The 72,089-nt window shown below is 43.7% G+C and overlaps 3 protein-coding genes across 3 annotated transcripts; all 3 read left to right on the top strand.

Annotated features, from left to right (window-relative positions):
• Nucleotides 1-5,338: 5,338 nt before the first annotated feature.
• LOC307130298 (olfactory receptor 1468-like) lies at nucleotides 5,339-6,573 on the top strand (the record flags this gene model as incomplete). The annotated part of the gene is made up of 2 exons (XM_079823266.1): nucleotides 5,339-5,356; nucleotides 5,626-6,573. The coding sequence occupies 2 exons, from the start codon at nucleotides 5,339-5,341 to the stop codon at nucleotides 6,571-6,573; spliced, it is 966 nt and encodes a 321-aa protein (XP_079679392.1).
• A 39,321-nt stretch (nucleotides 6,574-45,894) lies between these two features.
• Nucleotides 45,895-46,812, top strand: LOC307130079 (olfactory receptor 51I2-like; the record flags this gene model as incomplete). Its single annotated transcript, XM_079822951.1, has 1 exon — nucleotides 45,895-46,812. One exon carries the CDS (start codon nucleotides 45,895-45,897, stop codon nucleotides 46,810-46,812), a length of 918 nt encoding a protein of 305 aa, XP_079679077.1.
• An 11,332-nt stretch (nucleotides 46,813-58,144) lies between these two features.
• LOC307130081 (olfactory receptor 6N2-like) lies at nucleotides 58,145-59,062 on the top strand (the record flags this gene model as incomplete). The annotated part of the gene is made up of 1 exon (XM_079822953.1): nucleotides 58,145-59,062. The coding sequence occupies one exon, from the start codon at nucleotides 58,145-58,147 to the stop codon at nucleotides 59,060-59,062; it is 918 nt and encodes a 305-aa protein (XP_079679079.1).
• Nucleotides 59,063-72,089: the final 13,027 nt, after the last annotated feature.

A 72,089-nucleotide genomic window follows, 5' to 3' on the forward strand; every position in this document is an offset into this window, starting at 1 on the left:
GTGATCTACGGAACGTCCTTCAGGTGCAGAAGACTGCTGGGAAGAAGTCCTAGCTGCGGCAGGGCTTCTAAGAGCGGTCCCTCCGGCGGAGGAACAAACGAGGTTGTTTCCTCCGTGGCGCTCTGGGGAAATCGATGTGGTAATCCCGCCGTCTATGACGCTTTGGGCCACATCGATTTCCCGCGAACGCATGCTGCACCAGCCGCCTCTGGAAAGACCTGCGGCTGGGCAGCTCGCGCGTCCGCACACGGAGAACCGTTCCCAACTACTTCCTGCCGGTCAGCCGCTTCAAGGGTTGGGAACGGGAACCGTGTTCCCTTAGTAGATTATCTTGGCGCATGGAAATGCCTTCCGAATATTTCTACATGTGTCCTGCATACTGTAGAAAAGGGTTACAGACTGCAGTTCGGTCATCCTCCTCCAAGATTCAGGGGATTGTACTGGACTACAGTGGTACCCGAGCGGGTTCGGGTTATGGAACTAGAAGTAAAAACCTTGTTAGCGAAGGAAGCCATAGAGCGTGTTCCTCCGCTGGAAAGGGAGTCCAGGTTCTACAGCCAGTACTTTATAGTTCCCAAAAAGGATGGAGGGTTGCGTCCGATTATAGATCTGAGGTTTTTGAATCTGTCTCTGAGGAGCTACAGATTCAAAATGCTCACCATTCCCATGATCGTGAGTCAGATCCAGTCCGAGGACTGGTTCGTCACGATAGATCTGAAGGACGCATACTTCCATATCTCCATCCTCCCATGTCAGAGGAAGTATCTGAGGTTCGCTTTTGGGGGCGAAGCGTACCAATATCGAGTGCTTCCCTTCGGCCTAGCCCTCTCCCCACGCACGTTCACGAAGTGCATGGATGCAGCTCTGGCTCCAATGAGACTTCAGGGCATCCGTGTGCTGAATTATATCGACGACTGGCTCATACTGGCCCAGTCGTACGATATGGCGGTCCGACATCGAGATGTCGTTCTGGCCCACATAAGGTACTTGGGGCTGAGATTCAACACGAAAAAAGAGCGTGTTGACGCCGTCCCAGAGGACAACGTTCCTCGGGGTCGTATGGGACTCGACAACGATGCGGGCACAATTGTCTCCCGCGCGAGTCGAGACCATACTGGCAATGGTCTCAGGAATAAGGCTAGGCCACAACATCACTGTGAGGCACTTTCAGAGGGTGCTGGGGCACATGGCAGCAGCGTCCAACGTAATACCTTTTGGCCTGCTGTACATGAGACCCCTCCAGTGGTGGCTGAAAACCAAGGGGTTTTCCCCCAGAGGGAATCCGTTCCGTATGATCAGGGTAACGCGCAGATGCCTTCGTTCCCTATTCATATGGAAGAAACCTTGGTTTCTGTCCCAGGGGCCAGTGTTGGGAGCGTCCTGTTGCCAGAAATCCGTTTCAACAGACGCCTCCCTCACTGGCTGGGGCGCGGTCATGGACGGCCGCTTTGCGAGGGGCCCGTGGGAGGGCCGTCATTCCTCCTGGCACATAAATTGCCTGGAGATGATGGCGGTCTACAAGGCTCTCAGGAGCTTTTTCCCGGACCTCCGCGGCCAACATGTCCTGGTACGGACAGACAATATGTCTGTCGTAGCGTACATCAACCGCCAGGGGGGTTTGAGGTCGCGCCCTCTTTGCAGACTGGCGAATCAAATCCTCCTGTGGTCCCAAGGGAAACTGTTGTCCATCAGGGCAATGTATGTCCCGGGGGTCCAAAATCAGGGAGCAGACATCCTGTCGAGGCAGGGGCTGAGGCCCGGGGAGTGGCGACTCCACCCAGAGGTGGTGGAGGCCATATGCAAGAGGTTCGGCCCAGTGGAAGTGGATTTGTTTGCGTCTCGAGAGACGTCCCACTGTCCACTGTGGTTTTCCCTCACGCGTCCAGCCCCGCTGGGGCTGGATGCCATGGTTCAGACGTGGCCGAGGCTGCGCCTGTACGCATTTCCCCCGATTGCTCTGCTCCCGGGAGTCCTAGAGAAGGTCCGGCGACAGGGGGTCAGTCTACTTCTAGTAGCACCCCGTTGGCCGACTCGAGTTTGGTTCTCGGATATCATAGCTCTGCTAGCAGGTCAGCCATGGGAGATTCCTCTGAGGAGGGATCTCCTGTCTCAGGCGGCAGGTACGATATTTTACCCCCGCCCGGAGATTTGGAACCTGTGGGTCTGGCCCCTGAGGGGACCAGGTACCTAGAGGCTGGCCTATCGGCAGAGCTGATAGAGACCTTACTCAGTTCTAGGGCTCCGTCTACGAGGAGACTGTACAGCCTCAAGTGGAATGTATTTTCCACTTGGTGCAGGGAGCGTGAGGTGGACCCAGTTAACTGCCCAGTGGCTTCAGTGCTGGAGTTCCTCCAAGATCGCTTCTCTGCAGGGCTTACCCCGTCCACACTCAAGGTGTACGTGACTGCCATTGCGGCTTTCCACACTCCTATGGGTGATGGGCCTCTGGGTAAGCACCAGCTGGTTGTACAATTCCTCCGTGGGGCTCGGAGGATGAGGCCTGCGGCTCATTCCAGAGTTCCAACCTGGGACCTGGTAGTGGTTCTCGAAGGCTTGGCTGAGGCCCCCTTCGAGCCATTGGAGTCAGCTGAACCAAAGAACCTGACCCTTAAGGTGGCTTTTCTCCTCGCCATTACCTCTCTCAGGAGAGTGGGAGATCTCCAGGCCTTGGCGGTAACGCCAACCTGCCTGGAGTTTGCCCCGGGAGGAGTAAAGGCCATCTTACACCCTAGGCCGGGCTACGTGCCTAAGGTGCCATCAAGGGTGGTCAGGTCATTGGTTCAGCAGGCATTCCATCCTCCGCCTCACGTGACGGCGGAAGAAGGGAGACTTCACCTACTCTGCCCGGTTAGGGCTCTCAGAGTTTATTTGGCGAAGTCTGCACAGTGGAGGAGATCGCAACAACTTTTGGTGTGTTTTGGCTCACCTAAGAAGGGATTGCCTGCATCTACTCAGACAATCAGTAACTGGATTGTCCAGGCAATTACCATGGCCTACCAGGTGCACAGTTTGCCTTCACCTGTGGCCGTGAGGGCTCATTCCACCAGAGGCATGGCCTCTTCGGTGGCCCTTCTTTCTGGGGTCCCCTTGCAGGATATCTGTGAGGCGGCCGGGTGGGCTACTCCACACACCTTTATCAGGTTTTATAGCCTGGATCTCCCTAGCTGTGCCCGGTCTCCGGCTTCACACTAGGGCAGGCGCTACCCTCGGTGTGGCCTAGTTGGGATTCGTTCCCCAAAGTGTCATCTCGATGCAGTGCGAGTTCCCTCGAAAGGGAACTGCTCGGGTTATGTATATAACCCTTGTTCCCTGAGAAGGGGAACGAGCACTGCATCCCGACGCCACACCTCGGCGCGCCTGGAGCGCATGCTTCAGAGCAATTACTGCCGACATTACTTTCCAGCTCCCCTTTTATACTTCCGGGTATGCCGTCACGGTTACGTCATCATGCACGCCAATCGGATTGGCCTAGTTGGCATTCTGGTTTCAGATTCGCTGATGCTAAGGGAGCATCCTCAAAGTGTCGTCTCGATGCAGTGCTCGTTCCCCTTCTCAGGGAACAAGGGTTATATACATAACCCGAGCAGTTTTCTTCTTTTCTTTGATTTGGTGCCGCCCTAGTTCCTCTTTCCCCATTTAGTTTATTATTTCCCTTTATATTCTCTTACTGCATTCATTGTAATATAGCGCACACATATACATATTAGTGGCTTCGGCTTGATGTACCAATAAATCAATTGGCCTTATATCACTGCGTGTCTGGTCTTTCTGCTGCCCGCTCCATGTCAGCATTATTAATATCTAAATGTTACGTTCCAACCCTAGACCTTTAAAAGTTTGTAACAACTATAAAACCAATATAATTAATGCATCACACGACTGTTTTATCTTCAAAATGTTTTGTATAGTTGTTATAATAATAATAATTCAACATTATAATAATTATAAATATGTACTATAATGAATTAAATTATTATTATTAATAATATTACAAATTTAAATGTATAATTAAGAAAATGTATCATTTCTGAGGGAAAAATAAATAAGGTTGAGGCCAATATAAACTCTACTTTTTTCTGTTTGCTATTGTAACTTGACTTGACTCTTAGCAGGACTTGACCTGACTTGCTTGAGGTGAGCCACTGACTTGACTTGACTTGCTTGATTTGTGTGCACTGTGACTTGAGACTTGCTTGAGACTTGATGGCAGGGACTTGAGACTTACTTGTGACTTGCTCCCACCTCTGGTAAATTCCACTAGGAATATGTAGCAGAATCATAGTGAAGAAGCTCAGGAAATAACCATGCTCTACATAAACAATACTCGGCAACGAAACAAAGGAAACTGAGGGCTTAAATACAAGGGAGAGTAATCAACTGAACAAAAACAGGTGCGTAGAACAACCAAGGAGACTAATGCCGCATTCCAGGCAACCCGTAACCCATGTTTTTCCAACCTTCTACCCGTGAAAAGGCACTGGAACGGTATTCAAACCTGTGACTTCCCAACCGTGAACTCGTACTAGTTCGATGTACTCCCAGTTACGAGCATCGCCCGCGAAACAACAATGACTGCCCCATACGGATGCAATATTTATGAAACAAATATACAAATGACGTTATATAAGGTATAACAGCTTCTCTTGCCTTATGCGCCATTTTTCTCCTCTGTTTCCCTCAAATAAGCAAGGAGTAAGCACCTTTGGCGATAGAAATGATTGTAAATTAGCATAAGCTCCATAAGGTCCGCCATGCTTTGTTTAGCTACTACAATTCCTTGCGCTCAGGCAGTTTGGCATGACTTTGCCTGGAACGCTACAAAGTCGTGAGTCATGGTTTGAAGTTGTAAAATACGGGCTCAAAAACCTGTCTGGAACGCAGCATAACTACAGGGAACCAGAACAGGAAAAATAGAACCAAAACACAATGAAACTAAACCAAAACAGAACATACATGTTACAATTAAGGCCTATCATAGCAAGTCTTACATGTTCTCTGCTCTCCAGTGATATTTGCTATTATTTGATTTGTGCATATTATTCTAAGTCCATTTTGTAAGAAAGTGCTGTCTAACAACAAAGGGAAAAAACATTGTTTTGTTTATTACAAGTTACATATTTATGTAGGGTTGGACCTGTAGTGTTTACATGTACAGAAGTAGAATTCTACCTGTGGGCATAGATTGACATAGACAGGCAGTTATTTTAACTTAAGATAAAACTAGCCTTTAGAGAGCTTGTTAAAACTGTTTTTAATGTTTGTGGTCAAGGCAATTAGCATGAGACCAGTGTCCATATATAGCAAACCACATCTAACCTTTACAAACACTACGGGAAACATGCAAACCGAGAACATGGTAAGAGTTCAACTGCCTTTGTAACTGAAAAACAACAACAACAACAACAACAATGTATGCTACTGTTAGATATTTAGATATTTCATTTCCACAAATACAATGCAGCAGAACAAATGTAATTTAACTGATAATATACTGTATAAATGAAGTGCTCTTTCATCTGCATTATGTCATTTAGACCATAATGGTGAAATCTAATGCTTTTTTTATTTATTTTTTAAATAGTGTAACAATAATAACAACTGCAAAATAATTACATATCATTCCAGATGCAGCCACCACTGGAGAATGAATCCATTGTCTTAGTATTTACACTCTCTGGATTTAATGAAACAATGGAAAACAGATTTGTGTTTTTTTCCCTCACTGTACTGTTTTATCCCCTAATGGTGTTTTGTAATGTAACTATAATTTTTACTATAATTACGTATAAGAAACTTCATGAGCCGATGTATGTGTTTATATGTAATTTGTGTATAAATTCACTTTATGGCACTGCTGGATTATATCCTAAATTCATGTATGATTTATTAGCCCAAGATCACATTATTTCTTATGTTGGATGTATGATTCAGATATTTGTAATTTATTCATTTGCCTTGTGTGAAATTTCAACATTAACAGTGATGGCATATGATAGATATGTGGCAATATGTAGACCACTGGAGTATCATTCAATAATGACGAATCAGAGGGTTCTTGAATGGATCCTTTTCTGCTGGTTGGCCCCAGTTTTTTGCATGTCTGTTTTAATTGTATTAACAGCCAGACTTACGTTGTGTGGCTCTACTATTGAAAAGGTATATTGTGAGATTTGGGCAGTTGCAAAACTTTCTTGTTTTTCCACAACAGTAAATAATGTGTTTGGATTAACTGTTATTCTACTATACTTTGGACATGGTGTATTGATATATTGCTCCTATTTTCAGTTGATTAGGAAGTGCATTAAGTCAATAGAGGTCAGGCACAAATTCATGCAAACATGTGTGCCACATCTGCTTTCATTGGTCAATGTGACTGTTGCATTGCTGTTTGATGTAATGTACAGTCGTTTTGGTTCAAAGAATGTTCCTCAAGGTGTGCGTAATTTCATGGCCCTGGAATTTCTACTCATACCACCCATTTTAAACCCCCTCATTTATGGACTAAATCTGACAACAGTCCGCCAGCAAGTTATAAGACTTTTTTTCAAGAAAAAAGTAGGAATATCTCAGTGAATATTTTAGAAATTCAAATTGTAATATAAAATGCTATATAAAAACTTAGTAAGCCAAAAAAGATGAAGTGGGGACCATAAACTCCCCTTAACCATAGTACAATTTCTGACCCTAGCCCTAACTTTTTCATCATTTTTTTTATTATTACCAGAAAACTTTTAAATTTTATTCAATTTGTTGCTAACTTCTCTAAACCATGACTTTGTCAAAAAATAAATGAAAATGTTTCTTGTTTGAAGGAATACACACTCTGGTGTTAAACAATCCACATTATTCAGTCAGATCTAACACATTCACTTTTTTCAGTTTGTGTAGTTTTGTATTTTGTATTGTATAGTTTGTTTGTAATATACTTTGTTGACCTACAATAAGTCTTTTTGTTCTGCAGAAATGTGTGCTGGGACCATGTAGGCACTGGCTACATCATATGTAATCCAGTAAACAAGATCTCTGAGAAGCTTTTACATTGTCTGTATTCTTGTACATGGATATTGTCAAAGGCAACTGGCATAATTTAATTATTTGTTAATCTTTTTGTATGGATAACTTTTCCCCTATAACTTATTGACTGAATCCAGTTAAATCAAAGTTTCAAATCTGCAACCTAGGAAATAAATACCAGGTAACCCTTATTTTGATGGTCCACTTTAGACGTTCAAATAACTGTAAGTAACTTTGCCACTACATATCAACTAGCAGTCATTAGAGTATTAGTAGACTGTTTGCTTAATATCTGCTAACACTTTATTTTGATGCTCCCCAACAGACATTATACTGACAATAAGCATTCTGCAAATACCTGTCAAATAATTCTACTTACCCGAGCCCTAACACCTAACCCTAACCTAACAGTCTACTGACAGTGTACTAATACTCTAATGAGAGTTAATTGACATGTAGTTGCAAAGTTACTTATAGTTAGTAGAATGTCTAAAGTGGACCATCGAAAATAAAGTGTCACCAAATACCATTGCAATCATTGCATGATTTTTCACAGATAATCGTTCCTGTCTATTCAAAAACCAAGAGAAAAGTTAAAATGCCTATTATGAGGAGCTCCTCCAGGAATGGATTGACAATCAACATGACAAGACTTACATGGAACACTGCTTAGGATCATACACAAGAGGATGCTATACAGAACTGTATCTGATATGATTCCACGTTGTACAAAAAGTTTGTATGTTCTCCCCATGTTGCCGTGGGTTTCCTACTGGTACTCTGGTTTCCCCCACAGTCTGAAGACATGCAGATCAAGTGAACTGCAGATTATAAATTGTCAATAGGTTTGAGTGTGAATGTGTTTGTCGGTCAGCCCAGTGAATGACTGGCCAACTGGCCAGAGTGTTTCCCTGCCATTGATATTCTGGTATAGACTACATAGGATACACAGGTATAGAAAATAGATTTTTAATCAAAATGCAATAATAATAACATTCACAATTTAGGGCCAGATTTACTAAACAGGGCAAATTAGCATGAGAGCACAATCCCATAAAAGCGCAGATGGGAGTGGAATGTTTTGTGCATGATCTACTGCAACCCGTTCTCACTCCCAAGGCATCAAAATCCGAAGCATGGTCAAGTGCCTTCCGCGTCACAACGAAGACGCTAAAGGCACCCCTAGGCATCACTATATCGATGCGCTGGGTGCTCCATTCATTTCTGTTTTTTACCCAATGCGTCGGATCAAGGCGCATTTTATTCTTTGCATTTGTAAAGAATTAAAAAATTAAAATTTTTTATTAATATTTAAAGGTTACTTTTATATTTTGGAGCAGCTAACCCAACTCCTACCCTAAACCTACCCACTTCTAAACAATATAAAACACGTAACAGGCAAATACAAGTACAGTCACATGTATTTATTGCAAAAACTGACCAAAAACAGTATAAAAGTATTAACTGATGTTGCATTCCAAGTCTTCTGAACTGAAGTCACACAATGTCTTTATGTAAAGAACAGAGCTGATCTTAATGTTTTAATCGTTGAGATGATGATCCCGCCGCTCCTTGAACACACTCATTCATATCTCATTCAAATAATACACATGACTCTTTAGCATGACGCAATCGGTCACAAGACACACAAGAGCCAATTACATTTTACAATCAAAGCTGACGTAATGACTCAGTTGGTCACAAGACATACGAGAGCCAATGCAATTTCACTATGAAAACTGATGTAACGGGCGGCAATATTTGAAATTTAATGTGTTCATGATCTTCTGCGGATGGAGACGCTGATTGCTTTTGGAGATTTCCTTCACTCAAATCAATCGCTTGGCCTCGGAACACTTTGGAATATTTGTACTTTTTGAATAAATTGTGCATGCAGTCGTATCTGCCTGTTATATCTGTGTTTTATATACCACACAAATTAGTAGGTTTAGGGATGGAATGGGGTTGGGTTACATGTTAAAACGTGTCTAGATAGCGTAAATAAAATTATGCTGGCTGATTAAATTGAGAAACCCACTCCAAAATCATAACCCAATATATGATCATCATGCCCAATATATGATCACCATGCCAAACGCGTCTGTGTATGACGCCAAAGGTTTCTCATTTAAATGAATGGAGCACTCAGCGCATCAATATAGTGAGCCTAGGGGTACCTTTAGCATCTTTATTGTGATGCGGAAAGCACTTGACCATGTTTCGGATTTTGACACCTTGGGAGTTAGAACGGGTTGTCTACTGACGACTGATTAAAGAACACAGACACAGCTGGATCCTTTCCATAATGACCAATGCAATCTACAGGGAGCAGCTCAAATTAGCATTTTGGGCGGTAAATAATAGTGCAAATACCAGTAAATTTACTAGCACAAATCTTAGTAAATCACCTTGCATGATTCATTTAAATACTCTCCTCTTATAAATTTTGCGTCTGAAAGGGAAACAAAAATGCATATGTTCTTTTTGCTGAGAACACATCAGTGCTACCCTCCCTCCTCCTCATTCATTTTTTTAAAGTTAGACATCAACCTTCTTAAGGCGAATTCACACTGCACAGACAAACGCCAACAAACACCAACAAACAAGTTGGCCATTGGATTTAGAATTTTATGAGAAAAAAAAATTAATGTTCACACTGCCCCAACAGACACAGACAAACTCGAATACTCACAGAAAAACACAAGATATTCTCCATTAATTTTAACTAATAAAAATGAAAGATTGCATCTTTCAGACACAACCTTCTTCTCGTTTTATAGTTCATTTGAGGCCGTTTCTATGGCATTAAATGTCGAGAGAGCATTATTGTAACGTAAGAGTACATCCATGTAACAAATCTCTGATTTCTTTCACTCTATAGCACATAACTTACTGGACGTGCACTTTCAAATATGGCTCTGCTCTCATTCAGATTTCACGTGTGCACGCTCAAATTGTCCAGTGTTCTCTCACGAATATCTTCTTGTTCTTTCTCTAGAATTGTCCTCTGATCTGTCCAGAAACCTGCCATTTTCACTTCAAGGATAATTTACTAAGCACGCCCAGCACCTACTTTGCAAGGGGCTTCATCGTAATGGCAACAGTTTGTGGCCAGGTCAGATTATGTCAGAGTTTGTTGTCGTTTGTTGGAAAATCATACCACACTGCTCAGACATTCCATGACCCAACAAACGTTGATTGAACACACTGATCCAATAAACTCCAAAAGACATATATTTTTTTTCTGCTCAACAATCCACATTTATTCCACAAGTTGGCAATGTCTGGTAAACAATGATGAAGTAACATTTCACTCATAGTTGCCGCAGGCAGAAAACAAAAGAATAGGAAGTATCATCAGAAAAACTTGAAATGGCTCAGCGATTTACTGCAGAACAAGAACTGAACACAATCAAATATTACTGTCACTGTCACTGATGGTGGATCTGGTGAAGAAGCTGTCAGTGATCAAAATATTGATTTTGAAGACGTTGAAAATTATAGTTTTGAGAATATGTTTCAGATGGCGAATATGAGCCAGATGCTGAATGTACTGGGAAATGAGATCTGGGGCCTCATTTATAAACGTTGCGTACGCACAAAAGAAGGCGTACGCTGCTCTCTACGCAATAATTGGTATTTATAAAAAGCAAACTTGACGGGAAAATGTGCGGTCCTTCACGCAAGCTCTGACCCAGGTGTACGCACAAAAACGGGTGAAATGAGAAATGGCGACACCGTCGGCAGATGGAAGAAACACTTGAAAGTGTGTGAAACTGTAGACCGTTGTGTAAAAGAAATGGCAATACTGCCTCTCAGAAATAACATTAAGACTTCACAAAGCAAGTCTTAATATTAACAGCCTACACGTCACAAACACCCGTTTGATCGGAAAAAAACAAAACAAAATCAAACGAAAATTACAACAGAAATGCAAATTAACACATATTTGCAAAAAGAAAAGTGGGTAACACTTTATTTTGATGGTCCCTTTTGAACATTCTGTTGACTACAAGTAACTTTGCAACTACATGTCAACTAGCTCTCATTAGAGTATTAGTAGACTGTCTACTTAATATCTGCCAACTCTTTATTGTGATGGTCCTCCAACAGACATTCTACTGACTATAAGTAACTTTGCAACTACATGTCAACTTATTCTAACCCTAACCCTACCAGTCTACTAATACTCTACTAAACCGCTAATGAGAGTTAGTAGACATGTTGATGCAACATTACTTATAGTCAACAGAATATGTTAAAGGGACCATCAAAATAAAGTGAAACCGAAAAGTGAAATATGTTCTGCAATAATATTGGCATGTTATGCATTGCAATTCATCCTCATAAATATGGTAAACAGAACGAAATAGCTAATGTACAAAACTGATATTCTCGTCAATCTGTCCGTCTGGCGGAGCAGATATAGATGCAATTAGATAGAAAGATAAATAGATAATTAGGGATAGATAGATAGATAGATAGATAGATAGATAGATAGATAGATAGATAGATAGATAGATAGATAGATAGATAGATAGATAGATAGATAGATAGATAGATAGATAGATAGATAGATAGATAGATAGATAGATAGATAGATAGATAGATAGATAGATAAATTGTCCACTGGGGAAAGTTGTTTTCATAGTAAAATTTCTTCATCAGCTACGGGATCATGGTATTCATTGATATGCCTTTAGTTTTATTTTTGATAAAATAACGTATGACGTATGTCTCAACCATTCAGAAAGCTGCAAGACATTACATTTGCACTGAACCATTTCCCATTTCCACGTAGATTATAACCGACATCTGTAGCTTGTCAGATGCAATTAAATGGATGGAAATAAAATGGCCATCTCAATGCGTAATGACGCACAATGGCTGATCTTGCGCTCTAGAAGATGTGGCAAATGGAAGGATTCGGAGTGAACGCATCTTCAGACAGCAAGAAGACTTGCAGGCAAACGAGGACACACTCTGGCGATGGAGCGCTAGACGCTTTTTTGCCTCGACTTTGATGTCCGACCATTTCTTTTTTATTTCGGCGATGGTCCGAGGTTGTGAGGCTACAGCATTTACGGCGTCTGCAACCTTTTGCCACTCAAGTGCCTTTTTTGCATTAGTAATGCCCAAACTGTGCCCTCCAAAACAACATTTTTCTTCTCTTTTCAACCTCGCCAACGATAAATTCTACCTCACATTGAGTGAAGTTACGTTTTTTTTATTTCCTCTCTGTGTTTGCCATGATTTCGCAATCTATGAATATTAACTTGTGGGCGTTTCACGGACTATTTATGGGCAACTATGGGCGTGACATGAAGACGCAAAAGCTGCGCTACATTTAGAATTGATTGTGATTTATTAAGGGAAAACTGCGTAGGATGTGCGTGCGCACGGTTTTATAAATCTGAATATTTCTGTGCGTACGCACGTCCTATGTTTCATCCGTACGCCACTTCTGACGCAAATCCTACGCAAAGTTTTATAAATGAGGCCCCTGATGAGGACAGTGATGATGGTATAAAACATCTGCTCAAACTGAACAAAAGGTAACAAAATATGCTGTAAATCTTCTATAATTGTTACTCTAATATGTGGAGAGTTTTATATTATCACCAGGTAGAGATCCATTTGTGTTAGATATAGATCCGGGTCGCTGAAGTATTTACAATATACTTTAGCAAGACAAGCTAAATCAAATGATCAATCTGCCTATATAGTATGTTCAACAGCTTTTTCTACAACTACACACACTGAACTGGGTTTCCAGAGCTTTTTTATAGGCTTAACTCCCCCTGGACGTTCAATCAAAGAATACACTTCACATACACAAACATGGTATATAACAATAATAAATACAAATAAGCATACATACAATTACGTATGAATCTGCATTTATATGGCACAGCACACAAATAAATGTGAAAAAATGTTTTTACAGATACAGCAGAGGGAAACTCAGATGACATGACACACAACATGAACGTGCATCACACACAACATGGGTGGCGCAAATACACTGAATAAATGAACCAGATTTTTAACTGTACAAGTTTGGTAAATTAAAATGGTTTATTTGTAACATATGGAAGCTTGTTTCCGCCACTGAATAAAAAAAGATAATTGCAACTTTTTTCTTAGAATTACGAGTTTACAGCTTGCAATTCAGACTTTTTTTCTCAGAATTGGGTAACATAAACTCTCAATTGCTAAAAAAATTCAGAATTGCAAGATTATATGGTGGACCAGAATAAGGTATATTTTGCATGCTGGGACCTGGGACCATCACACTACAAGTGATTGTTGATGACACCTGCAGTTAACAAGCAGAATCACTGAAGATGAAAGGATGAACAAGAACAGAAAAAAGAGAAGAGACAAGCCAACAGCAAAACAACTAAAATTGACTCACAGCAACACAGCCAATAAATAAGCAAATCAGCAAATGCAATCAATAATATCTCACCAGAGTATGCTTAAAAAACTCAAAAAACAAAAAACAAAAAAACAAAACAAAACAGCATTACCATGTTCACTTATTATAAACCAGTTTGGCTTTATTTATTTCATATGGTACATTAACAAAAGTTGTTGAAGTCTGTTTGAAGTCACCATTATGGTTATTAGTGTTCCTTTAGGTGGGGACTTTTAGGTGACTATTTTCTACAATATTTCATACTCCTGACTGTAATGACAAACCTTTTACTATGTGCCGTTTTATGGAATCAGTGACTGAAAGCTGGGTTTTGACACATGTGAGCTCTCAAATTAGCATGAAAGTGTTTAAAAACAGCAACTTTCAATGTTGAACTTTCATTATCAAGTTGTTATTAAAGGTACAATTTTATAAATAGCTTTGAAAGCATAAGATTCCACCGTTCCTCGCCAAATCCATGCCTCCTCCAACACACATGAACACGCACAGCCATTACAGAGTCCGCAAAGCGTTGAATTACGTCTCAAAGCACATAACACATTTAATGTTTTATTAAAAAAGTTTGTTAGAATATAATAATAATGAACGTAAACAACTTAAAGAGCTCTGACTTGTACCACCTGACTGCTGAAAATTAATTTTGCCATTGATAGTGCTGCCATAGAAACACTTGGGGTTACTTGACTGTAACCCTGTTCCCTGATAAAGCGGAACGAGATGCTGCATAAGCTTATGCAAATGGGAAATGTCTTTGACATAACCAGCTGTGAAAATAGTGTGAAAACACGTCAATGAAATTGACCCGGAGGTATTTATAGCCTCGGCCGGTGACGTCATAGGCGCACCTGCTGCACGATGCTATAAATAGATGAGCTTCCGCTGGAGCAAACCAGATCTTCTTTGTTTGAAGACCAGTCCTGAAGCATCATCAGCACGGCCTAGCAATGCAGCATCTCGTTCCGCTTTATCAGGGAACAGGGTTACAGTCAAGTAACCCCAAGTGTTCCCTTTCAAAAGCTACACTCAATGCTGCATAAGCTTATGCAAATGGGAACGAGAATACCCACGCCGCCGTGCTTGATGGTGCCTGGACCCCTTACGGTTGTGTAGGTGTGCACAAGAACGCAAGAAGCCTCAGGCATTAGCCTGTGATGTCGACTCAAGGACATGAGAGCCCAGAGTGGCATGAGCATCCAAGCTATAAAGTCTTAAGAATGTGTGCGGAGAGGACCAACCTGCCGCATCACAAACACTTTGTAAGGGAGCACCCCTTGCTAAAGCAGTAGAAGAGGCGACTCCCCTGGTGGAGTGAGCCCTTAATCCTATAGGCGAAGCTTGACCGCGCACCTCATAGGCAAGAGCAGTAGCATCCCTGACCCAATGTGACATTGTTTGATGGTGGCAGAACCTCTGTTACGGCCCCCATGGCAAACAAACAGTTGCTCTGACTTACGCCACTGGCTAGTGCGGTGGACGTAGGCCTGAAGAGCATGGACTGGACACAGTCTATGAAGTTTCTCCTGATCCGGCGTTGTGAACGGCAGAGGGCAGAAGGTTTCAAGAGTGACAGGATGTACAGTCGACAAAGGAACCTTAGGCAGGTAGTCAGGGTGGGGATGCAAAATCACTTTCACCAAACCTGGGGCAAAGTCTAAGCAGGATGGCGATATTGACAGAGCCTGCATGTCCCCAATTCTTTTCAGAGAAGTTATAGCCATAAGAAAAACCATCTTTAGAGTCAGAAGTTCGTCATACGCTGATTCTAGAGGTTCAAAGGGGGTCTCAACCAGACCCTCGAGGGCTAAAACTAAGTCCCATGAAGGGATCTTGGCTCTTAATGGAGGCCACAACTGCCTGGCACAACAAAGTGAGCAGGCAGAAGATGCCTCCCAAGCGGCACCCCATCCACCAGGGCGTGGCAAGCCAAAAGAGCGGCCACATGAACCCTGAGAGTGGAGGGGCAAGCTAATGTTTCAAAGGAGGTCTCAACCAGACCCTCGAAGACTAAAGCTAAGTCCCATGAAGGGATCTTGGTTCTAACAGGTGGCCTCAACCGCCTACCCCACGAATGAAGCGAGCGAGTAGAGGATGTCTCCCGAGCGGCACCCCATCCACCAAGGCGTGGCAAGCCGAAAGAGCGGCCACATGAACCCTGAGAGTGGAGGGGCAGGTGCCTGATGACAACTTTTCTTGCAGAAAATCCAGAACTGAAGTTACCTGGCAGTTGACTGAATCTACATTGTGTCGTACACCACCTTTCAAAGACACCCCATTTATTAGCATAAACTTCCGAGTGGAGGAAGCTCTAGCACTTAGAATGGTCTCAATAACTGCAGGCGAAAGCCCCGTGTCCCTCAGTTGGTGCCCTTCAGGGGCCAAACATGAAGGTTCCATAGGTCGGGCCTGGAATGGAATATCGTGCTCTCTGCCTGAGACAGAAGGTCCCTCCTCGCCGGAATCGCCCAAGGCGAGCCGTTGAGGAGAGACACTATCTCCGAGAACCAAACCCTGTTCGACCAACGCAGCGCTATTGATAAGAAGCAAGACCCTTGTTGGCGAACCCCGGCTAGAACTCCCAGGAGCAGAGCGACTGGAAGGAGGGCATACAGACACATTTTGGGCCATGTATGAACCATCACACCCAGACCCAGCGGGGCTGGGTGACAGAGAGAAGCAGGGACATTGCGCTGTCTGAGAAGAGGCGAAGAGGTCCACTCCCTGTGGTCAGCTCTGTAAAATCTGATCCAGATCTGCTTGACTACTTCTGGGTGGAGTTTCCACCCCCCCATCTGTAACTCTATCTGGACAGTAAATCTGCTCCTGCCCTTGAATGTACACTGCTCGAGTGACAGGAACTTGTTCTGAGCCCAGAGAAAAATCTGTCTCGCTATTCTGATAGCGTGAGCACAGACCCCCCTGGTGATTATATACAAGATATTTAGCTGTACTGTCCACCCGCACTAGGACATGACAGCCCCTCAATTGGGGGAGAAAGTATTTCAGGGCCAGAAATACAGCCGTCAACTCGAGGCAGTTGATGTGCCAACTGAGTTGATGACCCTCCCATTCCCGTTGGGCTGGACGACCACTTAAGGCCGCACCCCAGCCCGTCAGGGAAGCGTCCGTCGTTAGCAACTTGCGACGACAAGGTACGCCTAGAGTGGGACCCAAGGCAAAAACCGGGGTCTGAACCACATAGTTAGTGTACGAAGCCACATGGCGCGCCACTTTATTTGCCTGAGGATTGGCCCTAAGTCCTCTGGCTTTGAGCCACAACTGAAACGGTCTTATGTGCAACAACCCCAAAGGGAAACCCGTGGATGCTGATGCCATTAGACCTAACACTCTGGTGCTGATGATCAGTAAGATCTTGGTCTAGCCTGACTTTGCTCAGGGAATACTGAATGGTCTTGATTCAAGCGGGAAACCATTGTGCCCACCTTGTGACCAAAAACCGAACAAACCCTAGATAAGTCGTTCTCTGGGCAGGAGAAAGAACACTTTTCTTGGTGTTGAGTCTCAACCCTAGAGAAACTAGATGAGCCAACACACTGTGTTGAAGCACCATCTCATGTGATTGTGCTAATTTTAGCAATCGCCTTTGTAATTCAAAATTTGAATGTCCCGGAATCCCAATGGAGCCAGTAATACATCCATACATTTTGTTTATGTGCGGTTACAAGGCTAGCCAAATGGAAGACCCGAAATTGGTAAGCTTTTGCCCCCAAGAGCGAACCTCAGGAACTTCCTGTGTTGTGGCAGACTTTATATGCGAATACATGCGTCCTTCGGATCAATCGTGCCGAATCCAATCACAATGTTGAATATGCGACACGACCGCCTTCACTGTAACATCTTGACCTTGAGTACTTTAACTGCTTCACGGTTTAAGACTCGAAGATCTGAGATTAGACACCCCCCCCCCCCCACCCTACTGGGGACCAGGAAGTAACTGCTGTCACTTGTGACAGTACGAACGCCAACTCCGCCTTCACGGAAGTGGAGACCACGCCGTTCAAACAAGGAGGATGACAAATAAATTAGTTTACTAATTTTTACTGTGCTTAACACCAATGCAGAAACGCCTGGCAGAAGTTAACACGCTGCCTGAGACTCTGAGAGTGACAATTTTAACACTTCCTGTTGAGGGGATGTTAGACGTTCTATGTCCTGGATGATAACAGGATTTAAACACTGAACGTCTAACATTTCACTGGAAACCACTGCCCCCCCGAATCACCAGAGGCGGCGGGGATGGAGTAGTTTTGAGGATAACGGGGTGGGGCGAGCAAATGTTTGACACGCCCTGTCCCGTGGGGGCAGACTGGGCACCAGACCACCGGACTTCTTATATTGATGACAGTCCCGAGGTCTGCCCTGGGAGGTTGTTGAGGATGACGAGCCGGTCTCCAATCTTTACGAGGGAGAGCGCGACTCGCCACACTCTGCTTATTACCCCCCTAAATCTTGAAGGACTGAAGAGAGGTTGTGTGGCTGATAGCCCCTCCCCTTGAGTGCATTGAGGAAGAAACTGAGTGAACACTTCATGTTTCTTCCACTCCTTTAAATCTGGCCACTACAGAGTTAACTGAGTCACCAAATGAACCACTCAAATCCTTCAGAAGGTCAGCCTGATATGCTTGCAAGACAGCCATAGTGTGCAGCGCAGCACCAGCCTGTCCCTTTATATTTATTATTCTTATATAAATCATATACAATATATATTGATATAAAATAATATATTATATATATATATATATATATTCCATATAAAATAATATACAATATATAATTCATATATATAAGCTTTGCCCATGACAGCCGATGTTTATTTTCTACATGGCTTTATGGGGAGGTATGTCTCTTTAATGAAAATGCAGACCCAGGCGAGAGATAGCTCGTGAGCGTCTCCCACCTGGGGTATTCTCACATATCCACGCGATTTCGCACCCATGATAGTCGACGTCAAGGGTACAAAAACACGTGAAGTAAATGTTTTTTTTTTTCTAGACAGAAACCTCAAGCTCACTGCGTTCGGGGATCTCTCATTCACGGTACCAGACAAACTGCCCTGGCCACCGCGCGAACAACCACCTCGATAAATTCCTCGTATGGATTCACCATCATGTGAGGAACGATCGCAGGTGGCTGCTCGAGGTCCGCGGACCCAAAGATTCATCATCATTCCCCGCGCGAGCCGAAGAAACGCTGGAGCGCGCTTCGGGATCACGCGGGGAAACATGCATTTGTTGAGCGAGCAAGCGAAAGGGACGGACCCGTCTCTTGCTCGTCAACAAACCCATTCGAGAGCTCCGAAAACTGGTGCGGACTGAAAGTAGCCCAGACGAGCATAAAGCATTCTAACTGTAAAGGCTTGCAATGCTCGCACTCGTCTGACTCAATGCAGCAACCGCATGCTCTTCCCCAAACACACACAGCAATACACGTGTGCATCCAGTTCTGTTTTTTGAAAGAGAACATGGATATACAGCGTTTTACTCTGCTGACTCGTTTCCAACTGATCAGATTTAACTAGAACTCTTTCCACTTATGTTTCTTTGTAACAGAGATGAGAAAGAGAGAGAAATCTGCACACTGCCATGTTGAAAACTAACTCCTAACAAAGATCTCGAGTTGAGTCTTGAAAGAGAGAGAGAATTTTTTTTTTTTTCAGAGACTTTGTAACCCACCATAACACAGAGTTGGTCTGAAAACAAAAAGACCTGGTTTGCTCCAGCGGAAGCTCATCTATTTATAGCCTCGTGCAGCAGGTGCGCCTATGACGTCACCGGCCGAGGCTATAAATACCTCCGGGTCAATTTCATTGACGTGTTTTCACACTATTTTCACAGCTGGTTATGTCAAAGACATTTCCCATTTGCATAAGCTTATGCAGCATTGAGTGTAGCTTTTGAAAGGGAACTCATAATTCAAAGTCTGAAGACATGAACAGCAACAAGTTCAACGTCAAGGGTTGCCATCTCTTAATTACGATAATGCCTAAGGGAACGTCTGATAATTCCACCATGTGGTTGAAACGTATAATTTGTATTAAATAAAATTACTTTTTAACATTTAAAAAAAGACAAATTCCAAGGTTGTGTTGTGCACTACTGAGTCAGTCTTACCAATACAATCAAGCTTTGGAATTTGAACATACTTTTTGAAAAATGCTTTAATAATACAAATTATACATTTCAACCACATGGTGGAATTAGCAGACTTTCCCTTAGGCATCATGCGCCATGGTAGCGGGTCAAAGCATTCTCGAATATAAATATGCAGCTATAATGCATGTAGGTGATGTCGTCTTCTGTCCAAACATACCACGCGATCTTTAAAGAATGATCATGTGACTTTTACGTATGCCAGGTGACCTGTAAATGCAAAATGTTTCCATTACAGTTCTGCGAAATATTCCTTTTTCGATTTGCCTGAAAAAGCACCTCATGTAAGCGTAAAAAGGATATTTGGGATTTTGTGTGAAATTGATGTGTTACCATTGGGAGTCTTTTCAATTCACAATTTCAATTTGAGCAATTTCTAGGGTCACGGAAACGCAGCTCTTGGCATTGAAGCAGCAATATGTGGCAGTACTCGAGTCAGTTCAATTGGCTCTTCAGTATGTTCATCAAACAACTGGGCCATTGACCTGCAGCAAGGCATGTCTCTGTCTGTCTTCTCCTGAGTGGGAGGCCATAAAAACATGTATCTGAGAGGCCAACCTTCTTTCTCACCAGCCAAGTTAAAAAAAGAGAAAAAGAAGAAAAAAATGACTATACAGTGTTGTCAGTGCTGTTTAACTCTTCCTTATGTCTTTCATGCACATCTCTCATGCTTGCTCTCTCACTCATGCTTGTAACCAGGGCCGTGCACAGACATTTTGAGGGGCATGTGCTGAAACTGAAAAAGGACACCCCCTCTGTTCACCCGCCCCTAACACTTTATTATCAAACACACATGACATGCTTTATTTACATTTTTTGAAGATTTTCACTATTTTTATTGGGGGGAAAAAATGCCTTTTCGAATTTCTGTGTGATGGGAAAATGAAGTAGAGCAAGTTCGGCAAAACGCGGATTTGAACCGTGATCATTTTGCGTCAAAACTAAAACAAGCCATGCGCTTTACCCCTGCACTATCATGGATATCATTTACATGGTGTCTTCTGCAATTCTGACTGACCCAACCAGACCTTCTGTGAAAAAGACGGCCTATTTGCACTTAATGTAATGACAACATTACTGTAACCATGTTTTACTACACATGTGAAAACGAGAGAGTATAGAGATTCAAAAATTAGCGAATATGTGCATATATCAACAACGTAAATGAATTAAACATGCGACCATGATATCATTACATGTTAACAAATTAATTGTATTAGCAATCATAAATCAAAGAACAAATTTCTTAGAAATATATTTGACCTAGATGACGAGGATCACTCAGCCACTTTGTGTAAGTTCCAGTAGAAAACAGCGCGGGCGCTCTTGGCGGTCTATGGGCGCACCTTTGCTTATTTATGATTTTTCGGTGGCAAAAACAAATTAAATGTGGTTGTATTACTTATCAATATATTATTAACATTTTACAAAAGTCAAACTCAAATGCAGTTACCAAAACTATTGATTTATTGAAGCAGGAACAAAAAACTACCACCAAAAAAAGGGCACTTCGGAGTGTAAGGGCAAAAAGGGCATGTGCTCTGCACAGGTTGAGCCCTACCTGTGCACGTGCCTGCTTGTAACACTTTGCTATTACAGTTTTTTACAATCGCTATGACAATTTTTTTCAATACTTTTAACAAATTTCCTAAACTCTTAACGCAGTTAGCACAACATCTGTCTGTGTAGGCTATACAACTAACACATTTATTGTTGCTTTTAACACAAATTTAAAATGCTTGAACTTCTTTTACACACAAGCTCAACCAAGACCAAAACACTGGATTTTCACAGTGCTTTAACACTGTGGGCCCTATCTTGCACCCAGTGCAATTGACTTTATACACCGACGCATGTGTCATTCCTATTTTGCACCCGCGCAAAGCGCGCTTTTCCCTCCACAGAAGCACGTCGCTAAACTAGTGAATGAACTTGCGCTACCTGGGCGGTTCAGCGCAAAAAAGGAGGCGTGTTCCGGCGCAAACAATCCCTGATGCTATTTTGCTGTTCCATTAAACAATTGCACCACTGACCAGAAAAAACCTAGTCTAAAGTCAGTGGCGCGTTGCGCGTTGTTCATTATGCTATTTTAAGGGCGCATGCTTGACCATAATGTATAGCGTGCACAACGCGCATACACTTTGCTCATGTAATCTACACAGATGCAACAGTTCTTTTTGCAAATCATAAATTGTTACACTAAAAAATATTAACACATGAGATCAGGGCCGTGCAGAGAGTTCTTCAGGGGCAGGGGCTCAAATGTAAAAAAGGGGCAATATGTAAATATATATATATATATATATATACATATACATATATATATATATATATATATATATATATATATATATATATATATATATATATATATATATATATATATATATATATCCTTATGCTCATCAAGCCTGCATTTATTTAATCAAAAATACAGAAAAAAAACAGTAGCCTAATATTATGAAATTTTATTACATTATGTTCTTTTTAACTTTTTATTAATAAAAGAATCTTGAAAATAGTATCACAGTTTCCATCATTGACATTAAATCCTCATATTAGAATGATTTCTGAATGATCATGTGACACTGAAGAGTGGAGTAATGATGCTGAAAATACAGCTGTGATCACAGGAATAAATTATATTTTAAATTATTTTAAAATAGAAAACCATTATTTTAATAATATTTCACAATATTGCTGTTTTTTATCAAATAAATGCAGGCTTGATGAACATAAGAGACTTTCATAATGCTGCATAATATTCAAAAATGGTAATATAATAAAGTCCTTTCACGTAACCATTTCGCCAGCCTACACTTCACATAATAGGCCTGTATAGGTGCCGGTGGCACGTGGGGTTTGTTAACTTTGATAGTTTCATGAAATAGTAAACGGTGTATCAATATACATAAATACAAGTGAATTTAACACTTACCATTAATGCGACTTTTGCTGCTGCTGCATGGTTTTGTGCAGGGATTTGTTTGTTAAAATCCATTTTGTCAGTGATGCAATTTATAAAATGAGACAAACCGCAGGAAATCGTTCCACAAACGTTAGTTCGTCTGTCCATGTCATTTTCAACCGATTTCTGAATAAGAACAGAAAATTACCGCTCCGCTTCACATCGCCCAATGGAATTTGAACTTGCTTTGCCAGATCACGATTGGTTGGTGTATATACATGACAAACGGGCATTGGTGAATTGTGTAATACTTTAAAATATATAATATATAGATTTGTAATTAAATCAACACATTAGCTTTGATTATGGATGAAAAAAAAATATTGGTTTACTTTTTTCCCGTAAGGCCACACACTCTCTGAAAGGACCATATTTGGCTCGAGAGCCGCTTCCGAATAGTGGAAAATCAGCTGTCAATCAAAACGCACGCGACCCATAGCAACGCGTTACGGCAACGCCTCAACAGAAATTGTCCGACTTTTGAGCCGTTCGTTACCATTGTATACATTGTCATGTTATAATAATTACATTTATTTCGTTTTATTGACCACGATATTATCATTGATATTTGTCTGAGAGGGGCACTTTTGATTCATTTTGAAAAAGGGCAGGGGCTCGAGCACCCAAAGCCCCCCCCCCCCCCCCCCCCCCTGCACGTGCCTGCATGAGATGACGGAAATCATTGTGGTGTGCCACGAAGATGTGAAAAAATAGGCATAAATCTAGCTTACAAATTATTCAGGCTAATTGTAGTCTAATAATTAAGGAGACCTGTTTGCCCAATAGTGGCAACTTCTGGCAAGACATATATGTATATAAGGACATCTAACAAATTGGTTTGTCCGTCAAGAACCAGGAAAAAAAATCGGTGAGGGTGGACGCAGCGATGTCCTCTGCTGGCGTCAGGTCCTGAGAAGAGGCAGATCCACCTCCCGTTACACGGTGTGCCCGATTGATGCTGGCAAGCTTGGACTTTCCCCGTCTTCTGATGTCATTGTAGCGCTTGCGGCACTGGTGCGACGTCCTGGGGATGCCAGCTGATGAAACAATTGTGGCTATTTCCTCCCACGCCTGTTTAACCGACGCTATTTTGGGTGGGTTTCTCCCATCCCCATACAACACAACTTCTCTGTCTTTCACTGCTCTTACAAGCACATCAGTCTCCTCGGCTGTGAACCGCTCCTGGCGTGCGCCTGGTAAATACACCATAATAATAGCAATCCATTATGGAATTTGCTACAGGGAATGTTGGATGACGCTCTGATTGGTTTATTCACGTTACGCCCAAACCACACCTATGAATAATGAAGCTACTTCAGACCAACCCATTTTAGATTTGCGCCGGGCGCAAGAGCCATTTATCCCGCCGGGAAAATAGCAACAGCGCCGAGACCCGCCCACAAAGTTACTTGCGCTTCGCGCTTTGACACTTGCGTTTCAGATCGTTAAAATAGGGCCCTGTATATCAGAACAGATAACACCTTGTTCTAAACCCTAACCTTATAGGCTAAAGTCAAGGTAAACAGCTGTTTATATTGAGAATTGAAACACAAATATATCCCCTGTATTTTATTCCATTGTTACTGAGAAACAGCTGAGTGAAGTTATGCAAATATATAAATCCCAGCTGATTCCCATCTAGGAATTGTTCACGTGTTGATGTTCTTTCAATCTCATGACCATATGGTATACAGTAAAAGAGGACATTTTGGGCTAATCTCGTGTGGGAAATATAGAGCAACACAAAGGAATATAGAGTAACTCAAAGAAAGTAAGAAAAATGCCTTTATGAGTTAGCTGAAGATGAGTACCAGGACAAGGGAGAGGAATGGGACAAGAGCAAGGGAGAAGAATGCCTGGACAAGGGCAAGGTAGAGATTGAGGAGGGTGAATGCATGGTGACATTCAAAGAAGGGCCAGAATTAGGGTAACTGATGAAATAAGAGCTACTATCATAGACCATGTCATAAACCACAGGCTATCAGAGGGGCTGGTGAATGAGTACAGCCAAATCTCAGCCGGGACACTGTGGCATCCATTATCCAGATTTTTTTCCAGAAACCAACAGGTATGAAATTGTATAAGGGCTTCTCCTTCTGCAAAGTGTAAATACTTGTACCATGCATTTCAGTGACTGTATGACTCTGGTCTCTAAAATGTAACTGTATTTTGTCTCTCTAAGGATTCAACATCTACCTCCCTCAGGGTGCAGAGGAAAGCTCCTAAATGAAGAACAGGAACTTGCTATTGTCAATATGGGGATTGCTGGTAATGAAATAAAACTGATGGGGATTCTATAAAGCTACCCTGAGATGGGTTAATCATTTTTTTGTATTGAATTTCTGCAGCAAAAGAAACAACTTTTTTACTAAATTTACTAAACCCAACAAAACACAAATGTGGAGAGTAGTTTACAATGTGTGATTTTAAACATGAAATTAACCGTTTTGCCAATTGTGTGTGGTAGGTGTGGTGGTGCATTAAGAGTTTAGGCAATTTTGTTGGACTTTGTAACGATGTCTTTAGTACCTTTTAAGGGTCTTGAGAGTGAACTGTGCATTGTACCAATGGAGGCCTTTCAGAGCCATCAGATTTCAACTAAAATATCTTCATTTGTGTTCCGAAGATGAACGGAGGTCTTACGGGTGTCGAACGACATGAGGGTAAGTCATTAATGACAGAATTTTCATTTTTGGGTGAACTAACCCTTTAATGTTTGTGGAGCACAATTTGACTGGAAGGGTAAAACTAACAGTTAATTTTCTTTTCTTGGCTATGGGCCATTAGATCTAGCATTCTGTACACTTTAAATCAGGTACAGAGATAAATTAGCATCATGGTTGGATTACATTTATTTGAATAAATAAACGAGGGAGAAAGAGAGAAAGATAGCGCATATGTGAATAATCTGCGTCTGTGCAGTAGCACTCAGAATTTACAGTTTAATTACTTCAAAAACAGCAAAAAAGGAATAGTTCACCTAAAAATGAAAATTACCCCATGATTTACTCTTCCTCAACTCATCCTAGGTGTATATGACATTCTTCTTTCAGATGAATAATCAGAGTTATATTAAAAAATGTCCTGGCTCTTCTAAGCTTTATAATGGCATTGACTTGATTCGTTTTAGAATTCCATAAAAGTGCATCTATCCATCATCATAAAACTGATCCACATGGCTCAGGGGGTTAATAAAGGCCTTTTGAAGCAAAATGGCATGTTTTTTGTAAGAAAAAAATCTCCATATTTAAAACTTTATAGACTAAAATAACTAACTTCCAACGGTCAGCGGTACGTAAGTGGACTTACGCTAAAAGAGTGACCCCTGACGCGATTTACAGAAGCACCACAAGCTATTACGCCTCTCACGGATAGCACTGGGCAACAAACTTAAAATCCCTCTTCTCTTATATCGAAATCCTCCACCATTTCCCTTTAAAAGTTTTCGTTTTAGACTAATGCCGCATTCACGTGCTATCGGAAATTTGATAATTCCCACTTCTGAAGTCGTGATTACGAGCTCATCGCATTTAAATTTTGAAATGGGAGGGCATTCATGTGCAATTTTTACCTAGGAAACTCGTAATTACGATACGATAATTCCCAGAGCACATAAAGGCAGCATAATTCATGACCTGTGTTTTGTTTTGCTCTATCCTTTGCGTGTGTTCGTCAATACGCATGCGTCAAGGATTACTCTTTCGCTGCAAGTTGACTTGCATACCGCTAACCGCCGGAAACTAGTTATTTTAGTCTATAAAGATTTAAATATGGATATTTTTCTTAGTAACCCCCGGAGCCGTGTGGAGCAGTTATATGATAGATAGATGCACTTTAATGCCAATGCCATTATAAAGCTTGGAAGAGCCAAGACTTTTTTTTTATATAACTGATTGTATTCGTCTGAAAGAAGAATGTCATACACACCTGGGATGAGCTGAGGAATTCATGGGCTAATTACATTTTTTGGGTGAACTAACCCTTTAAGACTTTGTTGCTTAGAAATATGTTTCTGTGTGAGAGTGACTGTGTGTCTGTGTGTGTGTGTGTGTGTGTGTGTGTGTGTGTGTGTGTGTGTGTGTGTGTGTGTGTGTGTGTGTGTGTGTGTGTGTGTGTGTGTGTGTGTGTGTGTGTGTGTGTGTGTGCGTGCGTGTGTGTGTGTGTGTGTGTACCCATGAAGAAGAGAGTCCACAAGCAAACTGTTGAGAACTGATGTCAAGTACTGAGAATAATTGTTGTGGTATAACTAGATTTCATTACCTTTCCAGCAGCGCTAATATTGTAAATCTTCTTTTGGGTCTTTGATTTCATTTTTTAAATCCTCGATCTCTTCTAACATGGCTTAGGAGACAGAAGACTTTGTATACTTGATTCATCCAGCATTCCCACAGGTCTTGGTTCCTGAAGTACAATATTAGTTATTATGCATTCTAAACTATAAAGATAATAGTTTATAAAAGATAAAATATATAAAGTTGCCTACTGCTCTCACCTTTATTTGAGTGCAGCTTTGTTTCACTCCAGCCATGATCTTCTGTTGAATTACATTTTTGGTCTTCTTTTTGTTGTTGTTGTTGTTGTTGTTGTTGTTGTTGTTTTTGTTACCAGTGCATTTTTCTGAAAATAGCAATCACACAATAAATAGTATTCCTGTAAAACATCCATTTCTGCATATTAATGTCAAACTATTGAACATAAATGCTTGTGTACAGTGCTGCGAAAAAAAAGTCCTGATTTAGTCTATTTTTGTGTATATACAATATTATCAGATATTCCCAAGATATTTAACATAAAACAAAGGCAAACCTTACGAAAATGAACCAAATAAAACCAACACAAAAAAAACATGGTTATTATAGTTAAACCGTGGCTTTACAACTCGAACCATAGAAATTGTGGTAAAACTGTGGTTATATAAATGGTAATCAATTAGCCCAAAAACCATACTACACTTTTACTATAATAAAACGTCTCTGGTTACGTATATAACCTATGTTCCCTGAGAACAGGGAACGAGACGCTGCGTCAGCTGACGCTACGGGGAACGCATTCAGCGTGACAGGTGCCTGAAATCACAATTACAAAACGTCAATCCTATTGACCGGCGACAGCCTATGACGTCATCAAGGTGCAACCAGGAAGTATAAAAGGGCGCCTTGCCAACATGACAGTATCTAAACGTCTGAAAGGACTGTTTGGCAGGCAAGCCTTGCGGCATGGCAAAGCGACGCAGCGTCTCGTTCCCTGTTCTCAGGGAACATAGGTTACATACGTAACCAGAGACGTTCCCTTTCGAAAGGGAACTCGCGCTGCGTCAGCTGACGCTACGGGGAACGATATACCAACGCCGCCATGCCGAAAGGAGTGCATGCCCACTGGCAGTGACAACTGTCAGGACAAGCAAATTAAACTGAAAAGCCTGAACCACTCCCCTTCTGGTCACATTAGGCTGTCTGTGACAGCGCTCCCTACGGTCAAAGCCCAAGCTATAAACCTGAGAAGGAAACTTCGCATACTACATGAAGTCCTACCCTGGCCGCTCGAAGGCCTGGAACCAGCCTGTTCAACAGAAGGGGTTCCTTTAAGGGAACGTGGCAGGGGGACCCGAGGGAACCCGTGCCAGTCACTATTCGGGAAGAATTCACCGAATGCCACCAGGGAGGCCTGACCTAGCGACCTCTATGTGGGACACGTCAGTTCGGCCAACCCCTGTCTGCTTAAGTACAGAGCCTCTGGTACTTGCCTCCGGAGAGACATCCTGCTAGGGTACTGCAAAAAGGCAGTGTCCTCCACCAGCCGGACCTCAGAGACGGGTTATCCTGGAGAGCAGCGCTCAGCGAAGTGCTTTCTAACCCTTGCTAGCGAGGGGAGTTTAGCCACTCGATCCTAGGATCTACCAAGCACTTATTTTAAAACGTGCTCAGGAGGCCGAACAGGCCTACAGGCTGATCCTTGCTGGGAGGCCTCGATGGGCCTACAACCGACGGATCAGTGCCAAGCGGCTATCAGCTCACAGAAGACTCTCACTTGAGAGGAGCTCCCAAGCCTGCCTGGTAGGTAACCATGCTGTAGGCGATCTATGAGAGTCCCTTCCTGTAGGGACTGCATAGTAGCAGCGTCGTCTCGTCATGCTAGGGTATGAACACCGCCTTCAGGTGCTACCGGCTAGAAACCGGCGCCTGATAGCAGGTGACCACCAGCTGTCAGCGTAAAGCCAGTTATGTGTTCCCTCCTAGGGAACTCGTCCCCCAGGGAGGCCAGAAGGGGCCTCCACCTGGTAACCTGTGCCAACTGCTCGCGTGTCCAAACCACGGAGCTCGCCCTCAGGGAGGCCTAGCAGGCCTACCACCTGACCGCAGTCGAGCTAGCCCTCGAGGTAGCTGGGAGAACAGGGACTCTCTCCGTCAGGGAGGCCTATTGAGGCCTTCCACCTGTTTAGTCGTTGGGCGTTCCTCCAGGGAGGCTTAGTTAGGCCTGCCACCTGACAATAGGTGCGCTAGATAGCTTTTCCACAGTGACTAGACTCATCTAGTAACTGCGAAACCGGAACATGCCCTTAGAGGAGGCCAGGTGAGGCCTACAATCCAATAGCGAATCCCCCAGGGAAGCCCGTGCCGCTTGCTACCTGTTAGCAACCCGTGCTACCGTGAGGTACCGAAACTGGGGACCGGGGAACGATCTCAGGGAGGCTCGGCGCCTACCACCTGATAGCAGAACGTGCTAGTCCTCCAGGGAGGCCTAGTGAGGCCTACTACCTGCTAGCACTCCGTGCTCACCGCCACAGAGACTGGGAACCGGGAACTCGCCCTCAGGGAGGCCGGGTGAGGCCTACTACCTACTAGCAGCTCGTGCTAGCCATCCAGTGACTGGGGCCCGGGACCAACCCCTCAGAGGAGGTCCAGTGAGCCTGCTTACCCCACAGAGAGGCTTGGTAGCGCCTACCACCAACTAGCAGCTCGTGCCAGCCGTCGAGGGACTAATGCCCAGGAATACCCCCTCGGGGGAGACCGGGCAAGGCCTGCTACTCACAGGAGGCTCTCAGGGAGGCCTGATGGGGCCTACCATCTGAGCCAAGGTAACCCAAAAACGGGAGCCTACCCCTCAGGGAGGCCTGGCAGGGCCTACCTCCAAATAGGAGGTCTGCAGGTTCTATGAACCCTGCCGCGGATAGAAGAAGGCTGGCTGCTGCACCCGGGCTGATGGTAGCTGTCTGCTGCTTACGAAGAACTGGACATCCAGTTATCACCTGGGGACTCATCCCCAAGGAGGCCAAAGAGGGCCGACTGGTTGACGAGGTTTCTGCTGAAGTCGACGTCGACGGAAAGAATCCTCGGGGGCCCACCTATGGGCCACGACGTCGAGACTCCCTTGTCCTGGAGTCCGCTGCCCAGACTGCCCAAGCTGGCTACTCACAACCAGCTGGCCTTCATATGCCCGCACCTGGGGCTGGCTCCATCCCAGAGGCTAAAGGGCCTCCGCGATAGCGCAGTCTCACAGGGCAGTGCCTACAGACATGAAACTAATCACATTGCCAACAGCAGTGTACTCAGCAAACAAACGCTTAGGAACCCTCTAAAGCGAGGGGAGTACAACTTACGTCACCTGCTTCAGGGCGGCCGCCTTACTTTCTCATACAGCGGTCTGCCGTTCGTGCAAGGACGTCAGCCATTGGTAATGCTCAGGTCTCAGGGGAGCATTCGATCAAACCGCCACTTTTTGCAGAAGGTTGCGATGTTCAGCTCGACCCGAGCCCTAAAGAAGGTGGAGCAGAGGACATAGAGCAGAGGGTAAACACATCATACAAAAAATTTAACCCACCGGCCGTACCATCCTCCAGGATGAGCGAGAAGGTGGTGGCCACATCAGCTCTGAAAGGCGGGGCACAGCAAAACTAAAGTCTTGGACGCACACAGCGAAAGACGCTCAGCCCGGCCCCACGACCACTGGCAAGGTTGCTATCCCTGCTGCAACACCTACACTGCATTACTAAATAACCCCAGAACGCAGAGAAGGGGGCGGGCCTTGGCCGGACTACTCTGTAATAAGAGGAGGCTGAATCAAGGATGCAGAAAAACATGCACTGTTCTTATACTTAAAGACAGGCCTAGGGCGACAAACCTGCTTTTAAAGGAAGCGCTCCCCATCCTTAGCAAAGCCTAGGCCAAGTGGTGCGGTGCTAAACCTGCACTAGATCTACCCAGGGCTCAGGAAAGAAATATTATCACCCCTTACATAAACAACGGGGCCCCGAAACCCATTTAAAAGCCCAACAGGGCTGGGCGCAGATCTCACTACAGCTCACGCATTAGTGCTTAACCCGGTCGTAATGCTACTTTATACTTAAAGCTAGGAAAACAAACAACTCGCCCCCGCGCGCCACAAGCCCGCGAGCAAGAGCGGCAAATACAAACACTCACATAAGTGATAGAGATAACACGGAGAGGCGGTAGATCTCTACTAGCTAAAGTATAGCATTATGCACAAACATATAATGTTGCAAAGAAGATCGTTCTTAGCTTACTCACGGGGAGCTGCAGGCCCTGCGATGTCCAGTGATGTTCCATAATCCCCCGAGCCCTCTCAGGAGAGCGAAAAACGGAGTCCTGAAAACATTAGTAGAAAATGTTTCACCCTTCTCGAGGGGGACTCACCACTCGCTCTTCTCGGCGCTTCAAACCAGCCATCAAGCTAGTATACGACCACCATCCTGAGGGGGGCGCTTTCACCAAACAAACCAGGCGGGCCGTCAGAATCTTACATTTTCTGCTCATCATTGGCCCACCGGCCTGATGTAAAGCACCCAGGGGAAAGCACAGGAGGAAGGGAAAAGGCAGCGCTCATCTGTGCGCCCTGGGAGGCGGAGTCCGCTGCCTACGCTGGTTCCGGTTACCAGCACCGGCTTCCTTCCTCTTCTTGTTGCGGGTGTCCCGCCTTCTCTGCGCACCAGTCCTCCACGGAGGGGGCGCTCGAGAGGCGACGCTGGTTCGCTGGTCCCGTCTCCAGTCCTCAGACCGTGACGGGCCAGGGACACCCGGCTGCCTGGGCGCGGTCCCGGACCTCAGCGGGATGCATGTTCTACATGCCCCCGAGCGCGCCTTCGCCTCCCTGAACTTTCCGACCACCGCCTCCACGGAGGTGCCGAAAAGTTCAGAGGGCGAAACCGGGGCATCCAGGAGAAAGGACTTCTCTTTCTCCCCGATGTCCGCCAGGTTCAACCACAGATGTCTCTCCGTGGCTACCATCGCCGCCATCGACCGACCGATGGCAAACGCAGTTTGTTTGGCAGCCCGGAGAGCGAGATCCGTGGTCCGGCGCAACTCGGTCACCGCATCAGGGGTTAGTCCCTCCCCCTGATCGAGGTCCCTCAGCAGGTCCGCCTGGTAGGCTTGTAACACCGCCATAGTGTGTAAAGCCGCCCCAGCGTGACCCGCTGACATGTACGCCCTGCCGTTCAACCGTGATGTTGTCCTAAGCGGTTTGGTCGGCAGGGTGGGAGACCTCAGTGTCGATGGCCGCCCAGAGGCGAGATAGTTCGCAAACGTCTCGTCCACGGGCGGCAACGACACATATCCAGCCTCAGCCAATCCCTCGACATCAGCGAAGTTAGCTCACTGATGCCGATGGATGCGGGCTGAATACGGCTTCTTCCATCCCTTCGAGATCTGTTGATGGAGATCCGGAAGAAATGGAAGACTCCCGGGAGCTGGGCGGTCATGAGCGGAGAGAAACCGGTCATCCAAACGATTTGGACGCACGACCTCTCTCCTCGCGCGCTGCCACGGCAGCTGCAGTCTACCTGCAGCGCGCTCCATGACCTCCACCAGCTCCCCGTACATGGGACAGGATGGATGTGAGGTTTCTGCCTCAGCTGACTCACCAACCTCTTCATCCATCCTTTGCTCAGTTGGAAGAGCCGCAGACGAGGAGGAGGAGCTCAGATCCCGCTCCTCCTCCGATGTCTGCCCCTCGCGATCTGGATCGTCATCTGTGAGCACCACACCAGTCTCCAGACGACGAGCCAGATCCATCTGGGAACCCCAGGACTTCAGACGCCGCTCAGCCTCAGCTCGAGCGGGGCCGTCCCCAGATGCTGAATTCTCTCCCCTCGAGAAGAGAGCCAGACGAGAGCGGAGCGTCTTCAGGGGAAAACGCTCGCAGTTTGCACAGGAAGCTCCCTCGAGAACTTCCCGTGCATGCTCCTCACCAAGACAGTACACACAGAGTGTGTGTGTATCCTCAGGTGTAAGATACCTGGTACACGGGTCCACACATCTGCGGAAGTGGCGTTGTTTCTGGGCACACTTCATCTTTGATTGCTTTATCTTTCTTTGACGCTTTACGTGAAAATCGGCAAACAGTCCCTGAAGACAAAAAGATACTGTCATGTTGGCAAGGCGCCCTTTTATACTTCCTGGTTGCACCTTGATGACGTCATAGGCTGTCGCCGGTCAATAGGATTGACGTTTTGTAATTGTGATTTCAGGCACCTGTCACGCTGAAGGCGTTCCCCGTAGCGTCAGCTGACGCAGCGAGAGTTCCCTTTCGAAAGGGAACCATGGTTAATTTTTCTGTGTTTAAGTGCTATAATCAGGCCCCTGGTGAATCTACCAACCCAGAAAATTTTAAAGGACAACTCAGGCCAGTAAATTTGTTTTGGTAAGTCTTTCTCTGCAAGCACAGTGAAAAATTAGCCTCTCTCCCCTTCTGACTTAAGAAGAGGATCTTATATTACCGCCCCTCTGCACAGTTTTTCAGAAAACAAGAACCTTGCGTGTATTTGACAGTTTAAACACAGCAAAAAAATGTAAAAGAGAAGTTACTCACGAGACTTGTTATCTGACAGCCAGTTCTTGTGTGCAATCAGAAAACACGGTCCATTATCCGTGAGTGTGATCGCGATGCTGATGATAATCACAAGCAGGTGGGGGCCGCGTGCATGCAGCAGTTAATTTGCATTTAAAGGCACATGCACGAAAACAGCCTGTTCTTGACTGTAGTCTGTAATGAGTATTTATAACATGGATTTATAAATGATCTGTGAGGTCTTTTAAGCTGAAACTTCACAGACACAGACACCTCTAACTTAAATTACATCTTGTAAAAATAAGCAAAATAGGACCCTTTTAAGTCAAGTCACTATTATTTATAGCCCTTTAAACAATACATATTGTCAGGGCCGGCTCTAGCTCTTTAGTTGCCCTAGGCGAGATTGAGTTTTGCCCCCCCCCCCCCCCTTAATTGTTAAGCCAACCGGCAACTATAGTTGCCAGTGTATAGTTGTCATTTTCCTTCTGTAAGTATTTTTCTAGATATTATCCATGTTTTATATCTTAATGAAACACAAGCAGACAACCAAATAAAGGATTTCAAGAAAAAAAAAAAAGTATTAACTTCCTTCCTGTCACATGAGACTGCCAACTTCCTACCCCTACTTCCAGGGAGCACAACGAAGGCAAACCCTCCCAAAGAAAGGTCCATGGGCATGCAGAATTTGCATACGTAACTCCGCCTCACTGCGTGAGTATATAAGGAAGTACGAGGCAATATCGCATTATGTTTCTGCTTTCGGAGCCAAGAGTACCTACCTCTTCACTCCTACAGCCTTCTGAGACTCTGTCAGCTTCTTCGAGACGAGCAGCTTTCCAGTCGGTGTTGGTGTGACGGCGCGTTCCAGTGATCGCATACTTCCTGCCTGCTGATCTGTGCAGTGGTCCGCCTGACAGCTGGTGTGTGTTTCCCTGGGCGCTTCGGCATCGACTGCAAAGTTTCCTCTCACAAAAGAGCTTGCACGTGACACGTCCTTTTCAGGATGTTTCGTCCGTGCACTTCTGGGTGCGGTAGATCGCTTTTTTCTTTCGACGGGCACGAGCGCTGCGTGACGTGTTTGGGCTTTCAGCACGCTCAGGCAGCGCTTGTGGATGACTCATGTTCCCTCTGCGGGAACCTGGCCATCTCGGTGCTTCGATGGAACGAGAGTCCCCTCTGCCACCCCCCAATCTGCGGTCTCCTCTGGAGGCGGCACTTTGGCTGGTGACCAGGGTGATCTGAGGGTGACGGTGTGGAACAAAGCTCCGACGCTAGTTCCTCGGCCCATACCCCCCTCTCACGCACCTGACCCGGTCCGTGCTCAGACGTCTACATCGGGGCCGGCTCCTGCTGTCCCGACTGTGGCGTTTGGCACGGCGGAAGAGGAAGTGATGTCTATCGCCGCATCACAAGGTGGGCTGGAGTCATCTGAGGATGATGATTCGGCTGTGCTGCCACCTTCGGGTGCGCCAGCATTGCCCGAGTCGGACCCAGAATTGACAGCCATGCTGTCTCGGGCCGCCGCAGCGCTTGGACTGGAGTGGAACCCTCCGCCTCAGCCCGAGCGTTCGCGGTTGGATGATTGGTTTTTGGGGGCGGCGCGTCCGGATACCCGTCCGGCCGCTCCTCCAATACCTTTCTTCCCCGAGGTGCATGAAGAGGTCGCGCGTTCCTGGAAGTCCCCGTTGTCTTCCCGTGAACGTTTGGCGAACTCTTCCGCCTTCACCTCCCTCGATGGAGCCGCGGCTCATGGGTACACTGGGGTCCCCCCAGTCGAACGTTCTGTTGCGATGCAACTGTGTCCACAGAGCGCTTCGTCCTGGCGTGGTGACCCAAAGCACCCCTCCAAAGCCTGTAGGTTTTCGTCATCCCTGGTGGCGAAGTCCTATAGAGCTGCGGGGCAGGCCGCCGCTTCTCTGCATACCATGGCAACTCTTCAGGCTTACCAAGCCAAGTTGCTGTGTGATATGCACGAGGGAGGGGCTGATCCAGGACTCAGCAATGAGTTGCGTGCCGCCACCGACCTCGCTCTCCGGGCGACGAAGGTGACCGCACGTTCCCTGGGTCAGGTGATGTCCACAAATGTGGTCCAGGAGAGACACCTATGGCTCACCCTGTCCGATATGCGTGACGCTGAGCGAACCCGTTTCCTCAACGCCCCATATCACAGGATGGGCTATTCGGCGGAGCGGTCGAGAGCTTCGCCCAACAGTTCTCGGCCGCTCAGAAGCAGACTGAGGCAATAAAACATATCCTGCCCCGGCGGTCAGCTGCTGCCTCCACCCAACCAACCGCGCAGGTGCCTCAGCCCGCTCGCCGCCGAGGACGCCCTCCTGCGGCTCCCTCTACCTCTGCGCCACCCAAGCAGCAGCCTCCACCCGGGCCGCGCAGAGGCAGCCGCAGGAAGGCGTCCCAGTCCGCTCCAGCCCCGCAGCCCGCGAAGAAACGCCAGACTAAGCGGCGCTCCTGATGCGGATGGCTCAGGGATGGGCAGTTCTTTCCAGGAGACGGCGGCAGGGCCGCTCCTTCCCCCGGTGGAGGGCCGGGGGAGAATCTTTTGTTCAGCTGCTGGCCCCCGGGTCAGCAGCACCCTAATGTGGTTAAAGAAAGAACTGACAACCCCATCCCTGAGCCCCCAGAGATCAGTGACGGCAGTGCGCGCCACCCTCGGGTCTCGCCACTCTCGTCCCTCTCTGTCGCCAGCCCCCTGGCAGAGCAGACCCCAGTGGAACGCGAGTTCTTCCCTGGTCTCCTCTGTCAGGGCGCAGCCGTTAACCGTGCCCCGACCCCGGGACGCCCAACAGCCTCCCCTGTCCGGGCCGGTAACGCTGCCTCGCTGCCCCACCCAGGGTACGTCTGCCGTCCGTATGACCCCATTGGTGCAGTCTCTGGAAGCCTGGCTTCAGCTTCCGGGGCTGTCCCGCTGGGTTGCCCGGACCGTCAGGCTCGGCTACGCGATTCAGTTCGCGCAGGCTCCTCCCCGTTACAGGGGAGTCCGCTATGCCGTGACCGGGGCCCATGCCCCCGTCATGCGTGCGGAGATTGCCACTCTACTGGCGAAGGGTGCGATCGAGCCTGTCCCTCCAGCCGAAATGAGGTCGGGGTTCTACAGCCCCTACTTCATTGTACCCAAGAAAACCGGTGGGTTACGACCAATCCTGGACCTTCGCATCCTGAACCGATCCCTTCACCGGCTTCCGTTCAGGATGTTGACTGCGAAACGCCTTTTTCAATGCGTTCGTCCTCACGATTGGTTTGCAGCGATCGACCTGAAGTACGCCTACTTCCTTGTCTCCATCCTTCCTCGACACAGACCGTTCCTACGTACTCCTCTCGTACTCGTACTCCTTGCGACAGCCCCTCCCTGGCCTATTCCTCTGAGACCGGACCTCCTTACTCAGAGATGGGGCACCCTTTGGCACCCACGTCCCGACCTCTGGAGCCTCCACGTGTGGCTCCTAGACGGGACGCGGCAGGTTTGAGTGGCCTACCACCTACGGTGGTCGCCACCATCACTTCCGCTAGGGCAGAGTCCACTCGGCATGCCTATGCGTTGAAGTGGAACCTCTTCGTCACCTGGTGCTCTTCCCGCCAAGAAGACCCCTGGAAATGCCCGATCGGGTCCGTACTTGAGTTTCTCCAAGAGGGGCTGGAGCGAAGGCTGTCTCCCTCCACCCTCAAAGTATATGTGGCTGCAATATCTGCCCACCACGATCTCTTGGAGAACAAAAAGGTAAGTCAGCACGACCTGGTCATCAGGTTCCTGAGGGGAGCCAGGAGACTGAATCCTCCTCGCTCTCCTCTCGTACCCTCTTGGGACCTCGCAGTAGTGTTAACTGCTCTGCAGAGACCTCCCTTTGAGCCTTTGCGGTCGGTTGATATTAAGTTCCTGTCTATGAAGACGGCTCTGCTGACCGCATTGGCCTCAGTTAAGAGGGTCGGGGACCTGCAGGCATTTTCGGTTGACGAAGCGTGCCTGGAATTCGGGCCGGCTAACTCTCACGTGATCCTGAGACCCCGGCCTGGATATGTGCCCAAGGTTCCCACCACTCCGTTTAAGGACCAGGTGGTGAACCTGCAAGCGCTGCCTTTGGAGGAGGCAGACCCAGCCTTGGCATTGCTCTGTCCAGTACGCGCCCTCCGCGCCTACGTAGACATGACGCAGTGTTTCAGGACCTCAGACCAGCTCTTTGTCTGTTATGGTGGAGAGCGGAAGGGAAGTGCTCTCTCAAAGCAAAGACTGTCTCACTGGATAGTGGACACCATTGCTTTGGCTTACCAGCAGCAAGGCCGACCATGTCCCCTTGGTGTGAAGGCACACTCCACCCGGAGTGTGGCCTCCTCTTGGGCTCTAGCGCATGGCGCCTCGCTAGCAGACATCTGCAGAGCTGCAGGCTGGGCGACACCCAACACATTCGCCAGATTCTACAATCTCCGAGTGGAGCCAGTGTCCGACTATGTACTCGCCCCCCCGAGGGGCCGGTGATGGGCCAGGCTCAGGTGTCTTTGCTTGCTCGCCACTCCACTCCACGGACTGGATACGTGCGATATTTCCTCAGGTGAGCTCCCCGAGAGCCCTGAGCTCCTCCTGGACTGTCGACGCCGACATCAGTCCAGTCTGCCCTTTCGAGCCCAGACCCTCATGTCCGGCCAGGTGCCCCATGTGCATGGTTCCCTCCGGCGACCCCCACATGTGTATTTCACCGTAAGTCTCCGCAGTGAGCGGGTTTCTTCCCTTGGCGTGTCGCCGCCACCCCTAGGGTTAAAAATCCACCTTCGGCTGGTACCCTAGAGATCTTCCATATGCAGCCCTCAGCGGGTCATATGTGTCTCTTAAGTCCTCCCCACGGGTAGGCATTTTTGGCATTCCCTCACTGGGATATGCTTCCCAGTGTACCTTGGTATTCCTGTGTTAAGTGGGAGTCCTTCGTCCGTACTAGTCAAGTCAACTTTATTTATATAGCGCTTTTAACAATGTAGATTGTTTCAAAGCAGCTTTACAGTGTTAAACAGGAAAATAATGCAGCATAATTTTATTCAGCTGTATAGCCATTCTGGAAAAATTTCAAGTATCATACAGTGACAGTGTGGGCTTTAGATCAATAATTTGATCAGTAATTTAGTTTAAATGGTTAATTTAGTTTATTATTTAGATGTATTTCGATGTTTAGTTGAAAAATTTAGTGTCCCCAACTGAGCACGCCAAGCCAGAGGCAACAGTGGCAAGGAAACCAAAACCCCATTAGGTGACCTAATGGAGAAAAATAAACCTTGGGAGAAACCAGGCTCAGTCGGGGTGCCAGTTCTCCTCTGGCCAATTAACAAACAGCGTATTATTATTATTATTCTGGCAGTTTTACAGCTCGGAGGTCATAATAGATCAGAATATTCGAGGGACCGGGGGCAACATGCTGGAGACGGGTTTATTGAGGATGATGTTGATTAAATAATTATTAAAGTGCAATATTCGAATGATCGGAGGCAACACGCTGGAGACGGGTTTATTGAGGATGACATATCGATTTAAGTATTATTTAATTGTAATATTCGAACAATCTGAGTCAACACGCCGGAGACGGGTTTATTGAGATGACGTGTCGATGAGGCAGTTGCAGGGGGAGTCTAATCACGGTCTCCCAGACACCTCGGGGTCCTGTGTTGGTCTTCTCTGGGCGCAGGTCCACCATCTGAATTGGATACGGCCCGGATCCGGCTGACTGCAGTAAACCTCGGGATAAAACAGAGAGACTATCATTAGCGTAGATGCCATTCTTCTGATGATGTAACGAGTACATCAGGTGTTATGGGAAGTGTTCCCGGTTCCGGCTGACCTAGTTAATGCAGCCTAACAATCATTTCATTGAAAAAGTGTTTTATGTGTATGCCACAGTAAAGAGATGTGTTTTTAGTCTAGATTTAAACTGACAGAGTGTGTCTGCTTCCCGAACAATGTTAGGAAGACTGTTCCAGAGTTTAGGTGCTAAATAGGAAAACGATCGACCGCCTGCAGTTGATTTGGATATTCTCGGTATGATCAACTGGCCAGAATTTAGAGAGCGCAGTAGACGTGATGGAGTATAATATGTTAAGAGCTCGCTCAAGTATTGGGGAGCTAAACCATTTAGTGCTTTGTAAGTAATAAGTAAGATTTTAAAATTTATGCGATGTTTAATAGACCGCCAGTGCAGTGTTGACAGAACTGGGCTAATATGGTCATACTTCCTGGTTCTAGTAAGAACTCGAGCTGCTGCGTTTTGGACCAGCTGGAGTTTATTTATTAAGCGAGCAGGGCAACCACCCAGTAGAGCATTACAATAATCTAACCTTGAGGTCATGAACACATGAACTAACTGTTCAGCATTTTGCATTGAGAGGTTGCATCTTACAACAGGGTACTCACACTTACGCAGGGCGCTGGAAGACAGCTGAGTGGCGGGATTATATTGGGACCCCCATTCGTTAGTCACTAACGTTACGTCGTAGTGACTGAACGAAAGGGAACGTCTCGGTTACGGATGTAACCCTCGTTCCCTGAGGAGGGAACGGAGACGTAACGTCCCCTTGCCACATTAGCTGTGCCACCTGGAACGCAGGAGTTCAGTCTTGGCTCCTCAAGCAGGTAACATAATGTGATATTGCCTCTTACTTCCTTATATATTCACGCAGTGAGGCGGAGTTACGTATGCAAATTCCGCATGCCCATGGCATTGGCACGCCATTGGGCGTTTTCTCTAAACTCGAAGTTGATTGGCTTCTAAGCGAAACCCCCATTCGTTAGTCACTAACGTTACGTCTCCGTTCCCTCCTCAGGGAACGAGGGTTACATCCGTAACCGAGACGTTTTTAGTATACTTAGTCAAATATAATAAATTTGATTATGAATAAAGATTGATCTGTTGAAAGCAGTTATTTTGAGTTAGATGCTAAATGACATTGATGGGGTGCATACAACATATTTGCCCACCGGCAACTATAGTCGCCACAGATTCAAATACGATTTTCAAGAAAAAATACAAAAACCTGGGGAAAATAAAATGCAGAACATGCCATTCAGAAAAAAATTGGGCACAAATGGGTTAAGTATTTATAAAAACTATATAAACAAAAATGCTCCTATAGTTACTCCAAGACTTAAAAAGCTAATTATGACTTAAATGATACACTCTAATAAATTGCACATACAAAAACGCTACAAAGAACGTTGGAGGATATTTAACAAATTATGACTCAAACTATGGATGAACAAACAAAAATGCTTTTATAGTCACTCCAACACTTAATCGAGAAAATTAAGACTTGAAGGATCAACTGCAATAAATTGGTCATACACAAATGCTAGAAAGAATGTTCAAGGATATTTACCAAATATTAACTACATACACTGTGCAAAAACTCTGTTAAGCACCTGTAAAGACACTTAAGCAAATTATGACCCATAAACTGGATTAACTATACCCTCAACAAACAAAAGTGCTATTATGGATACACTCTACTTACCACTACAAAATTAAAATATATAAGTTATTGTAGCTCTATCCCTATCTTAAATAATAAAAGATGAACAGTTGTTTCTGGCATTTCTATTCACCTTCAAAATTGACGCAGCATTAAAATTTGGCTCGTATGGATTTCCTTATTGTCAGTGAAATGCGTAGTAATATGTAGATAACTAGCTAGCTAGTGATAGCTTAGTGACAGCAATAAAACGTCCAATGCCGTCCAATATTAGTTGATAATATCGATAATACGAAGTAAATTTATTTCGTTTGACACCTTTATGGCTGAGATGAGAAGACTTACCTCTATACTGGGCTTTCTTTTGATCATCTGCCTTTCTCTTTTTCCGTCCCTGTGCACTCAAGGGTTTAGACCGCTTCATTTTTGAAGAACGCGCCAGTGCTGAGCACTTGCCTGACCTAACGCCTGAACACCTGTGCTCGACAATATTCACTTTCAATTCAATCTAATAATCAGGTTAAGTAATTAAACGTGCGGCTGAGGGGGCGCCCAAGGATGATCATGTTTAATAAACAGTATGTTTTATTTCGCTTGTTTTAATTCTATGCTTAATGGGAAGTAAGTTTAAGGGCGCCACTAGAGGGCGCCTGGCTGCGCCCCCAACACATTTGTCGCCCTAGGCAACCGCCTAGCTCGCCTACAGCAAACGCCGGCCCTGCATATTGTTGCTGTACAGTGATACAAATGAGAATAATAATGCCAACAGAATTTTTGTGAAGCAGCTCCAACTTGCCTGATGAACGTTTCTTCCAGAAAAGGTTTCTCCGTCCTGCTTGTGAATCAGGGTTGGCAGGTTACAAAACTCGTCCAATTGCTACTCAAAACTAGCCCAATTGTGTTTTGCGTTCCGGGAGATAAATCTGTATTTTTTGGTGGGTAAGATCCAGTCACGTGAGGGCTATTTATCTATGTGGTTGAAATGTCCCATAGGTGACAAAAGTGGCTACATGTTGCACAATACAGCATAACTGCAGTACAGTGTAGTATGAGTGGAAGGCCTATGAAGACTTCAGATGCAAAAACCGTAAACATTTTTATAAGACTCCTATAGGTTAAATTTTTTTTAATTCAATGGCAACTAAAAGTACATCATTGACATTTAAGTGATATTACTGAACATAAACATAGGAGCCCAATACAAAAAAGCTCAATTAAAAATAAAACGGACATTTGCATCAAAGTCTTCATATACATTACAGTGTATCACTGTACTGCAGTTATATTGCATCTAAACTTCATTATACTGCAAATCTACAGTTGTACTTCATTGTACTGCAGTTTTACTGCTGTTGAACTTCAATGTACTGCAGTTATACTACTTTGTACTGCAGTTTTACTGCAGTTGTACTTCATTGTACTGCAGTTACTACTTTTTACTGCAATGTTACTGCAGTTTTACTTCAATGTACTGCAGTTTTACTACTTTGTACTGCAGTTTTACTGCAGTTGAACTTCATTGTACTGCAATTACTACTTTGTACTGCAATGTTACTGCAGTTTTACTTCAATGTACTGCGGTTATACTACTTTGTACTGCAGTTTACTTCAATGTACTGCAGTTATTTTTTGTAAGGGTTGTCAGCATTTCTGTGAAGTTCACTTAATTTATTAGAATTTAGTTTGAATTTTACTTTAGCTCAGCACTTAATCTGACTCCAATTTCAAATGATTATTAAATTTAGATTGTGTTTCTAATTAGGACCTAATCATATACATATTGGTTATGTATTAATTTAGATCTTTGATTGTTCTTGGTATCCCATAACTTCAATTATTCGTTCATTGCGGACCCGGTATATGAGTTCTGACATTAGACAGAGGATGCAGGGTGTACCTTTAAGTGGCCGCACCCAGCTTGCTCAACAAAAACTGTCATTTTTTTTATAGTCACGAAACTGCAACTTGCTAGTCAGAAATTAGAGGTTTGGTCAAGGCTGTTTTTATGCTCTCTCTCTCTCTCTCTCTCTCTCTCTCTCTCTCTCTCTCTCTCTCTCTCTCTCTCTCTGAGATCTCTCCAGATTAATGAGTTTTATTGTTTTATTGAAGGGGGTTTGATCTCAGCTTTTTTATTAGCAGGAAAACTAAATCTTACACCCTGCACAGTTACACAGGTTCATGAAATAAATGAAAGACAAGTACAACCATATATACACGTGTTGCTGAGTGAGAAAACAAGCTGCGGCATACCATAGGCTGATAGGCATATATCTGTACATATGAATGAACATAGATAGAACGAGATAGGACAAAACAAAATAAAAAATATAAAGTGATATAAAGTAAGTTTCGAGTAAAAACATGATTTTAATCTCATAAATTGATGTTTTGATGGTGTGCTAAGCTAACATGCTAGCTTGCCCTAAGATGCACCTGCCACCCGAACAAATAGTTTATTTTTAGGTAATATTTTGAATAGTAAAACTCGGAAATGTTTATTTTGAAGAAAGGCATTTGATAAAGTTTCAGAGAAGGTGAAGTGAGAAGTTTGATCAAAGAAATTAGGTTTGAATATAACAGTTTGAATAGAGATTCGTCAGTGATTACAATGAAGACAAAAGAATAATAATTAGAGCCATAACCAGGCCCGAGAGGTGTGAATGTGTGCTGGGGAGACAAAATGAATGGGGCAGTTTGCACCACAAAACAATAGAGACAATACAATGAATGAAAGCTCAGAAGAGATGGCAATAAACATCAGTTAAGATTTTAGAGAAATCTCAAAATAAAATCGCATGACATGATCTTGTAAAACATTTGATAAAATTCTGAGTTTTAGACATATCATCTTCCGATTTGAAATATATTATGGTCAGACATGTGGCGTTAGCTGTAGTGCATCTGTAGATTGCTACAAGGCCAACTTCATTTTTATTTTCATAAAGATATTTCATACAAATACATTTCTAATAACTTTACAAAACTTTTAAGCTTATTATAGCTAGTCTGAGTATGCCATTTTTTAGGATTTTTTCAAGTGGGGGGGGGGGTGCAGACTCACAGGTTGAGGGCTAAATCCTACACAGATCAATATTACCCCTTGCTGGCTGTGTTAAGACATGACATTTGCCATTTAAAAGACAAACACAACTGAGAACAAGGTGTATGAATCTAGTTCCATATCCCCACTGACACTACATGTTATGTAAAAACTTATTTAAACTAAAATACCTTTCATTAAGCTTGGTACATACTCAAGAACAAAGACATTTGTTTGTTTTCTCGAGGTGGCAAGAACAAGAACAACGTTCGTTCTGGCCAGGACTGTTAATTGATTGATTGGTTTATGAGTATGCTCCCAATTATTGTGGATTCCTTTCAGGTGTGTTTGTCATGTCCATGCCATGTGATGCTCTATTTAAGCTGCACCTGTACCAATAAACAATTTATTCTTGTGTTCTCACTGTAACCTGTGTGAAGCATGTTTATTCTCTGTCTTTAACTGGTATCTAGTCAGCTTTGCTTAACAGATTATGGGCCCAGATACGTTGACGTTTGTGCAGATATGGCATGAGTAGCAAGACAGTTAGTTTGCACGTTTAAATTTGTGTCTCAAGGTTCGGAGTGCAAGCACCATGAGTGAAAGGATAAATTCACGTTGGTCTCATCCTGTATTTTCGATGGAGACGAAAAGAACTATGAACTGAGGGAGACAAAGTTTTGTTACGGTTGCAGAAATTGAAGGACACAATTTTGAATGTGCCCGCCGTGGGTGCGGATGCAGACGCACTGGCTGAGAATGCATCAAAGAATGCTGAAGCATATGCTGAACTGATCCAATTCCTCGATGACAAAAGTTTGTCCCTGGTCATGCGAGAGGCTGCGGATGACGGGCGTGGAGCACTTAAGATCTTGCCGGATTATTATGCTGGAAAGGGTAAGCCCCGCATTGTGAGTCTCTACACAGAATTGACTTCCCTGCAAAAGTTGAGTGGTGAGAGTGTGACTGACTATGTCATACGTGCCAAGACCTTTACTGATGACTACTCAAGTGCAGTGTTTGTGTACTTTCTGAAGCACAAAAGTGACACAGTGGACGCCACAGAGAGGTTCCTAGCTGACACAGCCCCATATGGGAATGTTACATGTATCAGGTCTGATAATGGTGCTGAGTTTACTGGACAGGGTTATCAAGTACTACTTTGCAGGAACAGAATCAGACATGAGACATCAGCACCATACTCACCACATATTCCATACTTCACGAGAAAAGCAGGTACCGAACTGTTACATTTCTGACCAATCGCACAATAGTCTCGGACACCCACAAGAAAAAACTTCTGCTCAGATGTGTCGAGAATTTTTTTTTCTGTTCTTGAGGAGTATGTAATGGCCTTGTGTCTGTGTTTGCCCACCAGACTGCACATTTTCAGCCAACACAAGTTGTGTTGTTACATTCTTACATCTTCAGATGTCATTTGAAGCAAAGTGTTCAATAGCTTGTGGTTATACGTGAGTTTTGAGTTTTACCCACTGTGCCACGCTTATAATGTGTTTAGTTAAGGAAAACTTCTGGGGTGATGTTTATGCAAACAAGCCACAGCTGAGAGGTCTTCAGAGACATGTTTTATGCTATAAAAAGCATGTATGGTGACTCATCTAAAACATAGCACACATAGGCTAGACCTAATTCACTGCACATTCACACATTCCTTTAAGATAAAGCGATGGTAATGTCAGATCGTACCACAGAAGGTATTTCTGGTAATGCAATTTAATGTACATGTATTGTTAAACTGACAATGTAATGGTGCAGAGTAATATTAATTAACTACATGTACTCACTATAGGGTTAGAGTTAGGATTAGGTTTGGTTTAAGGTTTGTGTGTGTAATTATGCATGCTTTATAGTATTTACTATTTCATTACTACATTAACTATATTAACTACATGTTACATGTGTAACAAGGACAAAACAATATTGTTTGGTAACACTTTATTTCATCCTCAGGTCAATGAATCCATCCTTTGCCTAACGGAAAATGGAAAATGGAACATATTTTTACTTGATGTTGTTTGATAATATTGGGTACATACGATATACTTTCTTAGGTTTGGGAATTGTCCTATATTGTGCTATTTTATTATTTAATGCCTTTATAATTCTTGCAATTTTTCTGGAAAGGACTTTACACTTGCCCATGTACATTCTGATTGCATGTTTATCCATCAATTCTGTGTTTGGAACAGCTGCTTTTTTCCCAAGGTTACTGACAGACTTGCTGTCTGATACACACTGGGTTTCCCGTGAAGCATGTCTCTTACAGGCTTTTGTCATTTATTCATATGCATCAAATGAAAATACAATATTAATGTTAATGGCATTTGACAGATATGTAGCAATCTGTAAACCTTTACAATACAACAACATAATGACTCCCAGGAAATTATCTGTTTTATTAGCTATAAGCTGGATTTACCCAATGCTTTGTGTCGGTATTGCTGGTATTTTAAATGCCAGACTGACTATGTGTGGTAACAAACTGTGGAAAGTGTATTGTCACAACTGGGAAATTGTCAAGCTTTCTTGTTCAAACACTATTATTAACAATGTTTTTGGCTTTTTCATACTGACCACAACTGTTATCATGCCTTTAAGTTTTATATTATATTCCTATGTTAAAATTCTTATTATTTGTGCAAAAAGCTCACCAGAGTTCAGGAGAAAAGCATATCAAACTTGTATTCCACACATAGTGATCCTTTTAAATTTCTCGATTGCTTTTTTTTGTGAGGTCACTTTGAGTCGGTTTGTGACTCTGAATCTCCCTATAGGCCTGTCGATTATTCTTTCACTGGAATTTCTTATTGTACCACCCATCCTGAACCCCCTTGTTTATGGTTTGAATTTTCCTGAAATTCGCAAAAAAATTATATGTATTATAAAAGCATCCAAATAGCTGTTTTTATGTTATAGATACTATACAGTCCCTCCAGAAAAACGCGATTATGCGATCGCGTGATTTAACGCATAATCAGCCAAAGTCCACATATTCATGCGGGGGCCGCATTTTTTCAAATACGCCGCACTTTCGCCGCATAAATTGCCTATTTCCGCGTGCAAAATATGCGGGGCTATCATGATTTCATAATCCCCGCATTTTCGTTGCAAAAAAAGTCATATATATTAGCAGAAAGTTGAAAAATTTTCGTTTACTTCACACAAGAGCCGCCATTTCCGCCTATTGCCATGGGAACGTTTTGAAGTGACGTGATTACCCGACGCGAACGTCATCGAAAAGCTTCAAACCCCGTGGAGAAACCATAGATACCGGTGAAACCATGATGAAGCACAAACTCCCATTGGCCAACAAAAATAACAGCAAAAGAGCAAAGCAGTTTCCCTGTGTGCTGACTGATTTCAAAACACAGCATCATGAAGCTTTGAAGCGTTATGAATCAATGAGTCGATTCAGCGGTTTGAAGCGTTCTGAATAAATGAGTTGATTCAGCGGTTTGAAGCGTTATGAATCAATGAGTCGATTCAGCGGGTTGGATCGCCAAAGTCACGTATTTCAGCAGTTTGACACGCGATCCGAATCATGAATCGACTCGATGATTCATAGCATCATGATGCTGTGTTTTGAAATCAGTCATCACTATATAAGTCGTTATTTAGTTTTTTTTGCACACAATAACTATTATCGTCGCTTCATAAAGTTATTGTAGAACCACTGTAGTGAGATGGACTTTACGACGTCTTTAGTATGCTACCTTTTATGGGTCTTGAGAGTCTACATTGTGCCAATGGAGGCCTTTCTGAGCCATCGGAATTCAACTAAAATATCTTAATTTGTGTCCAACAACATAAAGGGAAGTCATTAATGACAGAATTTTCATTTTTAGGTGAACTAACCCTTTAAGAGATTGCACTTTGCACTTGCACTTCAAATGTCTGTTTTGTATAGCGACATCTGTAAAACAGGAAGTTATTTATTAATTTTTTCAGAAGTTGTAGCATATTCCTTTTGTAAAGCTACAGAACTTGATTGACTAAATGTTTTGTAAATTTGAGCCATTATTAAGGTCTTCAATAAAACAAGATGAGAACTTAAATATTCCGGCACTTTCTGTGATGTAGTGCTTTTTTTCTCTTTCTCATCAAACCGCAGTTTTTGCAAGTTCCCGCAATTTTATCGCATAAAATTGCATAAATATCCCGCATTTTTCATCGCATTTTTTAAGAAAACGTGCCGCATAATCAAGGATTTTTGCCCGCAACAATCACAAAAAAAAGCCGCATTTTTCTGGAAGGACTGACTATACAAGGCTGCATGTCTCAAAAGCTTTGTGAGCTAAGTTTATCGTATGCAATGGAGGCAATGGTTCTATGATCTACTTAGGCTTACAATATTTTTGGGAAACACATCACAGAATGTTTATTATATTAATCCAAAAAAATCACTGTTTAATCAAACATTGTTTTATCTCTTTCCATGCTTATAATGATATACATTACATGTTATGAGTTTCAGCCTGTAAATTTAAGACTGTCAGTAAATCTTTGCCACAATTTTATATTTATTGTAGGCCTATACATATGATGTATCATTTAGTCTGGCTAAATGAGCAAACACTTCCATTCCTGACATGGGTCAGACCCATAGTCACCTCTCAGAGACAGACATTGCCTGTATCATTAATACCAGAATAAATGCACTTAATTTAAGAAAATAATTTCCCTAGTTGTTATACAATAAAAGGTAGGGGATTGTAAAATTCACCCTTTTATATTAACTCTTTCCCCACCATTGACAGAATTTTCTGAAAAGTCCTTGCTTAAACTGTAATGCTAAGATAGAAGTTGTGTTTTATTACACAAATTATATTATTCTGTGATTTTAAATAAGTAGCTATAGGGCCAGATTTACTAATCAGGGCAAATTAGTGTGAGAGCACAATTCCAAAAAAGCACCAAAGGGAGTGGAAAGTTCTGTGTGTTATTTACTGACGACTTGCAAATTGAAGAACACAGATGCAGCCGGATCATTTTAATAATGACCAAAGCATAATCTACCAAGAGCAGCGCAAATTTGCATATGGTTTAAGAAATGCTTTTTTGGGTGATAAATAATGACACAAATACCAGTAAATTGATGAAATAAGAGCTACTATCATAGACCATGTCATAAACCACAGGCTATAATACAGAGGGGCTGGTGAACGAGTACAGCCAAATCTCAGCCGGGACACTGTGGCATCCATTATCCAGATTGTTCAAGAAACCAACAGGTAGGATATTGCATAAGGGCTTCTCCTACTGCAAAGTGTAAATAATTGTACCATGTATTACAGTGACTGTGTGCCTCTGGTCCCTAACTGTATTTTGTCTGTCTAAGGATTCAACGTCTACCTCCCTCAGGGGGCAGAGGAAAGCTCCTAAATGACGAACAGGCATTTGTTATTGTCAACATGGTGATTGCTGATAATGAAATAAAACTGAAGGGCATTCTATAAAGCTACTCTGAGATGGGTCATTCATTTTTTTGTATTGAATTTCTGCAGCAAAAGAAACAAAATGCATGCATTTACTAAACCCAACAAAACAAAAATATGGAGAGTCTTCAAAAGACACGCAATCTATGATCAATAAAATATACTGTCTATTGTATACGGGCAGACCTGACACACACAAAAAAATAATGCAGTTTCTGTAATTCCATCTAGTGTTAGTGTTTTTTATAACATTGTGCTATGATTGACTAAATGTTCCTGTTGGAAGAGAACATGTGTTAGGGTTTTGGTAGACAGTGTATTGTATTAGTGAATTATTGTATTTTGAACATTTGTTTTGGAGTTTAGTTTACAATGTGGATTTTGAGCATGAAATTAATCGTTTTGGCAATTGCGTGATGTAGGTGTGTTAGTGTGTTAAGAGTTAAGGAAATTTGTTGAAGTATTGAAAAAATTGTCATTGCGATTGTAAAAAACTGTAATAGAAACTAGTGAAAGAACCAAACAGTAAAACTTTGATAAAAAAATGTTGTAATTACTCAAAAAAATTCAAACGTTCATTCGCCTTAAATTTTTTGTGTAATTAGAATGAAAGTGTAATTTTATGTTTACAGCACTCGAATGCTTTCATTTATTTTTGTCAGTGCACTCAAATATTTTTACTATGATCCCGTCTGACGTCATGCACGTGCATATGTGCTCCTCCTTCAACTGGCCGTTGCGTGCGGGTTGCGAAAAGACACCATGTTTCTGTTACTCGGCTGACTTGCGTCAGAAAAAAACACTTGGAAAAACTTGCGCTTATTTGAAAAAAATAGCGCAGGAGAAGATATTTAGCGATCTGGATTGGAATTTGCTGTGGTTTTGCATTGCCTGAGGACCTTTGTGAATCGTGTCATGCAGTTTTCTGAATCTGCTGCTGATGACAAACTCTTCTTCATTGTGCTGCCTGCCATTATAATCATCTTCTCGCTGTGCACTCTAATCTGGTAAATTACCTTTTTATTTTCTACAAATGTATTTAGTGTCTAAGTGTTACATATCTGTGTTTCTGTCGTGTTGTTTGCTTTGGTCACATGTTCCTTTGTCTATGTTTCCCGCCACTTTCTCTATTTCCTTGGTTACCCTCGTTGGTCTAGTTCTGTTCAGCTGTTATGTTATCCTCATCTGTATCACCTGTGCCCCTCGTTAGTCAGTCATCAGTGTTTGTATTTAGTTCACTCTTGCTTTGTCCGGTCTACGTTATGTTAGTGCTGTTTGGTGTTCTGGTCCATGTGAAATTAAATAAAGCCTATCTTTGTGGAAATCCCGAATCGTACATGCAGACTAAATTAAGTGATCACAGACAGGTTCTTAAAGCAGTGTTTCCAGACTTTAAATTCCGAACCAAGCATCATTATATCGAACACTGCCCAGAACTGTTCAAGTGTTTTGGGCCTCTGGTTAATCTATGGACCATGAGATTTGAAGGAAAACACCGCTTTTTCAAAAGGGTCATACATGACACACAGAATTTCAAGAATGTCTTGAAAACCCTGGCTACCAGGCATCAGAACATGCTGGTGTATCACCTGAATGCACCATTGTTTTTCAGACCCCACATACAGGTCTCAAGTGTTACTACTGTCCAGGACAGACAGCCAAAACATATACAGTACATCAAAAGTCTCCATTGATGGCACAGAGTATGCAAATGGAATGTTTGTTTCTGCAGGGCAGGCAGGAGGACTTCCAAAATTCAGCAGGATTGAAAATATACTGCTTGTAAACAACTCTGCTTCCTTTCTTTGCAGAAACTACGAGTGCTGGTACAGTGAGCATTTAAGATCATTTGAGCTGACATTTCATCAGACATCTCTGTGCATCAACTGTCGGAACTAAGAAAATATCTATTCTGATGGGAGATTTGGAGGATTAAACACATTAATGAATGGGAAACTACAGAGTCAGTCACCTAGAACAGTTTGTTGTTAGAATAATGTTAAAGGGATAGTTTACCAAAAATGAAAATTATTTTTTACTAACCTCATGCTATCCCACATGTATATGACTTTATTTCTTCAAATAAACAAAACAGATGACTTTTAAAAAAATATACCGTCTCTGTGAGTCCATAAAACACAAGTGAATGAGTTTCAGGTTAAAGTTAAAAGGTCAAAAAGCACATATAGCAATGACCTTAATCCATAAAACCTCAATGGATGAATAAATGTCTTCTGGAGCGAAACAATAGGTGTGTGTCAGGAACATTTTAAAATTGTAATCTTTTTTTTTTTAATCTATAATTATGTGTTCATGAGAGGGTCAAGTTCATGCTTGATGTATATTTAAGCATGTTGTGAGAAGTGCACAAGAATATCAATGTTTGTGCAAGCTTCTCTATGCGTTACATCATGCTTCACACCATGTACAAACATCTGTATGATGGTTGACTGAAAGTGATGCTTTAAAGTAAAAAAAGTTACAATTATAAAAAATGTCTTAGACCAATCATCTTACTCCAGAAAACAATTATTTAACTACTGTTATTGTACGGATAGCGTCATTATTGCTGTATTTGCTATTTGAATTGTTAACTTTTCAAAACTTGTAATATATGGACTCAAAGAAATTGATTTGTTTTTCTAAAAATCTTAATTTGTGTTTTGTCCAAAGAAAAACATATTCATATGCATCTGGTATGGAATGAGAGTAAATGAGAGTTTTCATATTTTTGGTGAAACCTTCCCATTTCTATTTCTTTCTATTCACAAATAACAAACTCAATGATGCATTCTTTATTTTCTTTTAAACAGTAAGAATGTTAGCTCAGAACTTCCTGCTTCACGTCCATATCTCATCAGACATTGTGAGGAAGATGACTCTGTCTTCTCGTCCAGAATCTGTGAATGAGTAAAAAACAATGATAAAAGAATAGTTTAAGCTAGACTTTGACTTTAACCTATCTTATGAAGATCCAGATTTTGACGGACAGCTATGTTCCCTTGTAGACATTGAGGAACTTCCACAAAAGGCTGTACTAAAAGCTGTACGATCTGAGATTGATACAAGTTCAGTAGCATCAGATGACACACTAATATTGCTAATATACTAATATACGAAGTAGAACTGATACTTGGTGAGGGAAATGCAACATATGAAAAAACAGTGAAGACTCTCAAGTTATCCAGGGGACAAAAGCACAACATTCTTGAGACACTTGCATCCAAAATGCATAGTTTCAAAGCATACCCGAATGATAAAGAACTTTCAATGGTAGCAGAAGCACTTGTCACCATGCATCCTTGTCTAAAAGAACCAGTATCTCAGACTGGGTGGTATGTTTGGAAAAACAATCGGAAGTTTAAGATGGGGAATTTCTGCACTAAATTGAGTCAAGCTGGATTTCATGAAGTCGCTGTAAGTGGCCTCAAGGCTCATTCCACACATACATATCCACACACACATACACACCTTTCTCTTTATGTAGCTTTTAATTAAACTATCCCAGAAATATATATGGTGATCCCTTGGTATATGAATGTTTCAACACAAAGTATGTGTATGTGTGTGATGTTAAAGTCATCTTAAATGTTTGTATTAATGTGCAGAAAAATGTATAATGCTTTTATGCCGTCAAACCGAAGTGTGTTTGATATCTAAATGTTTCTCTCTCTTTGTCTTAATCAGCGGTGCACGGTATATGATTATAAGATGCATAATTAATACATTTAGTAAAACTTAAAAATGAGTCGTTAAACGGTGACAAAGAGAATCTTTCCCGCTCAGAATTCACCCTCTGGATTGGTCAAGTACCAAGGAGAGGCGTGGGTAAGTTGTCCTCAAGACACAGGACAGAGTTTCCTTCTGTCTTCTTCTCTCTCGCATCTTCCTCCTGTCACGTAAGCGTGACTCAAAAGGGGCTCCGGCCCCCGAGCCCGGGCGGCTCAACCAAGCTGGTTGTTTCCTTTGAAGATCGGCGCGCTCCGTGACTCAGCCGGCGGCGAGTGCTCCATCGCAGCGCTTAAGGAACTTCCTCAGCTTGGAAGAGATGAACTTTCCCTTCCAATACACTTGCTCGTAACAACCTTTAAATTTTCCCGTGGACAACGCTCCGGAAGAACCAAAAGGAGAGAGAGCTTCAGCTCATGAACGCTCTGAGAGGACGCACACGCATTCTTTTATACTCAGCACAAAGAACCATGCAAGTATAAATTCTATCAAAATTTAGATGCATTTTAAGATTCAAACCCCTGTTTAAGGTGATAATTGTTCTTGCTGGCTCTAGTGGTTATGTTTGTGAAAGTGTCAGATCGGACCCTCCCATTCCTCTGTCCTTCCTCTATTTCTATTCTTTCTTCATTTTCTTTCGTTACTCTCGTTATTCTGTATATACATGTATTCTTCATTGTAGTATGTGATCATAGCATCAATTATTAAAACCATTGTATCCTTGTTTGATTGTCATCGTGCTGCTCACAACACATAAGTCCCTTTAATGTTTAGATCTTGCTACAAGCTCTTATAAGGATCTTTGAATGCTTTAATTAATATCATAGTTCGGAAAGTTTATCCTTTGTGGCCAAAGGGGTAACCTTCCCGAAGATTTGGTAGAAAGAATAAGACTTTGTGAGAGCTGATAAAGATTGTGTTGGTTCGTTAGACGAACAGACCCGATTTGAATTAATTCTTTAAAGTTATTCTGTAGCCTCCTGATTTGGCATATATATTTGTAGTTAATTGCAATCCATTGTTGTTAACTGTGTATATATATTGTACAAATACTTAGGCTGGGTATTTCCCTTTTGTGTAATTTAGAGATTTATGATTTGATCATAACCCTTTGTGATTAATCATAGGTAACTAAATATTAATGCCCATAATTCCCTATTGAGCTAATTTTAAATTAGAATTTTTAATTTAAGAACATATGTGGCCTAGCCATTACAGTTCTATTTAAAGGAATAGTTAATCCAGAAATGAACATTTCCCATTAATTTACTCTCTCTCTGGCCATGCAAGATGTAGGTGACGTTCTTTCTTCAGTAGAGCACTAAAGATGATTTTCAGCTGAACTCATGGTTCTTGATTATTCAAAAAATGCAGGTCAACGGGTGCCATCAATTTGCGTGTCAAAAAACATAAACAAGCAACACAAAATTAATACCTCAAGAAATCTTGAGCTCCAGATTTACCCTCTAGTTACAGGTTTTTAATAAATTAATTAGAAATGTTGATATTGTATGGGGTAGAATGGTTTGGAATAGATATAAATATGTTATGTTGAATTTGCGACACAACCATCTGTTAACATCTTGAACTTGAGTGCTTTGACTGAACGGTTTAAGCCTTGAAGGTCTAAGATTGGACGCAACCCCCCATCCTTCTTGGGAACCAGGAAGTATGCTGTAATAGACTAACTCCCTCTCTGGAAGAGGAACATGTTCTATGGCCTCTTTGACCAGAAGAGTTTGTAGCTCTTGTGACAGTACGTGCGCTAAAAAATCTGGCTTCACGGAAGTGGAGACCACGGCGTTGAAACGCGGAGGGTGCTGAATAAACTGGATTCTGTATCCTTTCTGTACTGTGCTGAACACCCATGGAGAAACGCCTGGCAGAAGTCTGATAGTGGTATTAACTTTAACAAGTCCCGTGTCCTGGATAATAGAAGGATTTAGACACGGAACATTTAACTTTTCGCTGGAAACCGCTGCCCCCCGAATCGCCAGAGGCGGCGGAGGTGAAGAGGTTTCGTGAGGGTAGCGGGACGGTGTGAGCAGATTTTATTTGACGTGCCCCGTCCCTCGGGGGGCTACCCCCACCAGACTGGGCGCAAGACCATCAGGACTTCTTCTTTTTATTAATAATGGTCCTGAGGTCCCCCTTGGGAGGCAGCTGAGGGCGCGAGCAGGTCCCCAATCTTCAAGAGGGGGATCGCAACTCGCCACGCTCTGCATTTTCACCTCCCTAGCTCTTGAAGGTCCAGGGAGAGGTTGGGTGGCTGACAGCCCCTCCCCTTGAGTGCGGCGAGAAAGAAACTGCGTAAACGCTTCCTCATGTTTTTTGGTTAACTGTGTCACCAAATAAGCCCGTGGAGGACACTGGGGAATCTAAAAGGAACACTCGCTGTTTATCTTTAATTTCTGATAAATTCAGCCACAGATGCCTCTCTGTGCTCGCCAAAGCAGACATAGAACGGCCGGTGGCACGGGCCGTTTGCTTGGTGGCACGAAGAGACAGATCTGTGGCTCGGCGTAGCTCAGCGAAAGCATCGCCATTGATAGTTCCATTGATGCTCATCAGCCAAATCGAGCCCCACGATTACATTGCGGGTGCGGACTGAAAGAAGCCAAGACGAGCACGCAGCATTTTAACTGTGAACAGCTAACAATGCAGGCACTCGCCTGACTCCAATGCAGCGACCGTGTCCTCTTCCCCGAAACACACAAAGCAGTAAGCGTGTGTGTCCATGTCTGCCATAGGACGAGAGCATGGAGGAACACAACGTTTACATTACTCACTCATTTTCAAACTGATTGTGGATTTCTTTTAACTTGAACTCTTTCACTGATGTAAGAACAGAGGATGAAAAGAGAAATCTACACACTGCCAGTTGAAAACTAACTCCTAACCAAGATCTCGAGTTGAGTTTGAAAGATTTGAAGAGTTTTTAGAGAGATATTTTGCTTGACGCACACCATACATAGAGTGGTCTGAAAACAAAAAGACCTGAAGTGAAACAGCTGGAGCTCATCTATTTATAGCCTCGTGCAGCAGGTGCGCTGATGACATCACCAGCCAAGGCTATAATTACCTCCGGGTCAATTTAATTTAATTTAATTTGACATACTATTTCAACAGCTGGTCACGATAAGACGTTCCCCAATAGCTCTAAAAGATAGCGCAGCGTTGAGTGAAGCTTTTGAAAGAGAACTCAAAATAAAATCACATGAGATGATCTTGTAAAACATTTTAGACGCATCATCTTCCGATTTGAAATATAACATGGTCAGACATGTGGCTTTAGCTGTAGTGCATTTCTAGATTGCTACAAGGCCAACTTCAATTTTATTTTCATAAAGATATTTCATACAAATACATTTGTAATAACTTGACCAAACTTTGAAGCTTATTACAGTATAGCTATTCTTGATTATGAAAATAATTATAATTTTGACTTTACAGTAAACTGCCAAGTGTCTGATTTCAAATGAGACTTATGCTTTTATTGCAAAGGATTCATGAACTGTATCTTTTTTAGTCTGAGTATGCCATTTCTTAGGATTTTTTCAGAAGCAGGGGTGCAGGCTAACAGGTTAAAGGGATAGTTCACCCAAAAATTAAAATTCTGTCATCATTTACTCTCCCTCAAGTTGTTCCAAACCTGTATGAGTTTCTTTGTTCTGCTGAACACAAAAGAAGAAATTTTGAAGAATGTTTGTTACCAAGCAGAGCAACCATTGACTACCATAGTATTTTTTCCCCTACTATGGCAGTCAATGGTTGCTCTCTCTGCTTTGTTACACATATTCTTCAAAATATCTTCTTTAGTGTTCAGCAAAACAAAGAAAGTAATACAGGTTTGGAACAACTTGAGGGAGAGTAAATGATGACAGAATTTTCATTTTTGGGTGAACTATCCCTTTAAGGGTTAAATCCTACATAGATCGATAGACCCCCTGTTGGCTGTGTTAAGACATGACTTTTGCCATTTAAAAGACAAACACAACTGAGAACAAGGTGTATGAATCTAGTTCCATATCCCGACTGACACTACATATTATGTAAAAACTTATTTCAACTAAAATACCTTTCATTAAGCTTGGTACATACTCCACAAGAACAAAAAAATGTGTTTGTTTACTCAAGGTGACAGGAACAAGAACAAAGTTTGTTCTGGCGAGGACATTCCATACTTCACGAGAAAAGCAGGTGCCGAACTGTTACATTTCTGACCAATCGCACAATAGTCTCGGACACCCACAAGAAAAAAAGTTCTGTTCAGATGATGTGTCGAGAATTTTTTTCTGTTCTTGCGGAGTATGTAATGGCCTTTAGTTATGTCTGTGTTTGCCCACCAGACTGCACATTTTCAGCCAACACAAGTTGTGGTGTTACATTCTTACATCTTCAGATGTCATTTGAAGCAAAGTGTTCAATAGCTTGCGGTTATCAGTGAGTTTTGAGTTACATGAGTTTTACCCACGGTGCCACGCTTGTAATGTGTTTAGTTAAGGAAAACTTCTGGGGTGATGCTTATGCAAATCAAGCCACAGCTGAGAGGTCTTCAGAGACATGTTTTATGCTATAAAAAAGCATGTATGGTGACTCTTCTAAAACATAGCACACATAGGCTAGACCTAATTCTCTGCACATTCACACATTCCTTGAAGATAAAGCGATGGTAATGTAAGATCGTACCACAGAAGGTATTTCTGGTAATGTAATTTAATGTAGCCTACATGAATTGCATGAAAACAATTGGTTACACATTAAGGTTAAATTTAAAGTGTCCTTGTTACAATGTAATGGTGCAGAGTAATATTAATTAACTACATGTACTTACTATAGGGTTAGAGTTAGGATTAGGTTTGGTTTAAGGTTTGTGTGTGTAATTATGCATGCTTTATAGTATTTACTATTCATTACTACATTAACTATATTAACTGCATGTAGCATATATAACAAGGACACTAAAAAATATTGTTTGGTAACACTTTATTTTACAATGTAAAAATCACATGAACTGTGTCTACTTTCATCCTCAGGTCAATGAATCCATCCTTTGCCTAACGGAAAATGGAAAATGGAACATATTATTACTTGATGTTGTTTGATAATATTGGGTACATAAGATATACTTTCTTCAGTTTGGGAATTATTGTATACTGTGCTATTATATTATTTAATGCCTTTATAATTCTTGCAATTTTTCTGGAAAGGACTTTACACCTGCCCATGTACATTCTGATTGCATGTTTGTCCTTCAACTCTCTGTTTGGAACAGCTGCTTTTTTCCCAAGGTTACTGACAGACTTGATGTCTGATACACACTGGGTGTCCCGTGAAGCATGTCTCTTACAGGCTTTTTTCATTTATTCATATGCATCAAATGAAAATACAATATTAATGTTAATGGCATTTGACAGATATGTAGCAATCTGTAAACCTTTACAATACAACAACATAATGACTCCCAGGAATTTATCTGTTTTAATAGCTATAAGCTGGATTTACCCAATGCTTTGTGTCGGTATTGCTGGTATTTTAAATGCCAGACTGACTATGTGTGGTAACAAACTGTGGAAAGTGTATTGTCACAACTGGGAAATTGTCAAGCTTTCTTGTTCAAACACTATTATTAACAATGTTTTTGGCTTTTTCGTAGTGACCACAACTCTTATCATGCCTTTAAGTTTTATATTATATTCCTATGTTAAAATTCTTATAATTTGTACAAAAAGCTCACCAGAGTTCAGGAGCAAAGCATATCAAACTTGTATTCCTCACATAGTGATCCTTTTAAATTTCTCTATTGCTATTTTTTGTGAGGTCACTTTGAGTCGGTTTGTGACTCTGGATTTCCCTATAGGCCTGTCAATTATTCTTTCACTGGAGTTTCTTATTGTACCACCCATCCTGAACCCCCTTGTTTATGGTTTTCATTTTCCTGAAATTCGCAAAAAAATTATATGTATTATAAAAGCATCCAAATAGCTGTTTTTATGTAATAGATACTATACAAGAAACTATCAAAAGCATTGTGAGCTAAGTTTATCGTATGCAATGGTGGTAATGGTTCTATGATCTACTTAGGCTTACGATGCTTTTGGGAAACACATCACAGAATGTTTATTATATTCATCCAAAAAAATCACCGTTTAATCAAACATTTTTTTATCTCTTACCATGCTTATAATGATATACATTACATGTTGTGAGTTTCAGCCTGTAAATTTAAGACTGCCAGTAAATCTTTGCCACAATTTTATATTTGTTGTAGGCCTATACATATGATGTATCATTTAGTCTGGCTAAATGAGCAAACACTTCCATTCCTGACATGGGTCAGACCCATAGTCATCTCTCAGAGACAGACATTGCCTGTATCATTAATACCAGAATAAATAACATCATTTAAGAAAATATTTTTTTAATGCATAAAGAGGGTTTGTGCTGGAGCAAGCTGGTAGTAAATCTGGCCCATAATGTATTCACACTTTAAGTAAGCAAGCAAGCAAGTCTTTTGAATGAAAGAGTATGATATAAATGTTTTTATTTTATTTTTTTTATTTGTTTTAGAAAAAAATAAAAATATACTAGTACAATTTTGTTGTATGCAAAAATGGGGTCTGGTTATTGTCTATGTCTATTGTCCTGTTCGGTAACGCTTTAGATTACGGCCCGGAAAGTACTGCGTAAGAAAAGAGAATTTACAGCATAATTTTCGGTAATTATAGTGTTACTATAAAGTAAGTACGTGTAGGTATAAGGGAACAAAATGTAGTATTGGAGGAATAAAGGGGTAACTATCAGGAAAATTAACACATTATTTATACTGTAAGTATTTTTTAAATAAGGGGTAATTATCCATGTAGTTACAGGGTAAGTGTGAATCTGCGGGCTGTAAATTAAAGTTGTTCTCATAACATAAAGGAGTGCTCATAACCTGCAGGTGAAGGTTTCAGTGGAGCGAAGGATCCTACTTAAAGAGCCTCACAATGGCAGAGTGTTTTACTTTGATCTCAAACTATAACAATTAAGGAGACATTTCTATCCGGGGGGTGGAGGACCCCACATAGTGACCCAGCTATGGGGACAGTACTACTCTAAACTCAAACTAGAAAACTTGTAATCCAAATTGAGCTGGCAAAGAGCTAGCTACAACCACTCAAATCACTGCCTTCACTAGACAGAAGCTTTAAAGGGAGCAGAGGACCCTAATTGAGGGCTTGAGACGAAGAACCATATAAGTCCATATTTGCACATTTTGAATAATACATTTTTTTTTATTTGGATTCTGAATATTATATGTATTTTTTTTTTTTTTTACTTGAAGATAGACAACAAAAGCTTCCCAATTCTAATGAGATAAGATTTTTTAGTATCAATCTTAAAAATAAAAAGTTAGAGTAATTAACATTTCTGGAATGTGGAAGAACAGTATATGTCCAGTTAATGTGGAATAACAGTATAAGTCCAATTCATCCTATCATTTTAAGCCACTGGAGATTTGATTGCTTTATCTTAGTTTTAATACAGTAAAAGAACCTTAAAGAAAATATTAAGCATTTCTTTCTTTCAATTTCTTTTATTTTTTGCCAACGTAAATCACAGAACAAAAACACGGACAATACGGTACGAACAATGAACAATACATAGGCCTACTTATAGTACAAAAAATAAACATCAGTACAAACAATAAACCGTACATACAATAAAAAATACATACAAACAATAAACAACAGTAATAACAGTAAACAATACATATTTACAATACATACATCATCATCATTCCATGCTATAGTTCCATATGCTAGTTTACATATACATCTTCCTTTTTTGTTCCTTTAACTTTTATAATACATTTCATAAATAATCACCCCATTCATTCATTTACTAAATAAATAAATACCTATATATTCCTATTATACAACATAAGATAAGGCATACAAGATAAGCTACAACTACTTTTATGATTACTTTTACACAATATACACAATATACCCCACCTTACCCTGCACATGACCTACACATACCAGGCTACTCTTCACATTCTAATGTTACATAAATAGCTTGGGCCTCCGCTGGCATGTAGGCTAGCATTTTCATAAGGTCAAGGTGCTTCTCCTTCTTGACGGGCAGAGGGTCCTCGTAAGCACGAGCATACGTGGTGGAGAACAAGGGAGCTGGAGGTGGTTGATTCTTCCTCTGTTTGGTGATCAGCCAGGTCTTCCATCCCTCGTAAAGGCTGTGGCTCCCTTTTGTGTGGACACACCATGGATCAGCAGCTGAAATCATGATTCAACAAGAAATTCAATAAAGATTCTTCCTTCACGCACATATCCCTAACACTGTTAATCTCAGAAAACCAGTTTAGTTTTAGTTTAGTTCTTCGGTTTTTTACCTGTCACTTTCAACCACATCATGGATGTGATTAGGAGGCCAGGTGGACGCTTTAATGTTGCATCAGGAAGCTGCCTGAAGTCCGCACATTTCATCTCAGTTACTTTAAATGGATGCTGCTGCCTGGCTCCACGGATCATCTCGGCAACATCGCTGGGGGTGTGGAGTGTGGACACCTTACGCCTCTTGTCCAGCGTGGCAAATGAACGGTCACAGGGAAGGAAGGAGTGACCAGACACCATGAACTTCTGCTCTATCTGACTGAAGTACCTTCTAGATACGAGCAGGGCCATGAGGTTTAGGACTCGCCAGTTGTTGTTCTGCCCACAGCATCGGTCACTATAGATGATGAGCTTCCGTTTCTTTGCCTGGACTAGGGGAGCGAAAGATGTTTCTGCCCACTTCAAAAGACAGCTTGCCACCTCGATGGAACCTCTGTGAGCGATGCCCTCATGCCAGAGGCACATTGTAGGAGGATCGTCAGTGCCCATCTCCTGGATACAGAGGTTGTAGTTGGCCAGCTGCCGTTGATAGTACACGTTGGAGTGTGTCAGGTTTGGCGTGAACACTACCCCCTGCATGTCGATACAAATGACATGGCAGTCATCATTGGCTTTGGCCCAATCTGTGTCAGCCTGCAACTGGGTGTACGCTTTTTCAGCTTTCCGGTGGTGAAGCTCACTCTCGGCTGCGATCTTCAACCTTTCTCCATCTGTTGTAGCAGCTGTTAATTTTGAGAACAGGGCGTCACATTTCGCACAAGTGTCACTTCTTGGCTGCCCAAAACTGAGGTTCTGCTGCTTGAAGATGTCCCTATAGAGCCAGAACTTTGCAGTGGATGCTGGATTGTTTTCCTTGTACAGGCGGAACATGTGGAGCAGGTTTAAATCAGGGCTCAGGTACTCCCTCTCCACATCTCCCTTCAACCGTGAGTAGTGGTTCGGTTGGCGTGGGAAGCTCAGGATATGCTCTCTTATCCCCTCTCTCACTGCAGGATGAATGCTATGAGGCCTAAAAAATAAACAACACAACTCATGAACACGGGAAATATAATAAACTATGCTGGTCTGTTTTGCAAAATTGCATTGTTTCTTTGACATTAAATTATAGGATTTTGTTTTTCACATACAGTCATTAAAGGGATACTTCAGGATTTAGCATTAAGCTTTGTATCAGTAGAAAACCTGTAGTATTTTCGAATTACCGTGCTTTCCTCCCTCATGTCCCCCTGAGACGAGAGATTTATGTATTTTTTGTCTGGAAAAAATCCTGCGATGACGCAAAAATCGTCATTGTTTACATGCACATCTTTTGTTTAAATCTAACTGAATTTATTACGATTTGTGAATCTGAATGTAGTGTTTACATGAACGCTAACCAAGTGATCAGTTGATGTGCATTCTCCTCCGTGAGAGATAGCCTACGAGACCAGTGCGTCTCTGTGTCCCAGTGCATTCTGGGAGTTGTTGTCTTTCATCCCCATAAATCAAAAATTTATTTTCTGACTTTTCTCAGTCTAGAAGGCTCCAAATTAAAAAATAATTTTACATTTCTACTACATAAATGACCCATTTTAAATACACATTAAAGGTCCCATGGCATGAAATTTTCATTTTATGAGGTATTTCAACATTAATATGAGTTCCCCTAGCCTGAATATTGTCCCCAAGTGGATAGAAATGTTGATCGGTGTAAAACCGAGTTCTGGCTGTCTTTCTCTGCCTTTGAGAAAATGACAGGCCAGACGAGCCAATCCTGAAGTCTCCTGGTTTGACGTCCAAGCAGGAACGGTTACCTCCCTTTCCTCCGCCCAGAGAATCTGGCACGCCCATGCAAGCGCGAGAGATCATTAACGTTATTTGTGAACGAGTGAACACTGGCAGTTTCTCAGTGTTTGGATGTACAAATGAAAACAGAAGTCTTTCTTCAGTTCCTTCTGATCTGTGATCAGTGATTTCTTATGTGTAGCTAATTATTTATTATTTGTGGACACGCAGCGGCTTCTCTCTCTCCCGACAGAACAGTGTTTTCGTGTTTTCTATCTTGTGAGTCAGTGTTTTTGTACGTCCTTGTCACGTCTATCTGTTCTAAAATGTGCATACAGTCTTTTCTGTTTAACATCAGCAGTCACATCTTTAGAGATAAACTTCACACACGCCGAAGCTCGGCCTCCAACATCCCCGACCCCCAGTACTGCATCTGGCCCACAGCGGAGGCACCAAACGCGGCGTTAGATTAAGCAGAAGGGGGGTAAGCGTGAGGGTATCCGGCTAGGCTAGCCAGCTTTCCCCACAATAAACTGGATTACATTCGATTACTGCTGTTGTGTCTTTGTTTGCGCTGTGTAACGTTACTCAATGCGCGTCAATGACGCTATTCATATGATTGGAACATATCTAGAAATAATGCTTTAATCAAACTTACTAACTCGTTCATCTCGCTGTAATGGTACATTGCATGTGTTACAAAGTTGGTAGAATAATGATGAAGAGGACTCGGTGTGACTGGGACTCGTGTTTATTCAGAACTCTCAGATACAAACACAATAAACTCGCGCTGACTGACAGCGCTCTCATAACTCAGTAGTTACTATAAATAACTTTGTTAGCAATCGCTTCGTCTCCGTGATGTCCGGTTCGCGAACGAATCATTCTTTTGAATCGGTTCTTTTTAGTGAACCGAACCAGTTCACCAAATCGGACTGAATCGTTCTAAACGGTTCGCGTCTCGAGTCAGCGCTGATCCATAATTTACTAAAGTTACTAACTTTCTGACATGAGTGACAGCCCCTCCGACTAGAAATAAACTAATAACCTGAAGTATATGCTAGTAACTACAACAGTTCACCCTGAACTGAGACATGCTGAGAGAACTGATGAGAAGTGAACACAGGTCCATCCGTCTCTCTGGCAGACTCGTGCCTGCTCGTGCCTCGTTAAACCACGCCCCCTCCGCTCATTTAAAATGCAAAGATGTCAGCCAATCACAACAGTGGGCGTTTTTACTGAAGTCTCACAGCAGACACGCCTCTTGAAGCAGGGCATTCAGCCACAGGGCAAACAGCAGTATAGAAAAAATGCCTTTTATTTCTAAATTATGACATTTCATGATGTAAAAATCATACTAATAATATAAGTACACCTCAGAAAACACTATAAAATAATAGAAAAATGCCATGCCATGGGACCTTTAATCTTTCCTGAGGTGAAGTTTTTTTTGTTTTTTTTTACTTACCTGTTCTTATGTTTTCCTCTGAAGTCCTCTAATGGAGACCTGACTTTAGCTACCTGCTCTGTTCCCTCAGACTGACTGCCTAACTTTTCTTGAATAACCTTTTCAAAGATATGTAACTTTAAATAAATATGTTATGGACAATGTATCTAATTAAAATCATGCATGTAATGAAAAGTTAAACGGAAAACGCTAGGCTATAGAAAACTTGCCTGTAGGCGACTGTTGGTCAGTTGAAAGACGGACATAAATGTAAGCTTACAAACAGCAAGTCTTTGGCCTCCTTGTTGCACATTGTACTTGAAGGTGTACTTCCTCTTAGTATTCTCAGTGTCAGGCCCACGTGGTCGTCTGCGACTCACCTTGTGCTAGAAGTAAAAAGAAAAAAAAATACATTTACCATAGCATAGCAGGCTAGCCGTCGTATGCTGTCAAGTTAAGTTCATTAAGTATGTGAGTAGGCTTTGGTTAGGAGAATGAATAAGCCATGTGTGTGCCTTTTAGGGCATCAAAGCGCTGTGGTCTTTAATGCACTTGGTGGCCTACTTGATGCTGGTCATACTTCATCCATCCTCACAAAATTTAACATTTACAGTGATCAAGCACATGTGCAGTCTTAGTGAATTGAAGGCATACAGTAGTTTTCAATTCACTGGTTATTTCATGGGCCTACATTGTAATGCATTGCATACTGTTGACATGATATGGTCATGAATTGCTTAAGTTAGCCTACCTGCTCCAAACCAGAGAGAATGATAGTCTGCTGCCTCTCATAAGAGACAGCATAAAACTCTGTGAAGAGCTGGAGTTCCCTTTCAGTCGGTCACGTTCGACGTACGTCGGAACTGACCGACGAATTGGGATCTGTTTCCAGAGACCGACCTACTTATATAAACATGTGAGATTGCTTTCGTGGGTGATCCATGCTCTCTCAGGAGAGCATGGTCACGTCGGCGCGTTGTTCGTCTCACCTTTCTTCAAGTCTGACGGCCACGCTCATTGTCTCACATGCCTGCTGGTAGCTTACAGATGGGATTGCTGGTCCTTTTTAAAAATAAAATAAAAAAAAAACATAAAAAAAAGGGATCTAGCGTTTCATTTGGCGCTCTGGCGGAGGACAGATGTCAATTGCTGCATCGGAGAGAGGGCTGTTATGCGCTGGAAATGATAATGCTGAGTTTCCCACTATAATGGTGTGTGCTCATGCTGAATCAGATTCAGAGTTGACAGCAATGCTTTCCGGGGTGGCTGCCCGGATGTGCATTGGAAAAATTTAACAGCATGGAACTATTTGGTGTCAAAATATGGAACACCAAAAGGGCCATAACCTGTATAAGTTTTTCCCTCTCTCACTGCCCTCTGTCCTGCATGCATGAGGGTAGTCCCGACCCAGGGGTTATGCAGGAACTGCATGCGGTGATGGACCTCGCTCTCCGGAGTGACGAAAGTCACTGCACGCTCCCTGGGTCAGGCGATGTCCACACCAGTGGTCCAGGAAGCTGGGGCTAAACCTGGCAGATATGCGTGAGCCCGACGAAGTTCGGTTCCTCTTCGCCCCTGTCTGTCAGGCTGGCCTCTTCGGCGACGCCAACGAGAACTTCGCCCAGCAGTTCTTGGTGGCCCAGAAGCAGACGGAGGTGGCTAAAAAAATAAATAAAAATAATAATAATAATTTTTTTTTTTTAAAAACCTGCCCCGACGACCAGCTGCTGCCTACACCCAGTCGTCGGCCGCAGCACCTCCATCTGCTTGTCGCCGAGGGCGCCACCCTGCGTCCACCTCCACCCAGGCAGCAGGCAGCAGAGAGGAATTGCTCGGGGAGACGGTGTCCGCACCCCTCCCTCCCCCGGAGGAGGACCGGGGGGAGAATATTTTTTTGGTTTCGGTACCTGCCGCTGGCTCCCCGGAGTCCAGCGGTACCCACATTCTCAGAGCAGTTCTTCCCTCCCTGAGCCCAGAGAGGGACAGGTTGGCAGTGTGCGACGCCCCCGTGCCTTGCCACTCCTTTCCTCCCCTCTCACCCCTCGCCAGGGGGCAGCAGATCGGGCACCGAGGACGCCCCGGGCCTTCTCACCCACTCTCTGCCCCACCTGGAGTATTTAGGCAACACTCCGGGCCGCCTCCGGGCCGCCTCCGGGCCGCCTCCGGGCCGCCTCCGGGCCGCCTCCGGGCCGCCTCCGGGCCGCCTCCGGGCCTCCCGAGTCGGGTCTGAATACTCCACCTCGCTGCCTCACCCCGGGTACGTCTGTGGTGCCGTTGATCCCGCTAGTTCGGTCTCTGGGGGCCTGGCTAGGTCTCCCCAGGCTGTCTCGCTGGCTCATCCGTACCATCAGACTCGGCTATGCGATTCAATTCGCACGCCGGCCTCCCAAGTACAGGGGCATCCTCTTCACCTCCGTGCGGAGCAGCGATGCCCATGTCTTGCGGTCCGAGATCGATGTCCTGCTGGCGAAGGGCGCGGTCGAGCCGGTTCCTCCTGCCGATATGAGGTCGGGGTTCTACAGCCATTACTTCATTGTACCCAAGAAAGGGGGTGGGTTAAGGCCAATCTTGGACCTGCGCATTCTGAATCGGGCCCTGCACAAGCTTCCGTTCAAAGTGTTAACGCAGAAACGCATTTTCCAATGCATCCGTCCCCAAGATTGGTTCGCAGCGATCGACCTGAAGGACGCGTACTTTCATGTCTCTATCCTTCCTCGACACAGACCGTTCCTGCGTTTTGCGTTCGAGGGTAGGGCATATCAGTACAAAGTCTTGCCCTTCGGGCTGTCCCTGTCGCCTCGCATCTTCACGAAGGTCGTCGAGGCAGCCATTGTTCCGCTCAGAGAACGCGGCGTTCGCTTACTCAACTATCTCGACGACTGGCTCATACTCGCCCAGTCTCGGGAGCAGTTGTGCGAACACAGGGACATGGTGCTCAGTCACCTCAGCCTGTTGGGACTTCGGGTCAACCGGGAGAAGAGCAAACTTTGCCCCGCGCAGAGGATCTCTTATCTCGGTATGGAGCTGGATTCGGTCAGCCGGACAGCGCGCCTCACTCCAGAGCGCGTCCGGTCAGTGTTGAACTGCTTGAATACGTTCAAAGGCAGGACAGCGGTCCCACTGAAATTATTTCAGAGGCTCCTGGGGCATATGGCATCTGCAGCCGCGGTAACGCCGCTCGGATTGCTTCATATGAGACCGCTTCAACGCTGGTTGCACGACCGAGTCCCGAGATGGGCGTGGCAGAGCGGTCAGTACCGGGTCCTAGTTACTCCTTACTGTCGCCAAACCTTCAGTCCGTGGTCAGACCCCTCGTTTCTCCAGGCCGGAGTGTCCCTAGAACAGGTGTCGAGGCATGCTGTGGTCTTCACGGATGCCTCATCCATGGGCTGGGGGGCCACGTACAACGGGCACGCAGCTTCGGGTCTGTGGACGGGGCCCCAACTGCGTTGGCATATCAATTGCCTAGAGTTACTGGCGGTACGTCTTGCCCTGGCCCGGTTCAAGAAACCGCTTCGGGGCAAGCACGTACTGGTCCGTTCGGACAGCACTGCGGCCGTTGCGTACATCCACCGTCAGGGTGGTCTACGCTCCCGTTGCATGCTCCGGCTCACCCGCCATCTCCTCCTGTGGAGTCAGAAGTTTGTGAGGTCACTTCGTGCCATTCACATCCCAGGTGCGCTGAACCAGACAGCCGACGAGCTCTCTCGTCAGTCGACACCTCCGGGCGAATGGCGACTCCACCCCCGGAGCGTCCAGCTGATATGGGACCACTTCGGAGTTGCACAGGTAGACCTGTTCGCTTCTCCGAACTCGACCCATTGCCAGTGGTACTACTCCCTGACCGGAGGTACCTTAGGCATAGATGCACTGGCGCACAGCTGGCCCCCGGAACCTACGCAAGTATGCGTTCCCCCCAGTGAGCCTTCTCGCACAGACACTGTGCAAGGTCAGGGAGGACGAGGAGCAGGTCTTGTTAGTTGCGCCCTACTGGCCCAACCGGACCTAGTTCCCAGAACTCACACTCCTCGCGACAGCCCCTCCCTGGCCGATCCCCCTGAGGAAGGACCTGCTTTCTCAGGGGCGGGGCACTCTATGGCACCCACGTCCAGACCTCTGGAATCTCCATGTCTGGTCCCTGGACGGGACGCGGAGGTTCTAGGTGGCCTACCACAAGCAGTGGTAGACACCATCGCTTCAGCTAGAGCCCCCTCTACGAGGCGCCTCTACTCTCTGAAGTGGAACCTGTTCGTCGAGTGGTGCTCTTCCCGCCGGGAAGACCCCCGAAAGTGTTCGATTAACGTTGTGCTTCCTTCCTGCAGGATGGGTTGGATCGAAGGCTGTCTCCCTCAACCCTCAAAGTGTACGTCGCAGCAATAGCGGCGTATCACGATGCAGTAGACGGTAAATCCTTAGGTAAGCACGACTTAATCGTCAGGTTCCTCAGAGGTGCGAGGAGACTAAACCCTCCTCGTTCTACCTCGTTACCCTCTTGGGACTTAGCCCTGGTGCTCAGAGCACTTCAGGGTCCTCCATTTGAACCTTTGCAGTCTGTTGAGCCAAAAATCTGTCCATGAAGACAGTTCTCCTGATTGCATTGGCTTCAATCAAGATGGTAGGGGACCTGCATGCACTCTCGGTCGACGAATCGTGCCTAGAATTCGGGCCGGCCAACTCTCACGTTGTCCTGAGACCCCGGCCTGGATACGTGCCCAAGGTTCCTACCACTCCCTTTCGGGACCAGGTGGTGAACCTGCAAGCGCTGCCTTCGGAGGAGGCAGACCCAGCCCTAGCTTTGTTATGTCCCGTCCGCGCTCTCCGCGCTTACGTTGACCGGACTCAGAGCTTCAGATCCTCACAGCAGCTCTTCATCTGTTACGGAGGCCAGCAGAAGGGAAAGGCTGTCTCCAAGCAGAGGTTGGCCCACTGGATAGTGGATGCCATTGTCTTGGCTTAGCGGTCCCAAGACGTACCTTGCCCGTTCGGGTTGCGAGCACACTCAACAAGGAGTGTTGCTTCTTCCTGGGCGTTGGCTCAAGGCGCCTCGCTGACATATATATGTAGAGCTGTGGGCTGGGCGACACCTAACACGTTCGCTAGATTTTATAGCCTCCGTGTAGAGCCGGTATCTTCCCGCATTCTCGCCCCCAGTGGCCAGCAGCGCTAAGTGCCCGTTCTAAGTGTCGGCTTGCATATGCCACTCCCGCCCTCTGGGCCGGATACGTGCGTCTATTTGCTCCAGTCGTGTTCCCCGAAAATCGGCTAACCCTGTGAGTTCCTCCGTCACCCCTCCAGTGTCAGACGTGGCGGCCGTCTAATGCCAGGCCTGCACCCGTATGCTTGTGGAACGTGTGTGTAGGCTGGGTTCCATATGTTGCGGTCCCCTCTAGGCTACCCCATATGTGTATTTTCCACGGTACCAGCTACCCTATTCAGCTAGCCCCGTGTCTTTCCCTCGACAGAGCTTCCTCTGTCGTCTCTGGCTGTGTTCTTCCCCCCCTGGAACCAGGTTGGGTCCACCCCAGAGACTGCCATTTGTTGCACTACCCTGTTAGGTTAGTCCTTATGTGTATTCCACCTCTCCTTCCATTAAAGGATGTGGTCCGCAGCGTACCATCTCCCGAGACGGGCACGCTTTCCCAGCGTTATCCAATAGTCACGCTGAGTGGGTCTTGCAGGAACAGCAGTGACTGTCCTTCCCTGCCCGGAGCCCTGACTCCCACTCTAACATAGGAGTGGTCCAGCGAGCTCAGGCAGGACGCTGGAAGGGCCAGCCTCCTGGCGTGTTGGTAGGGATCCCAATTCGTCGGTCAGTTCCGACGTACGTCGAACGTGACCGACTGAAAGGGAACGTCTCGGTTACGTATGTAACCCTTGTTTCCTGAAGGAGGGAACGGAGACGTAAGTCCCGTCGCCAGGTGCTGTGCTTCAGCTGAAGGCCGAGTCACTTATCTCGGCTCCTCAGTTGAAAAGCAATGATGCGGTATTCCACTTCCGTATTTATACCCGCGCTGCGGGGCGGTGCGTGGAATTTGTGAACCGCATGCCAATGTCCATTGGCTCGTTTTAATCACTCGAAGTAGGTCGGTCTCTGGAAACAGATCCCAATTCGTCGGTCAGTTCCTTCAGGGAACGAGGGTTACATACATAACCGAGACGTTTTCTTTCATCTGTTAGGCTTGAACACTGCCTGGGACACGTCTCCTTGCACACCTTGCCCTTAACAGAAACAAAGTCACATTAGTGTTTTTTTTTTCTTTTTTTTCTATAAAAACTAGAGCTATTAGCAGCTATTAAGGTTACTTGCTAGAATATCAGCTTACACAATCAATACATTTTTTTTTTATTATTACCTTTTTTTAATTTATTTTTATTATTTATTAAATAACAAGTAACAAACATAACATAGCATACAATATTACAAAACAACGTGTTGCATTAAATGGTAACGGGATACAAAAATGATATCAAAATATTTTAAACACGTCAATTACTTTTTATTTTATTTTTTTTACCAATTTCAGTGAAGACATAAAGCAATCAAATTCTACTCTAAACATCTTAAAGATTGGGGATGAATTTACATAATAATATTTACATATTATGTTTGTTTATGTATACAATTCTGCCAGCAGTAACGTTACGTATAACACAATCTATGAATGACGCAGCTGAGCTGGTGTTAGAGACGCACCTAAAGCGTTTCGATTCATTTCACCGTGGTAATAAGGAGTAAAGACATGTTTAAAACGTCCCCTGAATCCTAATTTTCTCAGCTTTCATTTCGACCCATTCATGAAATGATCCTTTAAACAGAGTGAGCTATATGAACTGTAGTAGACAGAGCCTACACGCCCCTCTGACTGTAACCGCTAACTTTAGGTAGATACTTTGTATACGGGTTTTCACTCACCTCTTTTGGTGGACTTTTTCCTTGTTTTTGCTCTCCTCTCCGGTTCACATAGGGTTTCCCAGCATTCCTCAAATACTTCCTTGCTCTGTCCTTCCATTCATTCACGTTCGCTCTCCTTTTTTTGCCGAGGTTTTGCCTATTAATGTCCGCAGCGGACATGAAAGCAACCGGCGTCTCCATTTTTCGTTAGTGGACATAAACGGTTTTTCCGCGTGAGACTATTTTAAATTTTAAAATACAGAGTTTTGGTCGCGCGAACACCCCCCAGAGTGATTCTGTATACAAAGTGGCACACATACATTCAAGTCACATGGTTATCTCAATTTTTGTTTTTTTGGACCAATACGGTTGTTCGTCGCATGAACACAATTAGTGACCCTATTAGTGGGGAGGGTACTACTCTACACTCAACCTAGAAGACTTTAATTCAAGGGGAGCTGGAAAAGAGCTATCTACAACCACTCAAATCAATGTCTTCACTAGACAGAAGCT

This window comes from Gobio gobio (assembly GCF_949357685.1).
Source record: "Gobio gobio genome assembly, chromosome: 8".
NCBI lineage: Eukaryota > Metazoa > Chordata > Actinopteri > Cypriniformes > Gobionidae > Gobio > Gobio gobio.